We start from the raw sequence: 72,089 nt of genomic DNA on the forward strand, positions 1-72,089 counted from the left end.
ATATATTATAGACTCACAGAAAGAGACCTTCTAAAATGTTAAAATGTATTACTGGCACGCAAAACCTTTAATTAGAGTGAATAAATGAAGACTCGGCACAGCACTTCTGAAAGGTTGCCGACCCCTGGTCTAAGTTTACTTGGTCCTACCTCAGAGCAGGGGGCCGGACCTCTTGAGGTCCCTTCCAGCCCTACATTTCTATGATTCTATCTGTGACAGAGGCACAGAAGAGCTAGGGCCTGATTTTCAGGGTATCTCTTGTCCAAGATCACAGATAGTGGCAAGACCAGGAATGAAACCCAGGTTTCTTGATTCCCAGTGCTATATCTCAGCCACTGTACCATGTACCTTAGGACAAAATCCTGAAAATTTTACTAAGTGCCAATCACATCAACGAGACCATCCTAGAACTTTGTGCGATGTGTGCACCTGTCTTTCAAAAAATACATTCTGCCCTTCTTTCATTTCTGTTCATAAATCTGCATTCTCTTTTTGCATCGACTGGTTCCTATCATTCTTCACTCCTTTCTGGCTTGTGCTAGGCATCCGTCCATAGTGTGCTTTGAAATCCAGGTCAGTTACTATCAGTTTTCATGTAACATGAGAAAAGCTTGTTACGAGATTTAGCTGTGTAACCATTTGAAAGTAGAGCAGCAGTTAGATGCACAGCGCAAATGCAGCACCATGTGTAGGGCTCAGACTGACAGCCAAAGACCTGGTTATATGTATGATGGCACAAGGTGATTTGTTATAGCCTGAAAATATGTGAAACTCATGTTTTAGTGGGTAATTAATACATCCCTCAGGGGTGTTGTGACTTTGGGACAATGCCATTAATTATCATGCTGTACAGCAATATAACAAATTAACAACTTCTTCAAAGTAAATTTTGAGTGAGCTCAAACCAGGAGGAAACCGACGGCCTACCAGATGGATACTGAAATCAAACATCTGCAAGAAGCAATAGAATGACATGAATCAGTCACTGGACTGCAGGTCAGGTGACTTGGGTTCCGTTTCTGACCCTGCCAGTGCCTGGTTGTGTGACATTAGGCAAAGCTCTTGGGGTCACATTCTTCCCAAGCGCTCAGTTCTCATTTAGGCAACTAAAGGAAGTGGGTAGATTTTCAAAAGCCCACAGTAGCCAATAGCTCTGACTGTTCTCACTTTTGAAAATCTGGCTTCTTTGTGTAGGTCTCTAACTGGGAGCTGAGCTTTTGGGCAAGTCTGGCTATTGAGGTTCAGTGTTTTTCTTCAGACATGCTGAATGTGACTGGGTTTATCAACCCTGCACTAGAACCAAAAGGGTTAAAGAGCAACTCTGGCCCAGAGGACCCTGCCCAGCCATACCTGCAGATTGTGCACCAGCTGGAGGTGGAGTATAAAAGGGAGCCTGACAGCTGATGAGAAGGATCTGCCCTGAGAGCTCCTGAGGAAGGATGCTGCAGAACCCTTCTCCTGGAGAAGAAGAGCCTGCCCTGTGCCCAGATGGCCTGAAGGTTCAGTTAGTACCTTTTCTGTTACTATTTAGGGACAGACTGCAAGACTTGGACAACAGAGTGAGTGGTATTTAGTGGCCCACCGGAGGCAGCCATAAGGCGCCCCTGGGTGCTGGGCCAGAGCCCAGTGGACTGGGAGGACCCAGGCTCCCCTACTAACCCTCTATTAAGAAGGGCATGGAGCCCCTGACATTCTAGCCTCTCCCCTGATGGGAAGGAAGGGAAGTATAAGTACCTTTTGAAACCCCTGGGTGGGTTTGGCACTCGTGGGGGTGAATAGCTGAACCCCTATCTTCCCAGACACCCTGCCCCACTGGAAGAGATAGGGCTGAATGAATTACCGGACCTGACCACACGGTCGACTCCACCCCCAGCATAACAAAGACCAACACCAGGTGTGACAGTAGTCTGGGGGAAAGAATAGGGGTGTGGGAACAAAAGCTCTGATCCCCTAACCACTAGGCGATACCGCCAGCAAGCACTGGCCATCACGCTGAACAATTCCAAATGCAGTCAATACGAGCAGTGGGTACTCAGCACCTCTGAAACTCAGGCCACTGAGGTCTCTGCACCTCAGCTTCCCCATCGATAAAATGGCATAATATATTACTTATCCACCATTGTAAAATGCTTGGAGGTCTACAGATGAAAAGCAGCATTTGTGCTAAGTTATTATTTTTGCAGAAATGCACATGCTACTGCAGACCTATGTGAGAAAGGGTTTTCTAAGGAGATTAAAAGTTATGGTTTGAATGTATTCCAACAACAAAACAATGGAAGAAGTTATTTACCTGAGTACGTAGAGGCTTTAAGAACTCTGCCAGCTAAAGAGCAGGCAGTGGATATTCGCTGTTTTAAGATTTGATGAATTATGACTGTCAGACTCTGTGAAAAGGGAAAAAAATATATGCTGAATAATTCTTTGAGATTGTCCACCAGTATTAAGGCTCTGGTTCTTTGTGGGACTATAAAAAGCTCTAATGTTTTTAGGGCTGTGATTTTTGTTTGTTTGTTTGTTTTTGTTTTTTTGGCAGGACGGTAAATAAGAACTAGAGCATTTTGGACAGTCATATTAAAACAAAATTGGGTAGCATCAGAAAAGTCACACAATGCCGAGACCTTTAACAATCTAATTTAGCATTCCCTTTTCATTTTACAATTCATTCTGGTCTTCCAGTCAGATATCCTTACTGTAACAGGAAATAGCATGTAGCATGGAAGGCTTAAGTGACTTGCAACAGGCCACAACTAAAGTCTGTGGAGAATCAGAAACTGAATGCAGAAGTTCTGAATCCCGATGGCTCTAGGCAATAGATTATACTCCTGCATATCCCTTGCAACATTGTAAACCACATAAATTGCAAGAAGTTGAAATATATGAACACTGCGCATATTCTAAAATTGTCCACATCTCAATTGACTGTAGCCCAGCCTTTTTAGATTTATCTCCATTCTCAAACCTGAAGCTTCAAATAAATCTAAAATAATGTGCGGAAAGTGACTTTAATGTATGATTTATTTATAATGAAAATAATATAAATTCCCCCAAATTCTGAAGTTCTTTTCATTTTTCAACCATTTCAGCAAAACTTTAACATGTGTTGGCATAACTCCAAAAATTGACATAAATATTATAAACTGAACATTCTGCAACATAATTTTAAAAGTCTTGACATTTATAGCTGAACGTTGCAACTGCTTTAGACAAGTGAATTGTGAACCCAAGTCAATGACATTGTGAGAAGCAGATCATGATTCATCAACTTTTTTCATCCAAAATGACTGTTCAGTGGGAGGCATTTGTGATTGCACAAAAGTTGTTAACTGAAGAGCAGCTGCTGAGCTCTGAGGCTTCACAGCCTGCATTGATGTTGGTTTATTGATTTCAGGAAGATACCCTGGGTGCATTACTCTGCCTACTAGAAAATGGAGATGTTAGTGTTTCTTTGTCCTCCCTTGGACCATGCATGGAGAGAACATTTCGTAAAGCTCATTTTAGGAATTATGAGTCAGATCCTTAGCTGGCATAAATTTATATAGGTGGCATAACTCTTCTGACTTCAATGGAGCTATGCCAAACCAGTTGAGGATCTAACCCAGATTCCCTAATTTTCTGCAGATCCTCAAGCTGGCCTGCTATTTTTCACCCACTAGTAGCTACAGACACAATGTTAGTGGGAACAGTGATTGTGAGCTTTAGCAAAGAAGCTTCCCGCCGCCTCCATTGGCCTGGGACGGTGAACTGCGGCCAGAAGACTGACTGTATGATTTGGGAGTGTCTTAGGTAGGGAAGGGATGTAAAATGCACTCAACAATTATATGCAAGGGCAAAATCGTGCCCTGTGTACATTTGGTTTAAAATATTGGAAGCAGATGATGCACTTGTAATTATGAAAAGATCATGGCCCAGATCATCCAGGGATTTAGTGCCTAACTCTCATTGGAGTGAATGGGAGTTAGGTGCCTAAAATTCTTGGAGGCTCTGGACTTTGTGTATTTTGAGCTTGGGGCTAAATAACTCTCAGCAGAGCTTCCCCCTGTCCAAAGAAATCCCTGTCCTTTTACGAACATGGTCAGAAATCAAAATCTCCCAAGGAAGCTCATTATTAAACAATAATATTCTGCTAGACTTCATCATTAATGCTTGTTCCAAAGGAGCTGTTTAAGCTGAACTGCATCCACACTGGGTCAGAATCAGATTCATGTATCCTTCACCCTTTGCTAGCACCAGCTGCTGCTCTGGCAAGTGCCACTGCAGTACCATCCATCAAGAGCGTCACTGAAGAGAAACATTTGTTAGATCTAGCTGCCAACCTGAGTTAAATCCTCCTCCTGTGGATCAAAAGTAAGATGCTCCTACTGCTCCTCCCTGTCTGAGCAAATCATTAAGAATCCATGGATGAACTCTTGTGTGGATAACTAGCTGCAAAGAACTTGCAGCAGATGTTAAATACTTTAACAGTCCTAATAATAGCTCCAGCACTCCTGATAATCATGCAAGCTCTGAATCTCCAGGATCTACCTCTTTCTGTCCCGTTCCCTTGATCCAGTATTGAGGGTTTGGATATAGGTGTACTGTGCTGAGTGGAACTGGATGCAGAAGGCCCAGGTTCCCTGGAGTGACTGTTATTGAAGAGATGCCAGTGGAACAGGGAATGTGGAGAGTTATGCTGGAAGCAACTCAGCCATGTGGACAGAGCCATCCATGGGGTTAATAAAGTTCCACTTGACCTGTGTTCAGCTTCACTCTTTGCAAATAAAATAGTAGGAGCTTGTGGGAAAGGAACAAGTTTCTGGGTGAATCTGTTTTTAAAGTAAGCTGGTTGCTTACTGGTTGATAATAGATGTTCCATTGCAGCCATTAGGGGTCCCTAGCAGTCATTTGTTATCTCACACCATCACTGAAGACATACCTGTTTGTACAATGTCACATTTCATGTAGAGGACTACGAAGGGCTTGGTGGAAAGCCCATTGATGTCAACGGGATGCTGTCCATTGATGTCAGTGAACAGTGGACCAGGTCCGTAGCTCACATTTATTTTGAGAGGCAGACGGTGAGATTGAATGAGAACTCTAGAACTTCAAAATAAAGAAAGGAGAAGAAAGAGACGAAGAAACATCTCTGCAAGCTTGTCTAAGCTCCCTTCAGTTTCTTGGGGTGGGCGTTATACGGACGATATGTAAATACATTTGCGTTACTGGCGGATCTTTGCACCAATCCTACCAGAGGATTATGGCGCACACACAACATAAATAAATAACATGACATAAGAGCACGAGAGTAAAGACATGATTCCTGAGGTAATGATACTTAGAGAGCCCTGGGTTTATTACAGATTGGATTTACAAATGTATTGGATAGCTATAGCTTGGTGTATTGAGTGGGATGATCTTGTGATGAAGGAGGTGATCTGGGACTTGGGAAATAGGGATTCAGTTTCCATGTGCCACAAACATCCTTGGGCAAGTCATTTAATATCTCTGTGCCTCAGTTGCCCCCCCTTTAAAGTGGGGATAATAATCCTTCCTCTCCACACCTTTTGTTTAGATGGTAGGCTCGGTGGAGCAGGGATTGTGTATCTGTACAGTTCCTAGCATAGTGGATCCTGGCCTCAGCAGGAGCTTCAGTACTAGCAATCATAATTTTTTGCAGAGAAAATGGAGACCCAGAGACTCGGACTTTTCAACAGTTGGCAAGTTGCTTTGCTTTGTTTGTGTTCATTTTTGATTGCTTTAGTGCCACTAGCGCCTTGCCTGAACTGTTTCACCGAGCTATCACCCTCCTCATCTTCATATACCTCCATAGGGCCCATCTGCACTGCTAGACCCACTAGACATGTGCCATGGCATTTTTCTCTCTAGGGGCTATTTATTATATATTTAAAACTCTACAAAACTATTCTACCTGGCTTATGTACATGCCTTGGCTGAGTAACAACATAATCCTTGTTCTTATTTTTCTTTCCCTTATCTTGTATCCCGCCCTTTTGTTGCCTCTTGATTGCATCTGGTGTGCAAATAGATTGAAAGCTCTGCTGGGCAGGGACCTAGGGCCTGATCCTCAACTGGTGTAAATGTATATAGCTCCAACTGACTTCAGTGGCGCTTTGGTAATTTACACCAACTGATGTTCTGGCCCAACATGCAATTTAGGAGTACTGAGTTCTCAATTTTGGCGGTGGGAAAATAACAACAAATGATAGGAATCAATCACCATGTTAACAGTTGAACAGATTCAAAAACTGCCAAGACTTTCTGGTGCTTCATGTAGAGCAACGAAAGCAAAGGGTAAAAGCTAGCTGTTGCTGGGACGTTTATTCCATGGGCTAGCAAAAACTCTTGAGTGGAGTATAAATTGGAAAGGTCTGCTTTCCCGGCGTTGATAGTATCACAGGGGCAGCACTTCCCAAGGAACAAAGCAAACAAATCCAAGTGATTTGCTCAAGGTACATGCAAGGGGTCAGAATTCTTGTGAGGCCACATGGAGAGAAGTGTAAGGTAAGGGAAACCAAGAGGCTATAGCTGCAGAACTGGCTATTGCCCTGGGAGGCGGGGGCACAGAATGTATTCAGGAGGGGGGCGAGGGTGTGAGAAACTTTAGGGGGAAAACCCTCACTGCGCACATTTTACCCACAGCAATGAATAACTAGCCATGCTGATTCCTCCAGACATATCAGATCCTCAGATGGTGCTCTACGCTTGACTCGAGCTGGCGCTGTGCATTTTGATGGATTTCTGTTGAGCTTGCACAGCATTATACAAAGTCGTTGCCATCTGCGCGTTAATCCCTTACGCACATTAATGGTAAGCCTCAACCGCAGGCGCAGCTTTGCTTTTGGTCGTATTACAATGGATCATACTGTTTTCAGTGAGAGTTGCATGATGATTTGTTTTAATTGGTAATGTGTGGCGGGAGGGGCGTAAACCTCTAGACACAAAGGAGGCGGGGGAGGGGGTGCGATCAAAGAAGTTTGAGAACCACGGCTGTCGAATAAAACAGTACAACGCGACTCAGACCAGGATATGGAGTGGGGGGGTTAACTGGGAAAGCTCTGGGTAATAGCTGTCCCTGACACCATCTGATAATTTGCTAAGTATTAAGACTGTATGTCAGGGCAGAATTTAGCCCTGTATTTCCCTATAAATCACTACATGCCATGGAGTTATTCTGGTGCTAGTGCCAGCACCTTTTGGAATACTGGGCCAAATTTCTCAGCTGGTGTAAACTAATGCAACGCTGCTGGAGGCAATGGAGCTATGCTGATTTACACCACCTGAGGATGGGGACCGTTGTGTGCAGTGAGACTGACCAGGTATAGCAGAGAATAACCAAATAAACTCGGGAAGCCACAGTCTGCTCTGTTCTACCTCCATGTCCGCACTGAAGGCAATGGCACTGTGCAAATTTAAGGCCTCAGTCCTGCAGCGAAAGGGCAGCCTATGGGGAAGCCGCATTGAAGTCAATGGTTCTCTGCTTGAGTGCAGCAATCTGCCCACACACTGTCAGTTACTGGGTCTGGGGCTTGACCGATGATATAAGAGTTCAGAGAATTGCCCTAGGTTGCCTCTCTGGATGTTGTCTGTAGAAGCCGTGCTATTTCTGTGTGTGTGATCCGGAAAGGAAAGGTGCAGACTGGTGCATGGTTATTGAGAGAATTCATTTTAGCAGCTGCATATGTTTAATTGGAGACTCTTAACAGCACATGGCTGCAAGGCTAACCGGGAGCCTGGGAAGAAGTGGGAAATCACTCAGCTATGAACGCCAAGTGTGTCGGAGCTTGTCTCACTTGGACAAGTCCTCCCAGGAGTTGCAAATGATTTGTGCCGCTGCCACTCTAGGCAGACATTCCACTGTTGGGGACTGAGGTTTCCACCAGTGCAACTGAATATACCCAGGGGCCTGAGACTAGGGAGTTTGGTGAATAATTACCAAATGGAAATGCATACAGGGTTACTGAATATTTGGCATAGTCTATGCAGTGCAACATGACTTTATATACGTAGGCTAAGATTTTCAAAGATACCCAAACAATCTGGGCACCTAATTTTCAAAAGACAATTCAGACAGTTTTCAAAAGTGTCTAAATAAGTTAAGTGCCCGGCTCCCATTGTCAGTCGATGGGAGCTGGGTGCCAGAATAGTTCCCTTAGGAGCTTCTGAAAATCCCACCCTGGCTGTCCAAGCCCCCTAGCTTTGAAAATCTCAACCATGTATTTATGCATCCATGCTGCTTCCTGTGTGACTCTCTCATGACAAGCCAAGTCTTGTGATGTTTTTTCATGAGTCATGGGATTTCAGTTGGAAGGCCCACCTCCTGGGAAGGAGCGTCCAACGAGGGCTGCGGCAGGAAACAGGCAGAGCTCTCTCCCGCTCCCTCAGGAGTTGGTACCATGCTCGCTGTGGGAGGCAGGAGAGAGAGAAAGAGCCCAGCAGCTCAGGGTGGCTACCCTCTCCCTTTTGCCCCCAAAACAATGAGACAGCTCCTCTACTCCTCCCCCTCCCTCCCTGCAAACACCCAGCAGGGAAAGGGAGAAGGGGTGCAGTCTGCCCCCTTAGATCTGGGAGAAAGGGGATGAAGAATCCCAGGAGAAGCAGCGTTGGGGTTTGAGGAACTGATGTGGGGGCTGGGCAGATGTGGGGGCAGAACTGATGTGAGGGCTGCTAAGGGATGGGTAGAATTGATGTGACAGGCAGCTGTGGCAGCAGAATTGAAGTGGGGGCTGTGAGGGAGATGACTGATCTCGGGGCAGAATTAATTGCTGGGCAAGGGATGGGCATATGTGGGGGTGAGAACTTCTGCATGGGGGCTGAAGTCTCTGTACTCAATACATTTGGGATAGTGGGTGACACTGATTGTCACACACGCAGAATGCGGGTGGGCAGGGGGTGTTCAAAAAGACAGATGCCAAAACACAGTATAATCTTTATTTTTGAACCTTCGGGGTTGGCAGTACTGGATATTCTTTTCTGTCATGTTATCTTTCCTCTCTTTACTACCCCCCTGGATTTAACTGGCATTTCTAATACAAAACTTGGAGAGAGGCATAGATTAAAAAGTAAAATTTAAATGCAAAAAACCAATCTGATTTGGATTTACATCCAGTGGTTGGCTCTAAATTAATCATCTTTCTCATATAAAAAATCAACATTTCCTAATTATTCCAGTAAATGTCCATTAATCTAATTAATTGCTTTCTTTAACAGCAAGACATTGCTGCTCAACTGAGAATTCAATATAGCCTGTTCCATCAGTGTTTGTCTTTGTTTATATTATAAGGTATGTATAGTAAATGAAACTTTATATATTTCTTCCGTGTTTAGAGATGGCGTATCAAAAGTTTAGATGGGAAATGGGTCTGATTTGGATAATATTTACAGATTGTCATCAAAGCACAATAAAAGATACTACATATGACAGACATTTGTTTATAACCTGCATCTTTCCGATCTCCAGTTGGGTACCCAAAAATTGAATTGCTGTTCACGTCTGAAAATTTGGGCCTAAATAAGTAACAGTTGGCAGCAAAGCAACAATTTCCTTTACAGGGAAAGCTGTTTAGCAGAGCAAAATGTGTCTAACTGATCGAAACGTTCTCTTAGGAAATGGCATCTAAAGCTGATAAAGCAGCGACAGGAGCTCAGAATGTGCAGGCTTTTATATTGTGTATTCGGTTTGGAAATGAAAGTGGAATCTGTGCAAATACTAATAGTTTTCCTTTTAAAATAAACACCATTCCAAGCATCATGTTTCTTATCAGCAATATTGTTGAACACATCTTCAAACTTTGTCACAACCTGATGTCTTAGGCACATCTAGTTGTGTTGGACACTCGCACCCTATGCAAGAGAGAGTTGCCTGATTATAGAAAACATTAATTAATTAATTACTTGCTAGGCTGTCAGAGATTGAACAAAGGAAATCAGCATGAGTCTCTAATGCTTCATGATTCACGATCGTCTGTAATGCACGGCTGTTGAAATGCAGCATTCTGCTGAGAGACGTGACCAGCCAGTTTTGCTGTTTGGAAAAAAACCCAAAACCTTCTTGTCAAGATGGCAAATGGGAAACCAGCCTCTGAAATGCTGAAAATTCTAACTTTTCAGTCCTGAATAAGAAACAAAGCATTTTGCTTTGCTTTTATGACAATCAGCTCTTGTTTAATCGTCCAATCTTTGGATATACTGAGTCAGTGACTATTCTAATAGCAATATATTAGTTAATCCTTATGGAACATGTAGTGACAATTCCGCCTAGAAAACAATTCAAGATTTAATGGCTACCAGACAAAAGCTGATGTTAAACTTTCCTGCTGTTCTAGAATAAAAGAAATGTGGGTGTTTTCTCTCCTGATTTTTTTTTCTGAAATTAATCTTCTGACAAGACCACACCTGGTTATTTAAGGCATCCTCAATCATACAAGGTGATTTTTAGATGGGTTTCATTACGAAATGCATTCTAAATTCTCTTTGTGCAGATGGATGTTAGGAAGCGTAAAATCCTCCCACACAATAGGAAACAAAGGGAAAAAGAGCTATTAATTATGAAGATCCGATTCAGCTTTGCATAACTCTGTGAATGTGTATGTTTAAGCCAGACTGCAAGCTGATAATAAACTTCTCTTTAATGCTGTATGAGGTAGTAAAATATCTGAAAGTGAAAAAAATGTGATATGTGTGAGAATTAAACTTAATTGTTCCCCAGGTTGCATCACTAAAATATTGTCTCTCAAAAATAAAAGAGGAGAAGAAGAAGCAAATAGATGAATATTAGATAAAAGAACGGGCCGTACAGACTGAATTCTGAGTTCTTATTTAAAGCTGGTTGAAAAATGAAAACCTATGTGGAAATTTTGAACTTGTTTTCCTTTTAAAGTCTTTGAAATGGACCCATTTTTCATTTGTTTGAACAACCAGGTTCTTGATAAACAAAAGATCTTGATAGAGAAAAGGCCCAAATTTTCACAAATGATGAAACACTTTGACAATGTCAACAATCTTTTGTGGGAGGGAAAAATGATTTCAAAAAATGGCTGGGTTTGGGTTAAAAACAACAACAACAAAACCCCATCCCTCTTCATTCAAAAATTTCAACTCACTTGGTCTTATTAGTTCAAAATGCTACATGCTCAGTTTGCACGTTCCTAATCTGTCACTTTGTGCTCATGTTCTTTATAGAGGTAGGCCCTGATCTTCAAAGGAGTTTAGATACCTTACTCCCACTTATTTCTTTGTGGATCTGGATCTCTCATTTCAACAGCAACAATCACGGAATCCAGCATTAAAGTGGCAACCGCAGAATCAAGAACTGAAAGGGCAATGCAAAAGACTATATGATCAGCACTGACATGCGGGTTTCAATGCCTTGACATGGAGTCAATATTCTGCTTCACATTTAATATGTAATATTTAAGTATGCCAGGAGACCCATGTGCTTCCTTAATACATAATACCTGAGAGGCAAAGATGCAGTACTACAGGAGGCTTAAGGCCACCATTGCCATTTGGATCTGACCCAAAACCAAGTGTAAGGTTTTGGTTTCAGCCTGATTGAGCCGAAGTTCTCTGGGCTGTCCTTGCAAGATTTAACCTCCAAGTGGTGCCAGCAACAGCTCATTTCCCCAGTGAACTACAGCCTTTACATAGGTGCGCTCAACTCATTAAATAGCACTAATTCATGTAGCCCTCATTCAGAGCTGTACCCATGGCAAGCAAGCATATTTGTGGCCCCAGAAGAGATGCCGGGGGGATCATGCAGGGTCCTGTGCGCCGCCCCCCCCCCCATGACTTCTACCTTCCATTTAGCACAGAGGTTTTCAAACTGTGGGGCGTGCTCTTGCCAGGATCCGCCTCTTGCCAGGACCTGGCAGATTGGAAGCTGGCAGGAACCACCTGGCTCACTCGGCCCCTGGCTCTCCACACTGTGCGAGCTGGGCAGTGCTTCATCTGTAATGAAAGAGGTGCCGCGGCTCAAGCAATTAGGTGCCGAGGCTCAAACAATTTTTTTTTTTACTTTCATAACTGATGCAGCAAGCGCAGGGGTGCCAGGGCTCTGAACTGCCACGAAGAGCCCTGGCACAAATATAAGCTCTGGAGCTGGGACGCTGACTGGCTGCCCAGCATCCCTCCCTGCCCTGTTCCCCGAGCCAGGCCACCTCTACACGGCCGGGCGCTCCCCAGACAGAGCAGAGAGCCCAGCTCTGAGCCACGCCTCTGCCATGCGCTTTCCTCTCCAAATAAACCCTGATGGATTACCCTGTCTCGGATCCTTTTGCTGACTGAAGCAGTGGAATAAGTTAACAGTGCAAGGGATCCGGACACCAGCACTGCAGTAGTGGGATCAGTCCAGGAGATGAGCATGCCCAACGTCCCACCTCTCCCCCACCCACCTCAAAGGAAAACAGTTATGGGAATAAACTTGCTCTTCTACCTAGGACAGGGGTCGGCAACCTTTGGCATGTGGCTCGCCAGGGTAAGCACTCTGGCGGGCTGGGCCAGTTTGTTTACCTGCTGTGTCAGCAGGTTTGGCTGATCATGGCTCCCACTGGCCACAGTTCACCGTCGCAGGCCAATGGGGGCGGCGAGAAGCGGCGGCCAGGACATCCCTCGGCCCACGCCACTTCCCGCAGCCCCCATTGGCCTGGGACGGTGAACTGCAGCAAGTGGGAGCCGCGATCAGCTGAACCTGTGGATGCGGTAGGTAAATAAACTGGCCCGGCCCGCCAGAGGCTTTTTCCCTGGTGAGCCATGTGCCAAAGGTTGCCAGTTCCTGACTTAGGACTTCCTTCCATGCAGCCCCCTATATCTTTAACTACCCTCCGTAGCCTGGGCGACCAGGTCTCATTTCTCTCCTTTAAATTTACTTCTTCCTGAAGCCCTATAAATCCTTCTACAGAGAAGGGTGAAAATGGATAGCTTGAAAAAATGAAATCCAAACAAAAATTGTGAAACAAATAAGACACAATAACAAGATCACACCGAATCACTCTATTTCCCCACATCTTTCCATTTAAAATGTAAGCTTTTAGGGGCAAGGACTTTAACTTCTGATGTATGTGTTGCATCTAGTAAATCTTATGCTCTTGACTCAGGCTGAAATTACATCAACTTCAGTGGGAGATTTATATGGGAGAAGATAGCAGGAGTGGGTCATATGTACAGAGAGTTTCTACAAAATTATTGGGAATGCATGATCCAAGTGATGGTTTTTTTCTGGGTTCTATTTATGGGCCCAATTTTGCAAACACTTATCAATGGGACTACATGCAGTAGTAAACATGCTCAGGAATATATATTTTCAGGATCGTGTGCTATGATTTAATTTTTTTCTGAAGTAACCCTTGGTTCTGAACATTCCATGCAAAGATAAACTGTATATCAAAACCCAACCCAATGTCTGAATTCTCTCCTGACCTAGTTTCTAGGACATTTGCTATATATGATTTTTTTTCCCCAGGTCTGTTAGAGATTTATCTGCTGGAAGAAGACTGAGGATATGATCAACTGTCTCCTGCTTCTTGGGACAAAGCATCAATTTACTTGGCCAGGTTACAGACTCTCTTGTAAGTTTCATGCTAACAGGGATCATATTTGCATAGCTTTCTATGCATTATATTTGGATTATATATGCTGAAATACATACAATTATGTGTTTTAAAATTGTTAATTGGAACGCTTGCTCCAAGACAAAGAATGAGTGTCATGTATTTTGCCATTTCTCCAACTGAGTCTTGAGCTACTAGCCTGGAGCTTCCTTTCTATGAATATATGTGCACTAACTCTTTTCAGCATGGTGGAATAAGACTAGAGCCCATCACGAGACATGCCTGTGTTCAGTTCTTCTGGATTATGAAAGGAGCTGACCTGGGTTTAAGTTATAGATTGAATCCTGCACCGTCCTTTTTGTTTGGGTGAAAAGGGGTTTAAACTAAAACACAAACAGTGTTTCTGTAACACAGTGATTCCGAACTGTTTATCTTATTTTACAACACACTGGTCAGGAGATCCCTCCTGTAACATTGTGGCATGAGGGATTTAACCATGTCACTGAATTCCAATGTGAGTATTTGGAGGGGGCTCCAGCTAAGCCTTTTCTCTCTCACTCCCCCCTTCTTTTAGTGGTGTCCTGGGGCACACAAAAGGTTAATGATTCAGAGCAAGGGCTAGGGGGAAAACATCCCTCTGTTAATTGGGGATGAGGGCCAGCTGGAGATCATTATAAATTTCTAGAGGCTGTGGCCTTCTGTAAAGCACAGAGATCTGGGGATGAGGGTTGAGTCACAAGAAATTTAGGCTGCTCTCAGTGATGATAGATAGGAAAGAGGAGATGGTTTCTATCCATACTGAGCTCGAGCTACAGGGAAATTAGAGATGGTGTTCCCTGTTAATCCAAAGGGTTCTAACCAGCTGCTCCTAGAGTGTTCATTAGTATAAGGATTTCATTTGTTCTTACTGTATGTTGGAGAAACATACTGGGCACAGGATCTTTAAAAAGCATCAAATTGCTGCTGTGATATAATGGGCTGCCACAGGACCGTTACTTTCATAGTGGATAGTTAGGGCTCGGTTGTGTCTGGAAGGAGGGGCAGGCACAAGGAGTGCTCCCTAGCACGCACATGGCTCAGGGGACTTGGGAAAGCCATGTCCTTGCATGGGAGAGCGAGGGCTCTGGAAAGCTAGTGCCTGCCACAGCACAAAGGGCGTGGCAATGACAGCCCTGCCGCCTCATCTGTGACAAAGTGACTGCGCTCCATAGAGCCCCAGGAGGCAAATTTGCCTGCGGATTTCTGCTAGAGAAGAACAACTGCCTCTTCCTTGCAGCCCTATGGCTGAAGAGCCCACACTGACCCCTTAAGGTTCTGCTGGGACTGTAAAACTTGTTTATATCCCTGCCCCTCCGATAAACCAGACTGAAATGTACTAGCAGCTTTTCAAAGTCTCCACTGTCAGGCCAAACGACCCAATGCAGCTTGTGATGGGTTTGTGGTTCTCCACGCTTCAGAGCAGCTTGAAGGAAGGGGCAGCCTTGTAAGTCTAGAACCTGGCGATCGGCACCTGTACTTAGGAATGAAAGCAACAGTCTATCCATCCTAGATACGAGTTACTCATTGCACGAGTACCTGTTAGTTTGGCATGTGAATGTTTTGTGGGTTCATTCTTCTGGCTATTGTGGGACTACAGTGAGCAGGGTGCTCTGGATTGCTCAGAGAAAAGGCGCTTAGAAGGGTAACTTATGGAGACAAGTATACAAACAAGCCTGTAGGTGATGCAGAGGACAGATGGTATAAAGGGGTTATGTTCCTAACACAAAAGGGGCAAAGAGAAGCTGAGGAAGGAATCGGAGGAACTCAAAGGAGCTGTCTTTATGCAGTATGGGGAATAAACTTCCAAGTACAGGAAGAGCAAGTTTAACCAGAGTTGAAAAGGGGCTTGACAAGTCCTTACTTTGCTACACGGTAACTGAGTAGCACAGAAGTATATAAATGCAATTCATATACGAGGGGACAAGAATAGGCGGGTGGTGGGGGTTCTCTTGCTCTTATTGGAAGAAAGAATCCGATTTAGACCTACTGATTGCTCGCTAACTTCAGTCATAAGGCAACAGCGTGGAGGTTAAATGTATTGTAGGGTACAACTGGCTACCATAAGCCAGAGAAGGGGAATAGACAGAGAAGGATCCCCAGGTTTCCTTAGATCACCACAGGATTCGGCGTTGTCACGTATCACCCTGCCTCATGGAAGTTGTCCATGTAATAAATGGTCATTCTATTCAGAAAAATGAAAGGAAATACATTTATTTTACTTTACATTTCATCTTGATTCAATATGAACCAATCAAAGCTCTAAATTCCACCTTTCCTAGAGAGCTGTTCATGCCAGTAACATCCCTCTCCTAGGGGAGGGTTATCTGTTCTATAATCCCTCCCCGTGTAGCACCCATGGCACTAGGTGGCCCTAAAGCAGCAGTAGCAGGGTCTACAAGAGGGCAACCAGGCTTTTTTAAGCATCCCAGGAAATACAGTGGGGGCTTAAGGGAAGCTGGTTTCAAAAGTGCTTCCCCACCTGAGATTTTGGTGGAGAGTCTCCACTATCGGGGTAGCGGAGATGCTTCGGTGTCACTGAAATACAGAGAGTAGGGAAGAAAAGGGAGAGGATTAGTCCCATTGAACTGTGTTTGCCTAACAGGAGCCCTAGATGTCAATTATAATTGTGCCTTTCATATGGGGCTGGAATAAAATATTTCATGGTCAGAATATTGCATACTGCCTGCTATAGGGTTTCTTACACTTGAAGCATTTGTCAGATCCAGTCTGGTAATTCATACGCTACAGAGAATAAGAACACCTCTTGCAATCCCCATTAAGGAAACAGTGCTACAGCATAAGAGTATTTTCCTTCACGGTATTCCCACTTAGTATTATTATTTGCATTGCAATAGAACCTTGAGACCCCAACTGAACTGAGGGTACTGTTGTGCTAGGCATTGTATCTCTGAGTGCTTTACAAAGGAGGTACCATTATCCCCATTTTAAAAGATGGGGAAACTGAGGCTCAGTGAGGGGGAATTGACTCACCCAGAAGACCAGTGGCACAGCTGGGAATAGAACCTAAGTCTCTCGAGTCTTCTAGTGCACTCTCCACTAGGCCACACTGCCTCCCCATTCCATCAGGCAAACACAGTTCAGTGGGACATCTCACATACATATGTGTTAGCAGGATCAGGCCCTGGGTTAATTCTTCTCTCTGCTTTTCCCTTGATATACGAATTCAGTTCCTTTAATATATTAGGAACAGTATCCTCCGCCACTAATTAAAACACATCCACAAAAGAATCCGTGCTTGAATATCACTGAAATTAAATACAGTCTTGTGTTTTCATTAACTAAATGAATAATGTGAGGTCTCTGATTACAAAGACCAGGCAGTGGGTACACTTGGAAACTCCTGTTAAACTCTTAGACAGTCTTGGTGATCTGCGCTCCAGTGAGAGCCTGGAAGGAGCCACTTAGCTAAGAAGCTATCTTGAAAAAGAAAAGCTCCCAAACCTAGTAGAAGCTTGATTATTCAACAGAGAAATCGCTTAGGAAAAATGAATGCTTCTGTGGGCTCATTTTGTTTCCAGAGACTTGCTTTGCTGATTGCTCTCACTCTCTGAATAAAATGAAAGAATCACATAAATAAATATTGGCAACCCTCAGAGCTGCTTTTTTATCCAGCGCCTAGCAAGTAAACAACTGTGATTATGCCAGCTTTTCCAAATGATCAGGCTCTAGAAGAGCTTGTTCAACAGCTCCCTGGAGCTCTAATTAAAATATATCCTTTCCTGACCCAGGCGAACTAGAATATAGCAAGCACACAGCCGGTTTCTAATGGACAGCTGCAGGTACTGATTGACATTCCCACCTCTCACTTCTACCTATCCATATATATCCCCCTTAACCTAATCTCTCCCCTCTCCCTCTAGAGAGAGTAACATCAGAACTAGCATAGAACAATGGTTCCGTTGTAATTGGCTTCTTGTACAAGGATAAGGGGAGATTTCTTGTATGTTCTTCTACCACCATATGATGACACTGCCCATCCTTGCATCCCACATGGGGCCACCACAATACAAATCTAATATGGGATTTGAATGTCCTATTAAGATCCCTGCCTTTCAAAAACTGGGACCAGGGTCCCTACAAGCAGATGGCCTTTAAATGATTGCCCTTTCAGAGAATGGGTAGTATATGCTTCAGGAGGTTGTGGGGGAAAGGTGCTTGCAATGGCAGAGTGCAGTTAAGGATGGAAATATACAGGGGTCTAAATTTGACTTCCATGCATTTCTGGGGCCTGCAGTTAATGACAGCAAAAATGTTGAAGGGTAAGGTGTCACGGTCAAGTCGATCTGGTGGATTGCTCTTTCCACCGTTCTTATGTGCTGGTGGTAAAAAGGGTGAATAATCTTTTTCTGTCTCTCTTTATAATACTCTGTTTTACACCTCTGAATAACACAATAGGTTTAATGCAGCCTGCCGAATGACAGGGACGGAAGAGAGATTGCTGCAGCAGAAAGAAGAACATTTAGGCCCAGACCTCTAGAGGTATTTAGATGCCTACCCCCCATTAATACCTTTGAGAATCTGGGCCTTAAAGCGTTCTCCTCAACTGGTGTAAACTGGGAATGGTGCATTGATTTCAATAAAGCTGTGCTGATTTACACCAGCCGAGGATCTGGCTTTGATGCTCCATCTTTTGGCATCCCGCAGGCAGCATGAAATTATCTACCTTAAAACAGTCCCTTCTAGGACCAGTGTTTTCCTTCTAAAACAGAGTAGAATTCTGTTTCTCATTTCACTTTTGCTGATTATTGAAGAGACTCCTATTTGAAAAGTAGTTTCTCCCCTTCAGTAAGGACCTATCTGTTCCTTCTACAACATTGCTTCAGTGGAACTAGGTCTCTTTATATCAGCTTAGAATCTAGCCCACTGAAAAATATAGTTCTTTGCACCATATTGTTTATCTGCTGTGTTCCAGTAACGAAGATACTTCAAGAAAGAAGTAATTTGCAAGTGAAATTTGTAATTAGAAAATCTTAATACATTTGCTTATCAGTCAGTCCTCCTGCCTGATGATTAACGGAAACAAAAGGCTCACCATATGTTTTATCGGCTTTTTCCGTTCATTAATGGAGGCAAGTAATCTTCAGTGTTTATTGCACTGTATCCATAAGTTTAGGATTGGGGAAAAATATCCTTTATTGAGTTAGCACGTCTTCTGGAAAACAGGCATTTCCTCATACGGTTCCATTTGCAAGCAAGCAGAAAAATAAACTCTGGAGACACAGAATTTAGAATTTATCTGTTCTAATCCTTGTCCATCTTTGTGGGTGAAAGGGACAGAAACATTAGGCTGACTAAAAGACAAGTTATGAAAAGCTCAGCAAAGTTTTTGTTATAATAAAAGTTCATGTCGTTTGTGATAATATGATGCCAGTAATTAGTGTGATCTGAAAAGTTATTGTACTGGTATGGAGATACCATTAGGACACATTCTCCACTGTCTTACAGCTTGTGTCATCATTTTCAACTGTGCAAGGTGGGTATAAAATGCAACTACTCTAAGCTGGAAACACTTTACTTCCACTTTGCACTGCTGTAAGTGGCACGAGGCAATGGGGAATCAGGACCCACTTATGGACTAGAAATAGATAGATATTGAAACCTTTCAGGTATATATGAGTCACTTTAACTTTAAGGAGAAGAAAAATACTTCAGATCTAATTTGTTCTTATTAATAAAAGTCACAGTCTGATGACAGCTGGTGTTGGTAAATGGTCATGGAAACACTCAAGATAATAACCACTGATTTGTGCCTAACAGTAGCTGGTACGTAGCTGAACACTAGAACTACTGAGCAAGACTATTTGGAAGATATTACTTTATTGCCTATATATACAGAACTCTGGCCAACTACATTAAGTACTAAAGGAGTGATACTCAGACCTCTGTGATTCAGGAGCCAAACTACAGATCAACATTACCCAAAAGAGCCACAGTAGTATGAATTCATTGTTTCATTTACTATTTGTGTATATATAATTCTCCCAGCAAAATGACTGACCAAGTATTCTACAATTGGTTAATTACATAGTAAAAGCATCCTGATTGGTTAATAACTTAACTTGGTTAATAATTACATCACAGTGTTTTAATATCATGTGCTACAAAGAGCTTCAGGAGACACATTAAAGAGCCATATGTGGCTCCTAAGCCTCAGTCTGAGTATCACTGCACTAAAGTCTTTTTTTTAAAAAGTAAAATTGCCATGTATGAAGCAGTGGACCTCGTATTAAAGATTTAAAAGTTCAAGTACCAATAGGTGCTGTCTGCTTGGTTACATTTTATTACATAGTTATGGAATTTATTAATGGTGATAGATCAGATTATAACTTTCTAAAAAAGTATCCAAAGGGTCTGTTCCAACCTATTGGACACATGCATTTCCTTACTGCAGGCCATTTGGTTTTGTCATAGGTGACCAAATCAAGAAAAAATAAAATCCAGCCTGACAATTCAGCCTGTCTCCAACCTGACCCCCAACTCTACTTTAAAGTTTGGCTAAGATGCTTCATAGGCTTCCCTCCCATGGTGCTAATGTTCCAGGTCCCAGTTACTGCACCAATCTCTTGGTCCCTGGTGTCAGTCCGAATGGAAATTTCATTCATAAAAGAGGAAGCCCCAGAATGCCCTGTATGTGAGGGATTTTTCATGTAGACCAGGCATTGGAACTGAGCAGAGAGACTGCAACAGCTGCTGGGTACAAAACTCACCTTGAGAACCAAAGGTAGAACAAGTTGCTGGGAGTTGGGGTCAATTGGGAGTAGAATGTTAACAGTTGCAAAGGGGGGAGGAGTTATGACAGAAAAAGGAACCACAAAAGTTCAGATACTTTTGGGGAGTCATCCCAACATTTCCGGGCTTATGTTAGCTACCTAGAATCTCTGTTCACTTAGATGTTGAATATGAATTTTTGCTAGTTATTGTCCCAGCCACAATTCCTCCTCCAAAAGGCCACTAGATCGCATTCATTTTTCACCAAGTCACACTGAAGTGGCCATGGGAGATAGCAGTACATGTATAAAGGATCCTGTACAATGGCCAGCTGGAAGAAGGTTGTATTTTCGTAGCGACTCTGCATTAACAAAGAGACCTAAATAAAACTTTTCATACAACGCCAGAGTGACAGAATCTAGAGAAATCTGTTTCCTCATAGACACCTTCCTAAATGCATATGCATTTTCCGAATCCATGGATGATGTCTTATGAGTGGGGCTTGGTCAAGTGTTGCAAAAAGCCATTCAAAATTTGAGTGAATATTTTTGTTTGATAATGTTTGTACATCTTAAAAATCACTATTGGTGAAAAATACATTTGTTTGCAAGAACAGTTAGGGAAGCATTGTTCTTCCTACCAATACCCCTCTCTGCTTACATACATGGGTGCCTATGGACAAACAAGTCAGTTCACAAATCATTGTTCTTCATTCTTTGTTCTGCTCATTAAAAAGTTTCAGACACCCAGAAAAAAAAATGCTATGTAATTTAGGAGACCAATCCTAACACTGCAAAAAATGAATAGAACAAATGAACAGCACCCATAAGCTGAAAATTTTGTCCACTATGTGGTAAACTCTTACATACAATGACATAGTAGAAATCAAGATAGATAAATGTTACCTGCCCAGAAACAAAGAATACTATTTTACCTTGTTTTTGTGCTTTGCTTACAGGAAAAACCTGCTTGAATCTCCCAAAAGAGAGGCCAGGAAAGATATCAGTGTGTATTTTAAAAATGTTCAATGTTATTCATATAGTATTTGACTTAATAGGTCTTTTCCATCTGTAACTTCTGTGATTCTGGTATTAGGCTTGTGCAATAATCTTCCAAGGGAAATAGTGGAAGCTCTATCATTTGAGATATTTGAAACTAGATTGGACAGAACAGTAGCTTACATACCATACAGAACAATCCTGCATCGGCAGGGAGCTAGGCTGAATTATCTGGCCTTTCACCTTCTATGACTGATTAGAAAATGAATATTACACAGTAAATCTTCACACTTTGTTTTATTTTAATGAGTGATTAAGAAAAATCACTAGTGTTAGGAGACTGAAACTTTCTGTCAGTCTATTAAAGAACTTGTTTTCATTTTCATTTCCATGAATATTGCTATGTCTTCATCTGTATTTAAAGGTTAGTATCAAGCTTTAAAATAATTTACTGCATAATAATCACAATTCATTATGCACAATTCATTATGAATAAGATTTAGTTGAGGGTGCTTAGTCGGTTTTATTCAGCAGAAATGTATAATTCTCCCTTCATTAATAAAGTTTGAAATAACAATACTGAGTGCACCTAAATTGCTTTGCTTTGCTGTCTGATTCATGATTAAAATATGCAGTATATTCAGGAGTAAATTGTAACAGAATTCATCAGACTATCACACTAATCCCACTGATGAATTTATCTGAGTTATATTAAACCCTGTATCCTTAATTATATATGAATGCTAGTGTGTGGGATACAAACCTCAGGCTGTACAATGAAGAGAGCTGTTAAGCTGTAGCAGATTCCACGATACTCAACAACAGACTAAGCTAACAAAATCCTCCACCAGTGAAGCCTGTGGGAGTTTTGCCAATGATGTTTTATGCTAATAACAATACATACAATAAAATAAATATAAAAATCATAATGCCCAGCTCTTATATAGAACTTTTCATCAATAACTTGCAAAGTGATTTACAGAGATCAGTCTCTTTAGCCCCATTTTATAGATGGAGAAACTGAGGCACAGAGGTGATGCACTCTATCCACTAGGCAACACTGCTCTATGTGCATTTAATTTCAGGTGGAAAAATATTTTTATAATAAAATTCAAAACACTTTTATTTATTTATTTAGTTATGAGACCATTTATATGCAAGTTCTCTAAGCAGGGCCCATAGCAGAATGGTTCCCTTTTTCCAAATGAAAATGGATGTTTTCAAGAAAAAGAGGCCGGTTGCCAAGATAAAATGGTCTTTTCACTGGAAACGTGGAAATTTATATTTTTGATGCACATATAAGTGCACACTGAAATTCGAAGTGCAAACCCACACCGGCAAACATTCCCCTGCAAATTTTTGAAAGGAAAATAAAATGGTGACTTCCAAACAGCTATAATTTGTATTAGCACCAGGAGAATGAAGCACTGGTCTGGTGAGTTTTCTGGTGCAGCTGCAATGAAATAGAAAAATAAGATCCTTTTGATCTGACCTGAAACCAGTACAATAGTGTGTGGATTTTGTTCAGGGAATCCAAATCCAAACTCCAGTAAAGTTCAAAAGCATGTGAGGGTCTATGATCCTTCTTTTGATCCATCTCTAATTAATATCTTGAGGGATCCTTCAGATTGTGTCAATTTCTCGCTGCAGCCCCTACATTGTACTCTACAGCTGCCTCCAACCATTTCGCTGCTTCTTTCAGCAGTTGCTGAAGCAGGAGGGGAGCTAGATTAGTCTGTGGGTATTGCCCTCCATGTGTGGCATCAATAGCTGGCTTGCTATGAGGTCTCTTCCAGTCTCCCCAAACATGGAAGCATGAGCAGGAGTTGGAAGGGGAACCCTGTGACCCAGCTATGACCAGCAGCAGGTTGACCTCAGGGACAGAGATAGGGCTTGTGCTTTTAAAGGAATGTGTTGCTATCAGTAAGAGTTAAAATCACGGTCCCTACCTTGATAATAGACTGTGTTTCTCAATGCTGCTGATTGCTGTTTCTGAGGTTTAGATGAGGGGGAAAAAACAGACCTGAAACTAAGAGCAGCTGAACGTCAGGCACCTCAACTATTCTTTTAATTAAGTCTGGTTATGAAATGATATGTACTTGGCAGCAACAACATCCGTTAATTGTAACTGCTTGTACAGAATTCATTACTAGATTGAATTACACAGGCACTAAATGTTCCTTTCAACACATTTTTTTTCTTTCTAATAACATAGTGAATCATGAAGGACAATTTCAATGGAAGCCAGTGCAGCCCAGACCAAGCTATAGGATGAGAGCAATTAGAGATAGAAATGTATCTTAAGGCCCTAAGTCGGCAAGCATGGAAAAACACACTTCAGCAGAATCATGTGAGTAATCCCCACTTCCATTCAACAGGTGTATACTTCATTGACTTCAGTAGGACTTAAACATGTGCTTAAGTGATGGATCGAGGCTTAGCTCATTGGGACCTTTGACTGAGCATGATATAGCCCCTTGACAAAGGACGCATCAGAAATTAAACTGATACGATACTTGCCATCAACAAAAAGACAATGCACTTCTCCGGTTATTTAATTTTTTTAGAACAATTTTGCTGGGCTCATTATGCATTTAATCATGTTGAAATAATTCTTCAACCAATAAAAACTACTCATTTAAGAAAGAAAATCAGTGGCATTGCCTAATTATATACATTTCCAGAGAGTACCAATGCTTTAATGTAAATGTGTATTTCACAGAGGTATATGCTCTAAAGAAGTGTTTCCCAAACTTGGGACGCCGCTTGTGTAGGGAAAGCCTCTGGTGGGCTGGGCCAGTTTGTTTACCTGCCGCGTCCACAGGTCCAGCCAATCACGGCTCCCACTGGCCCCGGTTCACAGCTCCAGGCCAATGGGAGCTGCTGGAAGCGGCATGGGCCAAGGGACTTTGATTCAGCAAGGTACTTAAATATATACTTAACTTTAAGGAAAAGACTAGTCCCATGAAGCCGATGGGAATGTCTATAGGACAAGTTAATGCACAGCAAGCCAGGGTGTACTGGCCATGTGGACACTGCTACCATGCACCTCATGTGTTTTGGGCACTACAGTTTCAAATAGCAAAAGGTCAAACACACTAGGGAACTTTTAGGGTCTACGTGGACAGTTAGTGTGAGGCATGCTAGCGTGCTGTACATTTATGCCTCAGTTTGCCGAGTACTAACTCATTGTATAGACAAGCCCTAAATGTAAGTACAATGCTAAACTCAGGCGTTAGTTCATAAAGTTAGGTCCCACATTTTAAATTAGGTCCCAATTAATTTAATTCAGAGCATCTAAGAAGTTAGAATTGCAAAAGACTATCTAGACCATCTAGATTATCCCATGAGGTAACACTGCAGCTTATTACATTGTCTAGTGCCTTGATCTGTGCGGATCTAAATGTCCAAGTGATGTGTCCACAATTTACTGTAGGAAAACAAACCAAATACCTTTCTGGAAATGTTTCCTGATATTCAACCCAACCCTTTCCTGTTTAATCGCCTCATTCCTAACTACACCCTTGTCCCACCCTAAATAATTCATTTCACTGGTTGATATTTATGCCTTTTGAATATTTAGAGAGTGCTATCATGTCGGCTAGATTTATTTTTAACCTTTCTTACATGGTGACACATCATCACACTCCAAAAAACAGGATAACATTGATTCCTCTCTTTTAGTCACTAAGCTTTTTTTATTCTTTCGTCATTATCTGAGTCGAGTATCTGTAAGAAAAAAGTCTGAAAACTTTTTGTATCTAGTGTGAAATGTTTACAGATGGCAGATTGAAATTGCATTTTAAGCAAAGTCTTTTATGGGATTATGTAAGTCAAGCTTTAAAAACTTTTATTTAAGCTTGTTGGTGCCCTTGGATATAGATATGTATTGATATCAAGGACTCTTCTATGTGCCAGTTGATGAGTATTGTAAAAAGGGCAATAACGCATAGCCCTACAAGAATCCATTCTAATGCTTAGCTCCAGGTGTTAATTGCAAAGAACATTGGAAATTCAAAGGCAAACAAAAGAACAATTGTTATTTAGGCCAGAAAAATTCTGCTTGCTACTCATTCAGTGTTAGGGATTCAGCAGGATATCCATACGATATAAACAAAGTTGGACTTTATCGCTACGTTTACCAATAAGAAGAGAATGGTAGTGCTTAATAAATATCTGTTGTTGAATAACCCCTGACCTTTGACTTCCTTAGTCAACGTGATGAAAGACTAAGTCCGTAGTGATGTATTGTAAGACTCTGTTTGACTTGGTCAATTTATTGCACCCATTTCAGCAATTGCATTGCACATGGTAAGTCCCCCATGTTGTTGCTTTGCTTTATTCATATACTCAGACATATTTTGCAGCAAGCCTTAGTTTCCTGTGTAAATGTACTTAATCGGTGACGTTGGCATCTCTGAAATCAAGCTGTCTGTCTCATTGAAGGTATCAATTTCACTAGAATGATTGGTGTTTTTTATCCTTTTTAGTCGGGACTGTAATCTTTCATGTTGTTTTCTCAACTCTGAATAGGAATGGGAGAAAGTGTGGAATATCGAGGTTGCTGGGAAAGCCATAATTAGAATCCCACTGAGGATGCTACTCAGCGCCACCATCTGGCCCGGGACACTTCTTGGTACCATATCTCCATATCCCACAGTGGTCATTGAGATGATAGCCCACCAGTATGAGGCAGGAATGCTTGTAAATTCAAGGACCTTCCCAGATTCATTCTCAGCCAGGTAGACCAGGGGAGAAAACAGGGTGACAGCTACACACAAGAAGAGCAAAAGCAGGCCAAATTCTCGGGTGCACCTTTGAACCGTGAGCCCCAAAGTCTGCAGGCCTAATGAGTGCCTGGCAAGGCGCATTACATACAAGATCCTCAAGGCACGTAAGACTCGTAGCACCAGTCCAATCTTCTCCAAATATGAGTTGGTGCTCGGCCTCTCGGCCTCCTCATTTGGCTCGTCATCTACCACTATGAGGGAAACATAATAGGGTGAAATAGCCAAGAAATCAATGATATTTAGGGGGCCTCTGAAGAAGTGACACTTGCTCTTCGCCTGAATGAATCGGAGGCAGAGCTCCAGCGAGAACCAAGCCACGCAGATGGTCTCGATGACAAAGATGTAATAGCACTTCTGAGAACATTCACCCTGGCGCAAAACAAACAGAAGGTCAAATAAATGAGCAGTCTCTGAACTGACATCAGAAATCATTAAAGAAGCAGAAATGTGCATCTTCGTGGGTGTACTGGTATTGGGGGAACACAAACCCAGCAAACAGTTACTTCTATAGCAGCCATGTTACATCCTGTTAAAAAGCTATTCAAGTGAACTGGTGTTATTTTAATTTTATTACTCTTATGAGTCTGAATGGATGAAATTCATCTTTGTTCAAAGGCCCAGCACAAGGCACATGGACTATTTAAGTCCCACTTAAGCCCTGAAAATAGAAATTAATTGAGACTTAAATGGTGCATAAGTCTGCACAGAAGTAAATTTAAGCCTGAGTGAGGGATTATTTTATGGGTATTCTGATTCTCTTTCTGCTCTGTGTGTAAAGTACTATTCAAAGTGTGGTGACTGCACAGATACTAGGTAGTTTGATGGAATGAAGGGAAATAGTTCAGAGATGGAGAAGATCTTGCTCCTAGTTGTGCCCTAATATAAACCACATCTTTTCTTTCAGGATATGCAAGTATACTATAAACATTAAAATCAAAAGGAAGATTAAATAAAAAAACACTCATCCAGCACTTGCAACATGCCAATGCAGATTTCTGTTCTAGGGTTGAGGTCACATGATACCAGTGCTACTTCTGAGCTGCTACATCAAGACAGTTATACAAATGTCAGCTGCCCTGGGCCGTGATGGATTCACTATTTCCCTTGTCCTGGGCTGAGCCTAAAAATGTTACCTTCCATGACTTGTTCAACCTGAAGGCAAGAGTCAAACACAACTTGCCTCTCCAATCTCCTCAGTCACTTAGGAATTGGATAAACTTTAGAAAACACCACGTACATGAGAAACTACACTGGGCACTTCACCTAAGTGATAAGAGAGCCAAATACTTGGTCTGCTGACAATGTCCAGATGATCAAAAAACCATCCAGTGGTCACATTGGATACAGTGCATCAGAGCCTCAGCTCTGTATATAAATCACTATAGTTCCATTGCCTTTGGGTCCACCAGTGTCTATGTAATTAGAAAGAATTCACTGGGCCATAGCAAATTGACACTAAACTGGATAATAATCAGTGTTACTCAGACCCTCAAAGATATTTCCATGGGAGTTAGATACCTAAATATCTTTGAGGATATGGGTCCGTATTACTCTCTCTCTCTCAAATGCTCCATAGTACCCCTTATTTGCTCTTGCCTTAAAATATGGCTCACCTGTCCCATAGATTAACACATTAAAATCCTGCACCTTGGGATAGTACATTAATATGAAAGCTGCTCTTGATGTTCGACTAAAACTGAAATGTTCATTTAAATATTGTGAATAAACCTCTGGAAAACCACTATTGTGACAAAGACTCAAAAGACATAGGCAATTGCATAATATTTCTACACCAGGATGCTTTGATGCAGTTCAGGCCTGATCCAAAGCCCACTGAAGTCAGCAATGGGTTTTGACGCAGGGCCCATACATTTTTCCTTGCTGAATAGATATTCAAAATGAAGGCAGCTCAAATGCATTAGCTGTGCAGTCCTTGGGGGCATAAGAATTCTATTCTTTCCCCATAAATCCAGGATGATTTCCTATATGAGAACAGGAGTAATGGGTTCGTAAAATACTGTTGTCACCATCAGTTGAAATTTCATGCTGGGATTACACTAATTAGATCACCAGGGAGGCTGTAATTACGAACCCAGGGGAGCAGCGAGGGAATGCTGGGGAGCAATAATGTCAGCTAATGTTGTTAAGAGGCTTGAAAATGAGACTGAAATATCTGCTGCTCGGGGCTAGATTGTGGCTGCCCTTTTGTGATGCAGAAAGGCCTCAAGAAAGTCCAAAAAGAGTCTTATTTTCCTTTGCACCCGTTGCACAGGGGCCAGCCACAATTGCATGCTCTGTGCTCAAACATAGCTCTCTGGTAAAACCCCTAAAAGATCAGGGAGAGGTAGGAGGACTATCTGCAGAGAGGATCATGAGCTTTACCTGTCTAATGGTGGCCATGCTTCTTCTGTGGGCCAGTGAGAAAGAGGAGGCACTGAGCCCAATCCCAGAGCACTCTCAGGAGAGGTGTAGCATGTGAGCCTGTGTTTTAGGGACACAATCTGGCCAGAGTGGGACAGTGATTCCAAGCTTAGGAGCTCACCATGTGGTATGAGTTTGGAGGAAACTTAGTGAGAATAAGATCACAGAACTTTCCTCCCCGGAGCTGCCTGCTCTGAGATTGCCCTTGAAGGAGGTATCCTGATGCTTGGCTCTAGAATAAGCAGTTTGGGTTTTATCTCTAGCTTCAAGATTTAGTCTTGAAAGCAAGCACCTCCGAAGATAATGAGGAATCTGCACCCTTTGTTTTATTCATAGAGGATCAGATTTTAGCCTCATTGAATTCAGTGCCATGGATTTCAATGGGCTGCGCATTATGTTTGGAGAGTTTGCTGACTTAGCTTGAAGTAATTGCTTATAATCAGCAGTCACAGTATGCAAAGTTCTCTTTTTCCAAGATGGAAATTATTCTTTCAGCACAGCCTGTACTTTGTCTGCCTGTGGTCACTCCAATGACTTGTGAATTATTCATTATTTTCAGGCGTGATTTAAAATTTTTGCTAACTGGGCTGAATTACAAGTACATCAGCTACTTCATTTAGCTTTGTACATTTGGGCTTATGTGCCAAATGGAGGAATATTACCTAAGATACAATAAAGCCTTCCAGCAGGGTGCTTCTTTTGAGATCCCGCATCTCTCTGTCAGGCCCTTCAGCCTTCATGAGTCTGCTCTACCAGGAAACCACAGGAAAAGAAGTCTTTTTGACAAGAATTTTAGCCATAAAACAAAATGGTCTGAGCTGCTTCCAGAATTGAGAGGTGAAATTTTCAGGTACAATTTCTTCAGAACTGATTAGTTTATTTCACCCTCACCACTCCAGCCCACCAGAGGTAGATAGCTTACATCTGCTTCCTTCCTTTGAAAGCTGAATGATCATCTTCCCAAATGCACTATTGCCAATTTCAGTGGGAAATAACCTTCTACTTGGACATACTAGGAAATCTTACTCTGCTTTTTTTATTTCTGCCACTACTTAACTGAGACTTATCTGACATAAAACTTTCTCTTGAGCAGAACAAAAAAAAACCCAGACAAATAATATATAAAATAATAATAATTCCACAGTCTCCATCACTGTGATGGAAGCACTCCTTTCCCTGCTTCAAACAGTCTATTGAAATAAAAGATTTATTGTTTACTTATTCAGCCAATTTATACAGTATATCTGCAAAAAACAACAACCTCTAGGCAAATGCTCAAAAATATTAAAATACATATACGTTATATGCTTCCTGAAAATAAAATCTATCTAGTTGGCTATCTAGAAACACAAGATGAAACCCTGGACCTATTGAAGTCAATAAGAACACTCCCATTAACTTCAATGGGAAAATAATTTCACCCAGGGACTCCATATGTGTTTTTATATATTAGGGTTTTTTATATATATTAGCCAATATATATATATATTATGTTTTGTATATAATATTCCTCCCTACCATCAATCTTTCTAGTGTTCAGTAGGTGACAGTCCTGTTCCTGAGCTTCTCATTAGAACAAGACTAACATCCAAACTCTAAAGCAGCAAATGTCAGAGGAAAAAAATTAGGAATTAAGTATCAAAGCCAATTTCTCAAAGCATCTCATATTCTGCTTATGATTGTTACCCAGAGTGCATGGAAAATGGCACATCCCAATGGTCCTGCACTATGAAACGATAAAATGTGCACAGATATGAGTCTCCTGTAGTGTAGATTAAGTAAAATGTCAGTTGTCTGGTAGCACGGGACAAGGGAAATGATAAATTCCTAGTTTCCCCGTGCTTTGTAGGGCACTGTTGAAAGAAAGTTAAAAAATATACTTCCAATATGTACAGTTAATGAACATTCCCATAGATAAGGAGAGACAGAGTTATAATAGAAAATGCTAAAATAATGAACAGGAGTTTTGGAAGTGTTATAAACTCTCCTGCTTCAGAGCACAAACCAAACTCTAACTAATGGGGACTAAGAAGAATTTTTTTCTATGGGCAGGTTATTCCGTAACTGCCCACTGCCAGCCTTCTTACACATTCCTCTGAAGCATCAGGTACTGGCCTTGTTGGCGATGGGCTACTGGACTAAATCAAACACTGGTCTAACCAGATGACAAGCATTTGTGCAGCAGAGTGTCTGTGTGTAATGTATGGAGGAGCAGCTTCCTAATTCCACGTGAAATAGTCATTCCTTGCAGTTTCTTTATGTTAAAGAATAGAGGATTTCACTTGTTACATTATTTATCATGGCCACCAATTTCTTTGTTTTGTGACAAGGTAGAAAGATGTTTCACAAGCCCAGTATCTAAAGGATTAACCCAGACCTTTGCCTGTCACATGGGTGTTCGGGGTGGAGCTAGGAAGGTGAGGAGAAAGTGGTGATGGCAAAAGAGTTGAGAAACTGGACAGGTCTTTAGCAATTGGGGCCCCCTGTTCTGAGTAGTTGAGTGGCCTGAGAAAAGAGACTGAAACTCTGCTGCTGGTGAGAGCAGTATTTTCTTTCTTGGCTGGTGGTTTTATCCATCAACCTACATTTTTATTCAGAACTTCTCTTAAGAACACAAGAACGGCCATACTGGGTCAACCGTATGGGCCATCTAGCCCAGTATTCCGTCATCCAACAGCCACCAGTGCCAGATTCTTGAGAGGGAATGAACAAAACAGGTGATCCATCCCCTGTTGTTGGAGTCCCAGATTCTGGCAGATGGAGGTTTAGAGAGACACTGAGTATGGTTGCATCCCTGGCCATCTTGGCTAATAATCATTGATGGACCTATCTTCCATGAACTTATCTAATTCTTTTTTTGAACCCAGTTATACTTTTGTCCTTCACAACATCCCCCGGCAATGAGTTCTACAGATAGACTGTGTGTTGGGTGAAGAAGTGCTCCCTTTTGTTTGTTTTAAACTTGTTGCCTATTAATTTCATTGGGTGACCCTTGGTTCTTTTGTTATGTGAAGCGGTAATACTTCCTTATTCACTTAACCACATTCATGGTTTTATAGACTTCTACTGTATCCCCCTTAGTTGTCTCTTTTCTAACTAACTATTTCCAGTCTTTTTAATCTCTGCTTGTATGGAAGCATTTCTATACCCCTAATCATTTTGTTGCCCTTATCTACATCTTTTCTAATATATCTTTTTTGAGATGGGGCAGCCAGAACTGCATGCAGTATTCATGGTGTGGGTGTACCATGGATTTATACAGTGGCATTATGATATTTTCTGTTTTATTATCTTCTTTTCCTCATGGTTCCTAACATTTTGTTAACTTTTTAAACTGCTACTGCACATTGAGCAGATATTTTCAGAGAACAATCCATGATGACTATAAAATCTCTTTCTTGAGTAGTAACAACTAATTTAGACCCCATAATTATGTATGTATAGTTGGGATTATTTTTCCAGTGTGCACAACTTTGCACTTATGAACATCAAATTCCATCTGCCATTTTGTTACCCAGTTTAGTGAGATTCCTTTGTAGTGCTTCGCAGTCAGCTTTGGACTTAATTCCGCTGAGTAATTTTGTTTCATCTGCAAATTTTGCCACCTCACTGTTCATCCCCTTTTCCAGATCATTTATGAATATGTTGTACAGCACAGATCCCAGTACAGAGCCTTGAGAGACCCCGCTATTCACTTCTCGCTATTGTGAAAACTGACTATCCAATCCTAGCCTTTTGTTCCTTTCTCTTAACCGGTTACAGATCCATAAGAGGAACTTCCCTCTTTCCCATGGCAGCTTAGTTTTCTTAAAAGCCTTTGGTGAGGGACCTGGTCAAAGCCTTTCTGAATGTCCAAGTACATTACATAAATGGCTGATTTTTTCCCATGTCTATAAAGCTTGATTGGAGACTTCTTCAATTTTATTATGACCTTCCACCATAGGGAAAGAGCTGCATGATGTTATACAAGAGAAGGACTGGCAAGGTGTATGACAATCTATTACTATATTACTTTTCTCCCTTTGTCTTGGATACTTTAAGTTGGAGGAGAAGCGCTAAGAACTCCTGATGGTCTTTAAAAATCCTATGATGATCTCTTTGTCTATGTTTCTTTGATTCTTTACTGAGGTTTTAATTAGTTAGAAGGGTTGCTGACAGTATTTTTATTTTCACTTGCACAAGTTCTCTTCTCTTACTATTCCATGCTGGTCTGGCCTTCCATGCTGGCCAGTGGCCACGACCTCTTTAGTGGGACATACACTGATCTAATTTTGAACACTGCTCTTCTTTTTAGAAACGAGCTTGGAGCAGTTTGTGTTGCATCAGTGGTGTGATATTCTGCCTTTTAATTATGTTCACGCCATATGAAAACTTAATTGGTGCAGTCAGGCTTTTCAGTGAGGGAATAGTGTTTACAGTTTAATTGCTATAGGAAAACTTTGCTACTCTGGTGAGTGGTTTTACTGCAACTGTAGTTACAATTCACCTTGTCTGTTCAAAGGGACATAGAGTGCACCACCATGTCAGCAAACCTAAGAAGACTATACCAGGCAAGGATAGAAAATGAATATTGATAATGGACTTCAACTGAGTGAAGGGCCTCAAACGAGAGGCAGATTTACAGAAGAGATCCTGGTAATCACTAATAGTTTTTGTGCTTAATGAAGTGGGGTGAAATGAGCCACTTGCAAGACAAAATAAATAAGACTAATTTCTGATTTTCTGAAGTACAAGAAGAACAAATCTCTATTATTTTCCTACCTCCCTCCTTCTTTTGTTATCCCATCAGCCTAGATCAAGTTGAGGACAGTGTTTTTAGGTGGTTTAAGCAATGAACACCTGACCAGGCGTATATTTTCGGATATCACATGAGCCAGGATGTACTATTACTTGTAGAGTATTTTGGTAGCATATGCTGGTGTGGGGGTTATTGCAACAGCCCGTCCACCATTACAGAATTTTCCAAGTAGGGTGGCCAACTTTCTCATTTGTGAAAACCAGACACTGAGCGCCAGAACCACCCCTGCCCCTTGCTCCGCCTCCTCCCCTGTGGCCTTGCCCCCTGTCCTCTTTCCTCCCCCCTTCCCCACAGTCGCTTGTTGCTCTCTTCACCACCCTCCCCCTGCCAGCTGAGCAGGGTTCTAGGAGTGAAGGGGTGAGTGGGGCAGGAAGGGGCAGGGAGAGGTGCACTCCAGGGGTGGAGGAGGCGTGAGTGGAGCAGGGTGAGGGAGAGGCAGGACAGGGGAGTCGTCAGTACCTCTCTCCCATGGAGCCGTTGCTGAGTGCTCCTCCAGGCTCCAGCAGCAACCGCTGCTCTTCCTGTCCCTGGTGGCAGAGGCCAGTAACCACATTTTTATTGTGCTGACCTGACACTGCCAGGTTCCCTTTTCGACCGGACATTCTCTTAACGTGGGCTGCTAGAATATGGTCCTCAGTGACCCTATTTCCAGGCCATATATTGGAGATTCAAATCCTGCATTACAGAATGTATACAAATAGCTTAATCAAGGCTTTGAAACTGTGACCTGTATTGTACCTACAAAGAAGATTTACAATATTATCATTTTAGAATCCAAGGAGCCTCAAGTGCTTTACAAAGAATGAATTAATCGGAACACCCGGTGAGGTAAATATTGTTATTCCAGTTTTACAGACAGGGATACGGGCAGTGGCAGTGGCAGAGCCAGAATTTGAACCCAGAACTCTCACCATCCACACAGATGATGTAGGTATCAGACCTGCCCCTCCTCAGTTAATACAGTTATTAGTATTCCACAGAGTTATAGGACCCTGCATTTTGTGAAATGCTGTAGGGACAAGATTCATTAGTATCCTACAGGATACCATAATCCAACACATGTGCTTTGAAATAGCACAAAATCAGTAGTGGGTGAACCCAGAGGAGTTTGTGTTTGACTGTTTATAGTAGCTCAAATTCAAACTCGTACTGAAGCATATGGGGGTCTGCCTGGATTAGTGTATTAGAAAATGGTTGGCTTTGCTTTGCAGCATGTTCTCTTAACATGGGTTGCTAGAATATGGTCCCTGGCAACTGATCAACATAGCACTGCAGTGTGGTGAAGCAAGGTCACAGCTCAAACATCTGCTAAACGTATCTTGGCACGTGCAGATTTTGTTTGGCAGATTCAAATGTGGCGTATTACTGCCCATTTCCTCCCTCAGCCTTACACGCAATTACATGGATTGAGGTCAGTGTCCACTAAGACACCGACAGATGGGAGCAGACAGCATTGTTGCTGTAGGCTATGAGAGTTATAGTAGAATAGAACCTGCCTTCTGCCTCCTTGCACAGATAGATCGTTATCCTAGCAGGGTTGCTCTTGTTTTCATTTGCACAGCACTGTGGTGCATGCAGATGGAAATTATTCAGGCCTGTATTTAGATGATTTCAAAGTATAACTCTCGTAAGCAACAATAGGAACTTGCCACCTCATTTCCCCAGGCAACTTGCTTCTTGGGCCAGATTCAGCATCATCATCCAAACCCTGTGCCCTCTCAGACAGCACAAAGGGCTGGATTCTGGCCATAACTTGACAGCAGAGTATTCCCCAGGTGGAGTGGAACTTCCCCAGTAGGATAAAGCTTGAAAAATCAGCTCCTGCACCAGGTGTTCCAGCAACCTGCATGTAGGGGACATGTCAGAGGAAGGAGGTATGTTGTGTGGGAAAGAGATGGACCAGGACTGTGGCCTGCTCTGCCAATCCTTCAGTGGTGTAAGGACCATTAGGGAACATATATCAATGGCATATATTATAGCAGCCCCTAAATTTCTCTAGTTCATGCCAGGATTGGGCTATTGCAGAATTAGAGAGCCATAACCAGGCCCTTTCCACTTCCCTTCTCCATGCGCTAAGCAGAGCTCAGATGCAGGGGAGAACTGAGACCTTTTGACTGGAAAATCAGAATTTGGAAATTCAGCATGTGCACCATTCTGATTCTGTTCCTGATCTGGAGCAGCAGGAATCTGACTGCACTGCCGCAGGTACTGCTGAGTCACCATGCCTGCATTGCTGCTGTTATTTGAATAATTTAACTATGCTCCGTTAAATCAAACGAGACACTGGGAGAACTTGAAAACTCCCTGTTATGGATCACTCAGGCACTTGAATTTATGGTTACAGAGCTGATGCGGTGAAATGAAAAGGTTGACTGCCTGTGGAAAGAGAGACTATAATCTGATTTGCAGGACCACTAGCCGTTAAAAACACTGTGTACTCTAATCACACAGTGATCTCCCACCCAACTCAGCTTGAAAAAAAAATCCGGACATCTGAATGTCCAAATGCACTAAGGTAATACAGATAATAAAGATAGTGTTAATATTGGGTTTGTAGTAACATGGGCATTAGCAAATGAATTGAGATATTATGTTTACATCTTTACACAGTATGCTGTGCCTTTTATTGGGAACAAAACATTAAAATTGAAAAGTAATACTTTATTATTTTAGATTAATTTAAATCTTTATTATAGTATTTTGTTTCTATAAGATTGTATTCATGATCTTTATTATGTTACATTAACTAATTTATAATCTTGAGTCCTGAGTGTTACTTTCAGGCATAGTGCTCACTAATGTAGGACTCACTCAGTAACAGAAGAAGGATGGTTCAGTGGTTAGGACACAAGCATAGGCCTTGAGAGACTTGGATTCAGTCCCCTGCTTTGCTACACACTTCCTGCATAACTTTAGGCAAGTCACTTATGCATGGAAACACTGAGTTCCCCCAGCTGTTCAATGGACCTATGATATCACTGCTCATAGCATGTAGAGTAGAAGGATAAAGATGTTAAAAGTTTGCAGTGTTCAGACACTATGGTGATTGGGGGCAGGGGGGCATATAAGTACCTAAGAAAGATCATGATTTGAAGGAGTAATGCTGATTTACACCAGCTGAAGGTTGGCCCTTCTGTTTCTGGGCCCAGAACATGAAGGAGGGGCCGTAGCTATGCAGGAATTATTGCATTTCAAGGAGCAAGCTTAGTGGAACTCACTTTTTAAATGTGAGAAGCAGCATGGTCAAGTGGATCAAGGCCTGGAGTGGGACTCAGGTGATTTCTGTTTGACCCTGGACAAGTCACTTTCTCCCCAGCATTTCTCCTCCTACCTCTTGTCTACTTAGATTGTCAGTTCTTCAAGATAGTGGTTGTCTCTTATTATATGTTTGTGCAGTGCCCTCTGGCTTGGGGGCATTTATGCTGCACAACTCGGGGGAAGGCAGACTACCTTGGAGTAAGCTTGGACTCCACATCAAGGGCCATAGGACTAGGTTGGAGCCCATGCCTGGGGGCTGTGTTGCCTGCTTTTGTTAACTTTAGTTTTCTTTTCTGAGGAAAAGGCTTTGCTGCATTTTCTCTGCTTAGTCATCCCACAAGATGACACCAATTTTAAGGGTTCAGTAAAAAATCTCCCCCAACTCTTCAAAAGAAACTTCCACTGGTGTCCAGTTCAAAGCAGATCCTCTCCGTAATCAAGAACTTCTGTGGTGGTTGGATTCCATTGTAGTCACCTCCTTTATCTTTAGATTATCTACACTTTAACTCTGTAGCCTGCTGAAAGCTGTGCAATGACCATTTTGGTGACTTTTCTGGCTCTCAGGTCTTTGGGTCTGAATTGTAACCCTGGAGCAGAAACCTTTACCTGTCTATAATGGATTGAGCTAATCCCCTTTATCTGAACACCCACTGCTCACTTGAGAAATTTTGAATCTGAATTTTATGGCTCATGTCTGCCTGCTCTACATCTACTTATCTGCAGCAAGATTCTCTCTCTTCCCAACTCTTGTAAAGAAGTGCCACATCTACACCTGTGCACCTCCGTTGTTGGGATTATTTCATTCTGTACACTCATAGATGACATTATGGGACAATTTTCCAGAAGCCTGTATGGTCAAAGTGCATATAAACATACACATATTTGCATGCCTGCGAGTGCCTTTTCCATAACTGCATGTGCACTTGGATTAACTGTTTGCACAAATGATCCAATTTGTCATTGGCCCATTTTATACTCTTTCTTCTGATTATAAATTAAGACCAATTGTGACAACTGCCATCATGCCCAATAAACCATGGATTTAGCCAGGAACCTTGAGTCTAGAGCAATAAGCTTGTGTCTCTACTTCTTGAGCTAAAGGTCCAGTTCTCTGTAGCTGGGGGCTGTAACAGACTCATATCCTTTGTGGTCTGGGTACACGGGGGGACTTGTAACACTAACCAGTGGGTTACATAAAGTATATACAAATTATATGTCCTTCTCTTGCTGTCTTTCATATTTCCAAGGTTCCTATACTGGGTGTCTAAGTGTTGCTTGAAATGCCCATGGGAATTTACATGGCATTCCTTGTTCTTGTGGGCCAGCCCTAACACAGAATGAATCGGGGGCTTCATTTTGGCCATGCCTCAGAAGCGGGTTACAGGAAACACAGGCTCATAATTTTCTCTTCCTCATTTACCTTTAAGTGGGATCTGTGCCTTTATGACAGTCCTCCCCCCCATTGCTACCATTTCTGGAGAAATGGCCACCTTCCTTCCTTCCCGCTCTCCTGTTACTATGGCAACTGGGCTTCCCTGATGCAGATGCTTGTTACTTGGCCGAGTGCCACATCTCTCAGCAGAGCCCGAGTTTTCACTTTCCGTTTGGTGGCAAGTTGTTCCATTTGCTCTTCTTCTGCTTGCGCAGGCAGCCCTTTCCTGGGATACTTAGCTAGAGCGAGAAGGGAATGTTACCCTCCACAATGTCGAGACAGCCAAACCCTCCAACTGAAGTCGAGCTCACCTTGTATTAGTCTCCCTTGTCTTTTTGCTTCCTGCCTTCCTCAGGCACTGGAGAGCAGCCAGTTCTGACACTATGGAGTGTGGCTGGGATGCTGAAAGGAGCCCGGAGAGGGACATGTGGCAACAGAGGTAAAATCTTTCTTATTGGTATCTTGGGAGCAATACACCCTCCTTCCTGGGTTAGTGACGTGGGGGAATTGACGCTTACAATACCTTTCAGCAAAGCTCCAGTCAGAGGTGGGTCCAAGCCAAAACCCCAGAACTGAACATCGCTCAACTTTGGACTGTTCTGAATTCAGATCTGGACCTGAATGTTGCTACTGGTTAACACCGGAAACATGATTCAAAGAGCTGCACTCATGTAGTCAGCGGATAGAAGCAACTCACGTGACCTTTGTGTCTCGTCCAAGCAGCAAGAACTTCACATTCTGAATGCTCATCTGAGGCTGCTGGTGAATGTGTCCCAGGCAAGGCATGCTTTGCCGAAGTCACATGGGGAATATTTTTGAATAACAAATACATTCAAGAAAATTGTAGTTTGTGGGTGGATGAGTCACCGCGACAACCAAGAAGCTACATTTTTTGAATACATTACTTGCTATGAGTTACTTGCCAAGCTCTAGCTAAGACACTGTCCCCCCAGAAAGGAGACCTTCGGTGTTGCAGCACTTTAGGCATAATAGGATCACTTCACAGCCTCATAGAAATGACAGAGGGAAAATGCTTATTAGGTCATGTAGTCTATCCCTCCACAAGCCAGGCCAATTCACCACCATATATTCTCAGGTGCTTTGCCAATCTTGGTTTAAATTGATTCAAACAATGGGATTTTTATAACTTTGTCCATGGTCCCTGGAATGCTATTACACAGTCTAATAGATTCTGATATTGAGACAGAGGGCTTGTCTACACGCAAAATGCTGCAGTGCTTGAATGTAGACACTATTTACACTGACAGGAGGCGTTCTCCTGTCAGAGCAGGTAATCCACCTCTCCGAGAGGCTGCAGCTAGGTTGATGAGAAGAATTCTTCCATTGACCTAGCGCTGTCTACATTGAGGATTACGTTGGTATAGCTAAATCTTTCAGGGTGTAGATTTTTCTAAGAGACATAGTTCTACTGATGTAAGTTCCCAGTGTAGACCAGCCCTAACTTTATCCTTTGCTCAACTTCACCCCATTACACCCACTTCCCCTGCAGACTCTTTCTCAAATACTGCAGCATCTATGAATAGATAGAATTATATGAGTCTATATTATTAATGTCTTAATCCCAACTTTTTAAAGTGTCTACACTTTAAAAACCTGCCTATATATAAAAAAAACCTATTCTAATTAACACAGCTCTATTTTATAGAACACTCTGGCTGCAATGAGGCTACTACATCTTACTACCAGCTACATTTGTACCCCTATGCTCAAAATTCTTCCCTTCTAAAGATAGGGTTAATTTAAAAAAATGCAGCAAATTAGACCTAGTTGAGATCTGATATACCAATTGTGTGTTTCTTGTTTTTCTTTAAAAATACTTAGACAAGAGTTCTCTTGTTTACGTTTTAAATTTGGGATAAAATATGCATCATGCTCTTTTTTAGGAACAAAGTTAATAGGATGCAATATTTCCCATAGAAGTCTTCATGTTCATTTGCTTATAACCATAAAAACCTACTCTGTATTTAAAGCTGCATCTTGGAAAAGGCACTGGAACATCTTAACAATTTTTACTTCAAAATGCAATAGCTTTGGGAGGCTATTAGATACTAGGAGATATTACTGAAGGGATTCAAACTTTTTCTATAAATGTAAGTAGAAATTCAAGGTTATATAGAATAGGAAATGATCTCTTTGAAACCCAGTCTTCTGTGCAATCCTTAGCTTTATTGAAAGACATTAAATATCATGACATATCTTTGATGTGACTGCATTCTGTGCCCTCCTGAATTACTACTCGGACAATAAAATGCACACAGCATATTGTGCAATAAATGTGGAAATGGTTTCATTAAGCCATGCACAATAAACTGATGAGAAACTTGTCATCTATGGCATCAATGGGAAAAAGTGAATGTGGCTTTTTTTATTTAATCTTGGTGTCAGTATTTTGAAAAGTGTCATATTATTTTCTAAATCAGTTTGTAGAATACAGCGTGGGGAAGAATCCACTGGTAGTTTGAATGTTATTATACCTAAAATCACATTACATTTTAACTCCATCTCTTTTCTTATTAGAATGTCAGATCCTTATAACATTGAAAGTTTCTCCCACATATGATATAAGTTTGATTTATTTGCCCTGAATTATTTTGGGAGATGTGTTTGGAGAGGGTTTATATGTACTTAATGGGTTAAAATTTCAGCCACCCTTTAAGAGTGTTTCTGCAATTTTTGTATGCGTCCAAATGCAGGGTACTACAGACACAAAACTTGTGCATCCATTTTGAAGGCAAACTTTCAAACTCCACTTCTGTGGTGGTGTGTGTTTGTTTGTTTGTTTGTTTGTTTGTTTTGTTTGTTTCTCATAATGTGTTATCATTGTACAAAATGTAACACAATATTATTCTGGAAAAATTATTTCAAGTCTCCTAAAATAATAACTACATCAGAGTTGCTCTAGTTATCAGAACAGAAGACAACTTGCTATTTTTAAAAATGAAGATGCCAGGGAAAAATATTTCTTTCACTAAGTCCATTTGAAATATTGCAGATAACCAGAGTGATCCTATGGTAGGATAAAGCATGTGATAGATGAAACTGTGCTATGACTGAGTGTGTGAGACTAACTGCTAACAGCAAATAAAATAACTTTTGCTAACAACTGTTTCCTAAGCTGTGGGTGAGGTGGGGAGGATGCTGTGTTACAATGCTGCATGCTCGGTATTTGCTAACTGCAGTTGTAGAATCTTAATTCTTTTATTCCATTCAGAAAGCCTTTTCTGTATCTCTGGCTGGCAAGCAATACAAAACTTTGTTTAATTCTTTGTGATTGAATATGGCTTTGAAACTGATACAAAGTCAGTTTCAGGAGTTATTTCTATTTATAATAATAACAATATACACTGGCAAATTTTGATATTATTTCCTGAAGATTTTCTCAGAGGATTATTTTGTATCTTTTTGTGATGCATGTTTAACAGTGAGAGGTTTGCTTCTTGTAACACGATAGTAGGTTTATAGAGGGTTGGAATACTAGTTCAAAGGCGACTGACTTACCCTGTCTTCTTCGGCTCTTAAGTCCGGCATTGTGCTAACACAAAGGCTTATAGCTGTGGTAGCCACGAAGAGGATGGAGAGACAAGCAAAGACTTTTCCTGGGAGTCCCGACTGGGGATTTTCGACCATATCCCTGAGTTTATTCATAAATTGGCCAAATTGTGTTTCCTCAACCAAGACACATGTGGTCTCCTTACTCATTTGCATCTCTTCCTCCTTGTGCATCTCTGCCAGCTCCTGCAGTTTTTGAAACAGTTTTCGGAAGCAGCATTTCTCCAAGTTGGATTCCTCAATTCCCCAGTATCTCAGCTCCTCCTGGAATGACAAGGCACACATGTCTCGGAAGAGCATCAGCTTCCCTGCTGCTAGAAAGCTGACGATCATCCCAAAAGCGTTGGGATTCCGGTCGAAGAAGAACTCATGGGTGTCTTCATCATAATCATCACACAGCTGAATAATTTCATTGTAGCTGCTGCAAAACTTTAGCTTGCTTAGCCGGGTCAGTGGGAATTCATCTAAAGTGCTCCAAGGCAGCAGGTATTTGATTCCTCCAACATTTATTATGATCTCCCTCTTCACATCAACTGTACAGAGCTGATCAGGGTGGTAAATCCTCCTTGCCCTTTGATAGTGGACCCCTTTGACAGAAGGGGTGTCAACAGAGATAGGGAACAGATGGGTCAAGGAACTACAAGAACCGTAGCTAATGTTACTATAGTCCTGATTGCTGCCTCCCGAGACAATAGGCATTTCTGAGCGTTCTCACTGGGACATCCGAAATGGCATCAGAGCAGGGTTAACTCTTCACCCAAAAGATGGGGGTAGAGGAAAGAAACATAGTAAAGGTTATTATGAGTTAAAAGGCATCACAGGCTATTTCCCTAAGACATTCACAAAGTGTGTGTGTGTGTGTGTGTGTGTGTGTGTGTGTAAGTCATAGTGTGCCTCTTTTTTAAATCTGCAGCCTGTGAATCCCCTGTCATTAATTTTCTGGTAACACACACAGAGACAGAAAAATGAAGCCTCATTCATAATTATTGCAGAGCGCTGGATGACTGCAAGTCATAAAGTGAACAGATCAGAGTCTTCTGTTTGGAGCTCATTTTCGTCACAAGCATGTCTTTGTATTTGCTAGCACTCGCTTGTCTCATGCCTCTGCTATTTCTACATACACTTAAATATGTACCAGCTAAACGAAGCTGCTTAATAGTTTTTAAAGTTAGACTGGTCAATTACCCATCCTCAGAGAGATGCATAGTTCTTAATTGTTTTAACTTGAAATGTACACAGATTAAAATTCCTCCTTCTCCTTTTCACTACGCTCCCTCCTTACCAACCTCTCCTGAGTGTTTGTAAAGTGCTTTGAAGATGGAAAGTGCTATATAAATGATGAGTAGCTTTATTTAATCGCTGCTGTTCATTGCAAATTACTGAGAGAACATAAGTAAGATTTGCCCAGCCGGAGAAAACTTTGGAGTATGCCCAGTACCAGAGAGCAAAATATTCTCCCAGTTTATGGGCTGATTTATAGATTCCTCAATAAAGATCAAAACCCTCTTTTTGCCCTTTATCTGTAACAATCGTTAGCAACTAATCTCCCCAACCCAGCACCACAACAACAATCCCGAAGCAACTTCCCCGAAGTTACTTACCACCCTGACACAGGCTGCTTCCAGATATCCTGCTCCCCTACACACATGCTGCAAAATGAAGGCTCTCCTCTGGTACCAGTTAGCAGAGAGACTTGGGCATATTTTAAGAGTAGTGATTACATGGAGAATCTCTACTGCACCCAGTAAATCTCAGTCCCACTCCTCTCCCTCCCTCTCTCTCACTCTATCCCCTGTGGAGGGAATATATCCATATATTGACCAGCAGCCCCTTTGCAAAAGGGCATCCTCATAGACTATCAGAGACTCAGGCGGCAGCTCCTTATCTCGACTCCTGGGGTGTCATGGTGAAATGAACTGAGGGAGAGCTGCTGGAGCCTGCCTTCTTCCCCAGCTGTCCTCTGCTTCCCTTGGGGATTGTCAATGTGGTCCTGAAAGAGCAGGGAGGGAGAAGGAGGAAGGGCTTAGAAATAATCTCTCCAGCATCCATCCATCCATCCAGCAGGCAGCAGCAGCAGCAACTCAGTAGCAGTCTGCAGTGAAAGAGGCATCCCCTGTAATCATGCGCAGTAATAAATACATTCTGGCAAACAGAGTTAATAAACAACCCCTGTCCCCATTAACACCTGCCACCTATATGAATCTTCAGAGAGTTGTTTGCTTTGGAGACACCAGCTGAGTGCTTTGGGAGCAGCTTCCATTCACAGCACCGCTGGCCATCTTCTGAAATTGGGACTCGCTAATGGGATTTTATGGGGAAAGGTAAGTTGCTTGCTTGCTTGCTTGCTTGCTGGGAGGATGGATCCCACCACCCTTCTGGTTGCTGGGAGAAGACATTCCTCAGTGCAGTGGGTCTCTCCTCCCACCTGCCCCCGAGACCCGGGAGTGGGGTCTGAGCCTTCCATTTCCCACAGAGCTGCCCAGAAGACTCTCTACCCTCCCTGCCTTTTGTAGGGGGCGGGAGCTTTCTCATCGCTTCATTACCCAGGCAGTTGGGCAGGAGGCTATTCCATATATTCCTTCTCTCCCTTTCTTCCACATGTGATCAAGGGGGACTGGGTATAGGTGGTGGCTGCAATGCTAGTGGGTCTTTGGGCTGAATGATGGGGGTGTTAGAAAGGAGGCATGGATTAGATCGGTATTCCACTCACTGTGCCACAGTAGAATCAATGAGCTGATCAGCAGATCCCCAACGGCTCATGCTCCAAATGGTGAGCTAACTCTGCCCAGGATGTATAGTACCTGGGTTGTCCAAAGTCACAGAACTCAGATCCTGAGCTGGATTTGAACACAGGCTGTTCAGAGCCAAAGGTTTTGTTTGGCCCATTGCATGGATAAGGGCTACTTGCAAAAGTGTTCCTCAGAGTTTGGATTTCATTGGCGCTTGGGTTTTGGTTTGAGTGCCTCTCTCATTCGCACGGTCAATGTACTGTGCACTTTGGCCCAGATTCTCAAAGGTGTGGTGGCTCCTAACGTCCTCTGAAATCAAGCCTAAATATCTTTGAGGATCTGGGCCTTTGTCCCCTGGGCTCATTTCGCCCCGCTTCCACACTTAACTTTTGGAGGAATCACCCACCACCAAATTGCAGCCCCTTTGAAGCAGAATGAGGCAGCTGTTGATCAATGTGTAGCTATGCTCTGGCACCGTTTAGGACAGGAAAGCTTCTAGTTCTAACTGGACACTTTGGCACATCTCCTTTGGCCCACGGGGTGCCCAGATGATGAACTTCTTATCAAGCTCCAGCACTGGAGTTTACACACAGGTACTAATTATGCCATCTACTGAGAAGACAAGATAGATGCCTTTAGGCAACAGAGTCCTGGGAGTGTAGCTCAAAATTACTTAAATCCTATCACATTAATAAATGTAGCTGTTCACTCTTCATATCAGCCATTCCCATGGATTTCTGTGCAAAGAAAAAAACAATCCTATTCTAATTAACTTTGAAGAAATTATTTCATAAAATGGCAAATCAATCAGCATCGTGGTGTTACCTCAGGGCCTCTTCCCCCCCCCACACACACACTTTGTCAGGCATATTTAAAGGTAACATTTCTGAAGTGTATTGAGACAGGAATGTGTCCAACAGCAATGCGCAAAATTGCACTACCATGAATAATAAAATGTTATCAGTGTTTACCAAAAAATGTGTGTTTATGACTATTTAATGCCTCATCCCTGGTATTAGGAACCTTATTTGTTTAACAGTAGCGCCCCCAACAGGGCCCCATTGTGCTAAGCAGTATTAGTATTAGACAGTCCTGAAGAGTTCACAGTCTACATAGACAAGGTGGAGATATTATTATCCCCATTTTGCAGATAGGGACCGAGGCACAGAGGAACTCAGGGCTTGTCTAGACAGCGCTGACAAGCTGGGGAATAAATCTACAGCACCCCAGTATGCTGTGCACTAACTGTGCATGTGGATCTTGGTACCACGCACTAAAAGTTCTGTCGTGCGCACTGACCTACTCCCATTTCAAAGCAGAGTAGATCAAAGTACACTAGGGAATTTTTATGCACGGCAGCAGAGTCCACATAAGAGAGTGTGTGTCACACTAGTGCACTGTAGATTTACACCCCAGCTTGCCACGCACTCACTGTTCATCTAGACAAGCCCTAAATGGCTTTCCCAAGGTCACACATGGAAGTCTGTGATGGGGCCAGGAATTGAACCAGGCCTTCTGCGTCCCACTCTGAACCCTGAGACCATCCTTCCACTGTATCCAATTCTTGCTTTCTGTTTCTCCTGTTTTGTGCCTTTAAGCACAAGTCACTGTGTCCCCTCTACCCAATTCATTTCTCTCTTCTTATAGTCACACTTCAGTTACCTTTCCTTGTCCCTTAGTTACCGTTCCTTTTTCAAGCTCACTCTAGATGGTTCCCAGGTAATTTTCTTTCACTGTAAATTTCCCTCACTCTCTGCAATTGCCTCACTCAGTTTGAGACTTGCTATCCCTCTCTCCCTTTTCCTCTCTCTCTTTCGAGTTCTCTTGCAGTCTCTATTATTCCTCTCATCCCTCCTTCCTTTATTACCCACCCCCTCAGTCATATCAACTCCTGCTATCTTTCTGCTACCTTAAATTCAGCCCCAGCCTCCTTTGTACCCAGCCATCCTGTGGTTAAGAGTGAAGGCAACCTGCGGACGACAGCAGGAGGAACTCGCTGGGAGATTGTAGGTGTCTTTCTGTGTTCTGCAGAGGAAAAACAAATAAAGAAAACTCTAAAAGGCCCAAATGCTGCCACATACAATAGTTGTGAATGTGACACAAGCTGGCTGAGTCGCACTGGACAATAAGTAATAATGCTCCTAATGGGCTAGATGGTCCCCATTGCTTACTCAGCTGAGCAGGGGAATAGGAGTGAGTAAGGACTCATGTACTCTTGTTTGGCCCATGTGCTTCTTAAGAATAGGGTGAAGCACAGTCCTTGCTCTCCAGATACAACCCCTGGGAGTAAATAGCTGGAGAGAGGTGGTTTCCTCATCTATTTGCTGGCCAGACTTGGGATGTTAGCTGCCTCCTTTTGAGGGGTGTAATTCTCAAAATTCCCGCTTTCCTGAGCAAGAGTGGAGCAGAGGAGGAATTATGACTCTGCTCCTGGGGCAAAGCAATTGCATATAGCCCCTTACTCAGAACCAAGGCTAAAGGCTCAATCTAGCCATGCGTGAACCTAAGTAAAAGTTTCAATCCTGGTCCCATGAAAATCAATGGCAAAACTCCCACTGACTTCCAAAGGAGCAGGAGCAGGTACATAACCTTAGAAATGGCAATTCAACTATGCAGATTCAACGTGAATCCACCCAGGTGGTGGGTGAGTGTGGTTATGTGTGGGTCTTTTCCAGTGGCCAAACAAACCGGAACATACATGAGTCTGGCAATGGTTTTTTAAGGAACAATAGGCCATATCTAATTGGAGTGGCGAAACAGATTTTCTGGATTTACATAGCTCAACATGGAAGCAATTAACATAGTTGCTTATTAAGTTTTTTATCAATATATAGATTCTGCAGAATATGGGGAGAAACAGTGGATGCTGACTCCATTTGTGTGTTCTTCATTGTGAAGATTTAATGATCATTTTCTTTTCCTTTACCTTCACCACCGGTTATGTCAGAATCCCATATTGCTTCAAAATTTCAGCCTTCCCAGTATAGTATGCACAGGGGCTCTGGTATTTCTTGGTGTATCTCATTTTCTGAGCACACAATAAAGTCCCACATTCCTCAAAGGATCTAACTTTCCAAGCGGTGCATGGCCATTTTCCAGGTTCACGCAGTGACCATAATCTTCTGAGCTTCATTGCTGTATGCATTTACCAGTCTAGCTTGTAAAATTTGTTCGATTCATTTGGAATATTCCCTCATCTCCAGTCATGTCTCTAGGCAAAAGGTGTTCTGGATGCTGCTAGTTGGCCTTACTTCAGTTTCTGGATTCGTTGCATTGCCAGAGCAGTGCCAAGCTACTGGAATCAGGGTCAGGTTATTTATCATTCATTGGTAATGTTACTTGTTTGTAACAGACAATCTCATGGAACATAGATTTTACGTTCTGAAAATTTACATTCTTTTGGGGCTTCCAATCATTCTGCAACGAGCAGCCATGTAATTTCATAATGGCGCTATTGTCAATCTTCTCCTCCCTCCTAGCCTTTTTGTAATGCTGAAATATAATATGAAGATAATTGCTTTCCCTGGCATCTATAGCCAGCAGAGGCATTTCATGCTTCCAAAATGAGAGAAAATAAAAGTGTGAATGAAATTAATTATATAGAGAAATATGAATGCACAGTCAGAGCAAAAATGTAAGCACTCACAAACCCCACCCTGAAAAAACAACCCACCACACACCAAAGAAACTCAGTTTTAAAATAATTCACCTGCATTCTTTCTTCATTGGCTTAAAAAAGATCTTAGGCCCATAGGTGTAATTCCACTGAAGACAATGGAGTTGTGCTTATTTACACCAGCTGCAAATCTGGTCCTTTGTCTGCTAAGAATTCTTCTGGCTAGCTCAGCTTGTTCATAAACTTATTCCGGTTCTTGTTGCTCATACCACATGAATTCCTGAAATAAATAAAATGATTCTCAATTCCATTTGCAGAATAACTAAGACACAGAGTCCAAAGGAGCATTTTAACAATCGAGAATTAATTTAAATGTTTCCATTGTGTTCCCAGTTGGTTAATAATTGCAGAATTAATTAAATTTTGATAGCCTTGTTACATGGAAATTCAGTGTGCTTTCAGATCCCCATCTTAATATTTGGACATAGGTGGAGAGCTTAGTTTTCTTTCCAAGCTTAATTATGACATAATATATTTCCAAGTAAACTTTTAGGATTTATACCAATATTAGATTCAATTCAGCAGTATTAGCTTCATGCTACGATGTATCTTCCCGGGATTGGTTTTTACTACACAGCAGAAATATTTTTTCTTGATAAATGCCCAATTTATATGGATAATTAAATTGAATACACTTTGGCCAGCTTCACTATTGGATTACTCCAGTTTGACACCGTTGCCGCTCCATGGAGTCCAGTAGAATTATGCCAGTGTAAACCTAGCATTATCCAGTGGTAGATTAGGCAATGTGTACTGCTGATTTGTTACACGGTATGACAAGGCATGCCATTTAAATCACTAGACAGCTTTTAAAATATTGAGTCATATCTTGGTTGTATTTTATTCTTGTCACTCACTGTCTTTTGTGAAATCTGTTTATTTTCTTTTTTGAATGGATGAATGAACTGATCGGGTCAAATTCTTGGCAGCCCTGGCTCCATTGAAGTCAGTGGATTATTCACACACATAATGTTACTCACTTACGCAAATACCTGCAGCACTGGGTCAATGATATGCAGTATGGACCAAATCTATATATTCTTTCTCTCTTTTCCCCAACATTTTCACTATATGTGGTGCAAGAAGACTAGAACAGAAAGGGGAATTTGCTTCAGTTTTATTTGCATCTTTTATGTGCTCATTTTCCATGGATCTTCCAGAAAATGAATGAACAGGTAGGTTTGTTCTCCAAAACAGTGAATTTTAAATGAATAAGTGGCTGTATTGGAAGAAAGCAAATGTCAAATGACCAATCATGAGTATTCACAATGGAATTCTAAGAGTGACGCAACTGGAACATACCAAGTGACCTTTATGTCCCACCTAAACAGCTTTAGGTTTGAACAGTGGACAACATAACTATTTAAATAGCCTATGAGCTAAGAACTAATGAAGAATTTTAAATAATGGATAGATTTGTCAGCAGAAAATTCAGGCTAAATTTTCAGAAATGCTCGATATCCATCTGGGACCAGTTTCTCAGTAGGACTCAACAGCTCTCATTGAAAACAATGGAAATTTCTGGTCCTCAGTCTGGAAAATCTGGCCATTCATGAGCAGAAGAAGAGGCAAAATTTGTTGACTACATTATTCATTAATATTAATTATTACCCTGGATATTATGAAAATCAATTGTGTGGCCTACATTTTGTCCCCCAATTACACCTATGCAGTCACACTGAGAGCAAGCCTACTGAAAGAGCTGAAAAATGGTCCCCGGGAGTAAGCAAAATGAGATTATTAGCAATAAAGAAAATTTTCTCGGAAGCTCGTCCCTTGCTCTCGTGTTTGCATATAGATTTTGGACTGCACACTTTTTCCTGTCAGTGTAGAAAATGTTTCCAAAATGTAAATAGTGTGATAAAAATTGGAAGCAAAATGAAAAATTATTACAAAGCCCCTTCATTGTGAAGTTCCAGGGTCATGAAGGAATGGAAAGGGATTTGGGATTCTAATGGAAGTTAGAGGCCTAAATACATTTGAGGATCTGAGCCCTGGAGCCTTGTATAGGAGTCCTTTAAAATTATTTCAAATCAAAATAAGTAAAATAACGAAAGGGCAACGGTATGTTCGGTGCTGTCTGAGGCACAAAATGGCACACTCTGCTCATTATTTATTATTGTTAGTTCAGTAGCAGCCAGAGTGCTCCATCAGAGCCAGGCCCCCAGTGTGTGAAGTGCTCAGATACAACAGTCATGGGGGACACTGATTTAGAGAGGTGGAATAGCAGGAAATTACTTTCCATCATCAATAACTACATTGGATGAGACTTTTTAACAGATGTTTAAATTGCCACTTAGACAAGTAATTTAACATTACATGACTTTCTGAAGAATTTAATAAGGCAATGCTCCTACTTTTCAAGTACAAAGCAGAAACACCATTCAATTATATTAGCATCAGTGATGAACTACCAAATTAAAAGGTAATTCCCTAAACAGAGATCTTCACTGAACTGGGCTTGAATGTTCAATATTGTTTTTCTCCCCTAAATAAGGATTTATTTCTGAAATCATTTTAAACTGCTGAGAGAAGGCCTTATAATATGGCCTCCAACGCATCATCAGGAATCTACAACCCATCCTGGACAATGATCCCACACTTTCACAGGCCTTGGGTGGCAGGCCAGTCCTCGCCCACAGACAACCTGCCAACCTGAAGCATATTCTCACCAGTAACTGCACACTGCACCATGGTAACTCTAGCTCAGGAACCAATCCATGCAACAAACCTCGATGCCAACTCTGCCCACATATCTACACCAGCGACACCATCACAGGACCTAACCAGATCAGCCACACCATCACCGGTTCATTCACCTGCACGTCCACCAATGTAATATACGCCATCATATGCCAGCAATGCCCCTCTGCTATGTACATCGACCAAACTGGACAGTCTCTACGGAAAAGGATAAATGGACACAAATCAGATATTAGGAATGGCAATATACAAAAACCTGTAGGAGAACACTTCAACCTCCCTGGCCACACAATAGCAGATCTTAAGGTGGCCATCCTGCAGCAAAAAAACTTCAGGACCAGACTTCAAAGAGAAACTGCTGAGCTTCAGTTCATCTGCAAATTTGACACCATCAGCTCAGGATTAAACAAAGACTGTGAATGGCTTGCCAACTACAGAACCAGTTTCTCCTCCCTTGGTTTTCACACCTCAGCTGCTGGAACAGGGCCTCATCCTCCCTGATTGAACTAACCTCGTTATCTCTAGCTTGCTTCTTGCTTGCATATATTTACCTGCCCCTGGAAATTTCCACTACTTGCATCCGACGAAGTGGGTATTCACCCATGAAAGCTCATGCTGCAAAACGTCTGTTAGTCTATAAGGTGCCACAAGATTCTTTGCTGCTTTTACAGATCCAGACTAACACGGCTACCCCTCTGATACTTGATTATAAACAACATGCATAAAAGATTTTATTGTGTATATTCTAACCACTCCATGATTTAAAAGTATTCTGAAGTGCTTACTGAGGTTTTACTCTGTCCTAACTCAGACCTGTTTCCATCAAAATCAATGAAAGTTTAGCTTAAGTAAGATTCGGAGATCTGCCCCATATAAAAGAACTTGAGATCTGCCCCATATAAAACTATCTGAAAGCAAATGACTGTGGGTTTCATCCAAAGTCCATTGATGCCAATGGGATGAGTCCTAGTCAGAAGGCTTTGGATGAGGTCCTCTATGCTTCTTTTAAAATGGGATCTTCAAAAATGCCCATTGTTGGCATTAAATCCTCTTCCATGGAATCAATGGGAGTTTCACCATTGACACCAGTGGAAGAAGACTTAGACCATCACTGAGTGCTTTTGCCACCCCTTAGGTTAAAAAAAAATTAGGGGGAAGCTAAGTCTACATGTATCTAACAATGCCAAAGGCCCTTTGGTAGTCAGAAGCGTCTAAGTGAGTTAGGAACCAGAGTCCTATTTTCAAAACTGATTTAGGCCCATTACTTTCCAAAATTTCAGAACGTTTTGCCTTTATAGGCTGTTCCCACTGTATCATTTGGAAATTTACAAGTAAAAGTATTTACCAGAGTGACAAAGGTAAACTAGCTCTGACAGGCCCAGAGCCTCCAGCACAATGTTACCGTTTTGCAGCCCACTCATGGCAGCATCTGGCTTTAAAGCGGGTATGTTCAGCCCAGGGTAGGAGGGAGATCTCAGTGTCGGGGGATGCCACAGTGGAGTACAGCCAATGTTGTGGTTCAGGCCTCTGTCCTTACTGCCAGCACAATGGGGTATGGCCAGGAATGCGACCAGGGCATCTCTGCATTCCACTGCTCCCTGGCTGCCATATTAGCCCTTTGGGGCTGTTGGCACTGGCATAACATACAGGAGCCTTCAGGTTGCTCTAAGATATATTGGGGTAGTGCAAGATCCATCTCTATGAGTCTATGCCCCTCTACTGTGCAGTCCTCAGCCACAGCAGAAGAGCTGGTCCATTCTTGCAGACCATTCCCTCTGGTCTCAACCCTTTACCTCCTGCCCTGTAAAGTCGGAAGGAATTACCATCTACCAGTGATGTAATACCTAAGGGCAAACGTGCTCATTCAAACACTGTTTAATTTATTTTTGATCATAGAACAGTCAGCACATTAATTCTGAAATGGTCTGACTTTTGTGGAGTAGAAGAATACCCCACACACTTGTATAACAGCAAATGTCTCACATACTAAAAAGGCATTTTAATGAATACTAAAGCCAAGGGAAGTACCCAGGAGGACAGAGAGAGAACCATAAATGGACCTAGTAAGATTAAAGAAAATGGCAGGCATTAATAAAATTAGATTGAACCTGGAAAGCTATTACAGTCTGGTATGTGTGTGTGTGCGTGGAATAATCTGAAGGAAATACAGCTATATGATAGGGCGGGAGAGGTGTATAATGGAAAAGAGGTATCTAGAAAGCAGTAATGCTGAAAGCTTGTAATGTGATATAGTAGCATAAAACAAAAGAGAAAAAAAAACACCACACACACACACACAAATCAGAATATACTGGTAGGTGTATGCATAATGTCATGGATTTTCTTTATGTAGAGTTGGGGTTCGGTTTCTATGTCCCACTTTGGATTTTCATAGCTCAAGAAAAATATTACAAATGTGGAGGGGGTTCCAAGGAAGATTGGCAAAGTTGACTAAGGACTTGGAAGTACTGACTGATGAAAAGAGGCAAAAAGAATAAGAGCTAAAAGATTGTTTATGGGTTATATGAAAACTGTCTGTAGATGTTAAAGGGTGTCAACATTAAGGAAAGTGAAGAATTATTCAGAGTGGTTCAGGGTAGAATACTTGGCAGAAATTGACAATTTGAAGGTTTAGACTGGACAACAAGAAAAATATACTACCAAAAAGTTCTATTAGACTTTGGAAGGAAAGTGCTGCAATCCCTCTCACTTCAGCTATTCAGTTGTAGCTTTTGTTTACATTGGGGATTTGCTCTGACTTCAGGTGTCTTTTGGGAAGGCTAAAAAGAAGAATAAATGAATAGCAGCACTTTGGGTGGGGGCGTGCATCTTCCAACAGGATTATTTAATCTGGTGTAAGGATTATAAATATCAAAGGACCCTGTCTGGGAGGGAACAACACAGGATGCCATAAATTGGGACAGTATGGATTCCCTTTTCAGCCAGAGAGGCTAGTCAAAGTTTGGGGCTCTGTGGGTTGTTCCAGCTAGGAGAAGAAATAGACAGTGGAGCCAAGTACCTTTGCTGAAACCCTATTCATTGACAAAGAATGTACCAAGTTCTGTTTCCCTGAACACAGGAGACAGCTACTTTGCTCACAGCACCAAGCTTGCTCAGGCTCTGTGTCTGGCTTTCTTTCAACAGTTTAGAAGAGGTTTAATCCATCCCACATCAGTATCATAGACATGGCTACCAGTAAAGTGACTGAGCTTGCTCTACGATCAGTGTTGATGGACCCCTTCAGCTTTCCCACTGTCCCCTAAATACCTAATAGGTCCACCCTCTCACATTTTCTGTAATGTTTTGGTTACTGCTCTGTGTTGATGCCACAATGCTTTCTCAGTATAAAAGTATTCATGGGCTTTAATTATAGAGATATATAATTATACACACGCACACGTATACACCAATCTGGTTTTCCCAAAATTCACACCGGTGTGTATATCAGTTCACTAGGCTTATATTGGAACTAAGTTATACAATGCAGCTTTTTATTCATGTGGCAATAAGACATTACTTGGGGACGTGTAGTATAGAGTCCAGTCCTGGTGCTCATCCTGTATCTCCAGTAAGTACATATACAGATAAAAGAGGGAGTATTTGAGGTGATGGGATATAAACACAAGCTTAAAGGTTTAGCAGAGGACGTTGCTTAAAGCGGGTTCTACCCTGCCCAGTCGCCTGGTCTACACTACAATTTTAGGTCGAATTTAGCAGCGTTACCTTGATTTAAGCCTGGACCCATCCACATGCCGAAGCCCTTTTTTTCGACTTAAAGGGCTCTTTAAATCAATTTCTTTATTCCACTTCCGACGAGGGGATTAGTGCTGAAATCGGCCTTGCCGGGTCGAATTTGGGGTAGTGTGGACGCAATTTGACGATATTGGCCTCCGGGAGCTATCCCAGAGTGCTCCATTGTGACTGCTCTGGACAGCGCTCTCAACTCAGATGCACTGGCCAGATAGACAGGAAAAGGCCTGCAAACTTTTGAATTTCATTTCCTGTTTGGCCAGCGTGGCGAGCTGATCAGCACAGGTGACCACGCAGAGCTTATGCAGAGCTCATCAGCATGATGTGCACATTTCCGGGGCACATTTCCCGGCCCGTACTTTGTGAGAAGTCTATGTCCATGTCTACGTCCTCATCATTCTCGTCACTGCACTGCTGTCACCTCCTCGCCTTGTTTTGCTTTTGCAGCTTCTGGTTCTGCGCTGAAAAAAGGTGCGAAACAACTGTCTGTCGTTGCTCTGACGGAGGGAGGGGCGACTGATGACATGGCATGCAGGGAATTAAAATCAACAAAAGGGGTGACTTTGCAGCAAGGAGAAACACAAACAACTGTCACACAGAATGGACCCCTCAAGGATTGAACTTAAAACCCTGGGTTTAGCAGGCCGTTGATTTCACAAAACAAATTGGGTCAATTTCTTGTTTTGATCCACTCCATCTATCTTTTACATCTTAGGCTGGCAGCAGACGATACAGTACGACTGCTAGCCATCGTCATCTCCTGGGTGCTTGGCAGAAGATGGGAATGACCTGGCTGAGTCACTCCCATGTCTGCCCAGGTGCCCCTGACCAACCTCACTGAGGTCGGCTAAAAGAGCACCCAGGAGTACCACGACGATGGCTACCAATCGTAATGCACTGTCTGCTGCCAAAAGGCAATGAGCTGCTGCTGTGTAGCAATGCAGTCTCACATCTGCCAGCACCCAGGAGACGTATGGTGACGGTGAGCTAAGTGGGCTCCAGGCTTGCCATGATATGGCGTCTGCTCAGGTAACCCAGGAAAAAGGGCGAAAAACCATTGTCTGCCATTGCTTTCATGGAGGGATAGAGAGAGAGGGAGGCCCGACGACATGTACCCAGAACTGCCCGCAACACTGTTTTTGCCCCATCAGGCATTGGGATCTCAACCCAGAATTCCAATGGGCAGCGGAGACTGCAGAAACTGTGGGATAGTTACCCACAGCTACCCACAGTTCAACGCTCCGGAAGTCAACACTAGCCTTGGTACTGTCTACGCAGTCCACCAACTTAATGCACTTAGAGCATTTTGTGTGGGGTCACGCACAATCGACTGTATAAAAATGATTTCTAAAAAACCAACTTCTATAAATTTGACCTAATTTTGTAGTGTAGACAGACCCTCAGTAAAAACAGCACTTCTTATGCAGCACATCTGATCCCTATGTATAGTCAGAGTCATCCCTGCTGATGTTAGTGAAAAAGCTACTTTTCTACTGTGCTTTCTCACTTTAGCACTGTGGAACCAACCTTGATAAAAGAGAGCAGGAGTCTTTTATTTTATTTTATTTTATTTTTCAGGGAGAGGGAGGAGTTGTCAATGGAATTGTTTGCTAAGTCCCAATCACTTACACTTCCATGACAAATGAAGGCAAAAGGGCCACCCAGGTGCAACTGAGGGCATAATTTGGCCTGAAAGATGTTTATTACTGGTGGTGATGCGTGAGAAAGAAAGAACTGGAAATTGCTGAAAAAATTGAACAGAAATCAGGAACTGTTTTGCAGGTATCTTCTCCCTTTGTTTTAGGATGAAATTCAAATTTTTAATGAAGTATCTCATTTGAATTTAAAATGCCAAAAAAAATTGACCAGCTCTGGAAAGACCCCAGCTTAGCTTTCAGATCCCTGGCTGAAGTTGCAGGGGGGAAATCTTATTACTTGTAAAAGTGAGCAAAGTTGATCTGTGCAGCATCTCTCTTGATCTAAATTGGTATATCGACAATCTCCCTGTGTTGGTCCGCAGTTTGTGCTGCCTCAGAGCTCATAGCAGAAGTGTGGGAAGTGTTGCAGCCTATGACCTTTCCATGTTCTCTCCCCCATGCCATGATTCTGCTGTATTATAGCTCTAGGATTTCACCCTAAATCCTACATTACATATACATTAATATTGACTGTTTATCAATGCAGGCACTCTGACATCTGAGACACAATTACTATTTATTATTTGTATTACTGTAGAGCCTGATGGGCCCAGTTATAGACCCAGATTCCATTGTGCTGTAGAAACACAGAATAAAAAGGTTGCCCTGCCCCAGGCACAGCAGCAGACTATGACTCAGACTGTGGGTTTGATTGGACTTCAGTGTTATAAGAAAGTAATTAGAGTGACAAAGTGGGTGAGGTAATATCTTTTATTGGACCAACTTCTGCTGGTGAAAGAGACAAGCTTTCGAGCTCCACAGAGCTCTTCTTCAGGTGAAAGTATACTCCACATACTTGACTTCTTTCAGGTGACTGCATACTTGATATCTGTGACAGAAAATAAAAGAAGTAGCACTATTCTCAGTTGCTTTCACCTTATTTATGAAGTGTCCCAACTCTATTGCAATTCAAATATCTTATTGTTGACCAAAGAACAATGGTTTGAAAAAGGTCACCTCCTTCATTCAAATCACTAAGAAATAGGCATTAAAAGTAGCAAGAAACTTATTAAGAGAATTGTTCAAGGAGGAGATCTTCATCAAAGAATTCATCTCCTCAAGAGGATCATGTTTGTTTTGAAATCGGTCTGTTTGGTGTTGTTTGCCCAGCAGAGGATCGGTTGTTCTGTCTTGCCCTTACATCCCTCCTGCCTTTCTTTGTGCAAGATAACAATCATGAAACCTGAGGATGAGCCTTCCTTCACGCCGTGTCTGTCTGTCTCCCGTGTTGCACCAGCATTAGGCAGCACATCTTGTTCATCATTTTTGCAGAATAGCAGTGCTGGTGAGTGGTTGCAGTTAGCAGACATATGAAGAGAGCAAATAAAAGAACTTTCTGGTAGGTATAAAAGTATCCTTCCCACCTCAGTAAAACCAAAGAATACACTCAGTATGGCAGGAATATGACAAAATTCTGATACGCAATTGAAAAAAAAAATAGCATTGTGAAATGCTTACCTACAGTATGTGTGCAGAAGCATAACTATACAAAACAGTTTCTGATAGCAATTCCTGCATGGAACATTTGTATTTCTGAGCTGGGGGACCCTGTGTTGTTAAGTTTATCATTTGTATTCACTGTGTAATGCTCAATTATCTCGTTTCCTTAGCCCTTACTATTGGTGTACATGTATCACACACATCGACTACCTGGTGCCTGATTCTGAGACATGCACAAGGCAAAATTACCTCTACATCTCTCCATGGGTGAGGGAGAGACCTCAGTGTCATTATTAGGATGGGAACAGGTTGGTCTCTCTACAGCTTCTCTGGGGCACTAAATGGCAAAATGCAGACAGATGTTCAGCGTTACAATTTGCTGTAAAGAACTTCAAGATCCTTCAGGATGAAATTGTCTGTTTCAATATTTTGAGGAAGTTATTATTTTATTAGCTAGAGAAATCAGTCCCCATCACTGGAGGGTTTTTAAGAACAGGTTGGACAAACACCAGTCAGGGATGGTCCAGGTTTTCTTGGTCCGGCCTCAGCACAGGGGGCTGGACTAGATGACCTCTTGCAGTCCCTTCCAGCCCCACAATGATATGATTCTATGATTCTAAATCACAGGCAGGTCAGATGGTCATTTCAATAGCCTATAGATGATTTGCAACCATTTGTCTGGCATGAACAATTGAAAGGGGTGCACAGACCATGAGCTGGTATGTGAGCTAATTGTAATTCACCAAGGGCAAGTTCCAGATTCATCGTTAATCCCATCCTTTCAACATTTTCTTTCACTGAAATGTTCTCAGTTCTCCACTCTGTTATAAAACTCTGTCTGGGCTGGATTTTCTTAATCACCCTAGCTAGGCAGCCAGTCACGGTAAATATTAAGGATATGGCTTTAAATGCTAATATTAATTTCTTATTCAGTAATTATCTTATGAACCAGGCAGATTAAGTGATCATATGGGCACACAGCTGTAGAGTATCTGAGCTGGGTGACACTGGCAGATTGTGCTCATATAAAGAGCTTTCCCTGAAGGGATCTAGGAATGGGGAACACTGTAAAATGATGACATCTGACTACCTCTCTCTTCATTCTCAGGTACTTGCCTGTCAGGGGCCAGAAGTCTTTGGAAGTCTACAGAAGGAACTGAGTATAGGGAAAAGCAAGTTGATGTTTGACAGACAGGAAGAATGGGCTAGCAGTTTTCTTCTATCGAAGGGTACATCTATACTACCCGCTGGATCGGTGGGTAGTGTTCGATGTATTGGGGATCGATTTATCGCGTCTCGTCTGGACGCGATAAATCGATCTGCTAATCGACACCCGTACTCCACCTCGGCAGGAGGAGTAAGTGCTGTCAACAGGGGCGCCGTGGCAGTCGACTCGCCACCGTGAGGACAGCCAGGTAAATCGAACTAAGATACTTCGACTTCAGCTACCCAAATAGCGTAGCTGAAGTTGCATATCTTAGTTCGAACCCCACCCAGTGTAGCCCAGCACTAAGCCTTTTCATTTTTTTAATGTATTTTCCTCACAACACTGCTGTGAGGTAGTCCATCTTGGTTGGTATTTTATTTTTTACTGAGGTATGTGAGTTCAGCTGCCAAGGTCAAATGAGTAAACGTGTTTCAGAGAGAACTAAAAAAAGAGGACAAAAATAGAGGGGTTTTATTGTTACTATTACTATTGATAATCAAATTATTTGTAAGAGTTTGGGGTGCCGTGAAACAAAGCTGTGTCCTCTGCTTTCAGAGTACTGATGCCAACGTGTTTTAATTGGGTTCAGAGTTGAAATTGTGGCAGTTTGCCAAGGTGAGAGCTGGTTTTCGAGATACTTATCCCTGTCAGCTTTTTCAAATCTCAATCTGCAGATCTGTAAAAGCTGATTTCCTGCCTGCTTCTTATTAGTCAAAACAGAGTTTTCTGGCAGGAGAAATTAAGCAATAGAACCAAAAAACTGCACATGGTGCACTCTCCAGTGTTCCTCCACCTATGGGGGAGGGATAGCTCAGTGGTTTGAGCATTGGCCTGCTAAACCCAGGGATGGAAGTTCAACCCTTGAGGAGGCCATTAGGGATTTGAGCCAAAAATTGGTCCTGCTGTGAAAGCAGGGGATTGGACTTGCTGACCTTTCAAGGTCCCTTCCAGCTCTATAAGTATATCTCCATATTTAAAAAAAAGATGAAGTTGTACAGAAAGAGAAAGTTGCTAGGTAAGGGAAAGTGGCATCCATGCAAAACATATTCACAGCCCCATGACTATGTGGAAAATGTGGTCAGGACCAAAAGCAGTGCTGTGGGAGGACCCAGGAGGTGATGTATCACATGGCAGGCTGCCCAGGCCAAGACTATAGACAACCACAAGTTATCAAGAACTGATGCTGCTTCATTCCTTCATATTTTTTCCCCTGACAACAGCCCAAATCCTGAAATCTTTTACTCAGTCTTTACAAAGGCACAACCCTCACTGAAGTTAATGGAGTTTTGCCTATTTCAGGGCATGGTATATTATTTAAAAATCTGTATGGTCAGTATAGCTTATTGAAAGTTTTAGAATGAAAAGGGATTTTTTTAAAAAGAAAAATGGGCTTTTATGGAAAATGAAAAATGTTGTTAAACTGGTGACTTTTCTACAGCTTTCACTTTTTGCAAAAAAAAAAATTAAACATTTTTAATGATTAAGTCTTTCGATACCTGAAACCCCATTTTTCAACACATGAAAAATGTCCATAATTAATTTGATAGTGGTTTCGAAAGCACTGACAATAAAAACAATTGATAAAAAGCTGGATTACAAAGTTTTGTCAAATATTCAAAACATTGTAAATTGGGTCAGTTTTGATCACTGCAAAATGGAAACAACTTTGAAGTTACAAAATTTTTCATTTTTTTTCCCCAACGAATTCAAATCCCAGGATTTTTACTCCTAAACCACAGAGTAACTTTTGAAAAATCTCACCCTAGCCTTAATGCTTTCTCATGAACCCTGCATTATTGTTGTTATTCATGTAGTGTACCAAGGAACAATAGAAGACATTGCTATTACAATAAGATGAGCCAGAGTCGAGGCTACAAATGTTTTGGGACATAAAAAGACAGCAGATGAAAGGCATAGTATATATACCAGGATTATACCAAACTGAAGCAAGGGAATAAATTAAGCACAGAAAACCATTTTCAAAGGCCCAAAGTTAGAGTACGTCCTTTCAAGTATGACCTATATGTTAATTCAGCATTGACCACACGACTGGAAATGGAAAGAATGAACTATTCTTTTTTCAGTGTAATGATTTTGTATTTGAAAGTAATACCAACAAGGTTAAACAACATCCTTATTTTGTTGGCTTGTGTATCTATATCGTTCAGATTGACTATGAAAACTTTTGTTGCTCTGGTTTTAATAATATATCTAGATGGGGGGGGGGTTGGTTTTTGTATTCATTGCGCTGCTGTTTTAAATTGTTTTCAGGTAATTGAGGGTTATTCACACTCATATCTCCGGATAGTATGTAGCATAAATGGAGATTATCACAAAGCAAATGTTCGATCATATCTGTATGGCAGAACAAATAAGTATCCAAAGAGCAGGCCATAATGGATCCTAATAACCAAACTGCCCTTTGTAAAATAAAACATGAACCAAGCAGTTGCTTTAACAACGTTTTTAATTTTAGATTATACTGACTTTCCTTGAACTGATTTAATGAGCTCCAGCCTTTTGCATACATGTTATGGCCGATTGGTTCCTGATCCATGTAGATTATGGAACCTGAATTTTCTGCTTTCTGGAAGGTTTTACTGTAGCACAAACGTGTCTATTCTGGCTACAGAATTGTAGCCTAAACCATTTTTGAAGAGATGCAGAGGGGATATTTTGGTTTAGTGTGTAATTCAGAAAATCAGGTAGCCATCAAATATATCAGTCAATGTCTGAGCCAGTGTCCTAAATAGAGTGGTTTCTTGTGGCTCTTTTGTGACTTGGCTATACCAAATAGTAGTTAGTTTAGATATCATGGGCCAGACCCTCACCTGTTGTAAATCCGCATAGTCCATTGACTTCATGGAATACACCTACTGGGGATCTGAGGCCATAGTTTTATTTCTGGACAAATCAAGCCTTCCAAAGAAAGATCTCCAAATGGTTAAATACTGTGGTTAACTATTGGTAAGACATCTTTGCAGAACAGGGTGAAAGTGGTGAGTGACAGATTGCTTTTGGTGCTACTTCTAACTAAACTGAAGTACTTGAAGGATGATGGTGGCGGTAATTAATTATGAATATTGTAGAAATCATTTGCAGCACCTGACGTTAGGTTACAAAGTTTTTGGCCCAGACTCTGAGCTGTGAATGGCTAAATTCAGCTTAATTTTGCACATCACCATGGCAAATCCCAATGGGACGTAGCCTCTTTGAAGACTGAGCACCACTTGGCTCAGTCTGTAGCAAGGTCCTTAAGATGGTCTGACTGCATATTCAGTTTGTGTCCATCACTCGTGATCTTATTGCTCCACTGAAGCTTTTGGAATCTACACAACTGTGTTTGGGCATTCCTGGGAACACACAGTGGTTTAACCAGGACAGGAGGACAGACTGTCTGTGTCCATGTACCACTATGCACCACAGCTGAAAAGAAAAAAAAACCATAGTCTAAAGTAGTTTGAAAACGACAGGTTTCTGAGTTCTCATGCTCAGAAAAGAAGCAGTTCACAGGCTTGTCATTATCAAGCTTCAGAGACAGCCCCCATGTGTGCCTGACAGTATGTGTGGTGAGGGGACATAAGTAGATGAGAGATGGGGAAGATGACACAGCAAGGAAAGGCATGAGGCAGCCAGGCAGAGAGAAAATGGAAACTGAATTTGATTGAAAGATAAGTGAGCTGGAAACGGGTACAGGAGAAGAGATTGGGTGGGGGAATGAAGGGAAAGCAGCAGTTGGGAGACAAATGCGAAAGAGGATCAAAGAAAAGATCAGAAGGAAAGAAGCAAAGGAAAATAAAACAAAAGGAATAAAAAGGACAGAATACAGGGAAATAGATAGGAGGAAAAATTATTGGTTAGTAGTAGGCTATAGTGGCTGACAAAGAAAGGGTTACTGCTCTCTCCCTGAACAGAAGGTCTGTCACAGGTGTAGGCCGAATTTGAAAACATGGCCAAGCAAACAACCCTGGGGTGAAAGGAGGCTGAGCTCAGCTGGAGTGAATGACTTAATCAGGAGGAAATGTAAGAGGCCCCAATGCTGTAGCATCTTTTTTCCTTTTGTGGGTTTAGACTGAACTTAGAAACTAGAGCCTGTCTGAAACCTTTTGCTTTCATTTATTTGATCCCCAAAGTCATGAGTGGGGGCTTCTTTCTCATGCTGCTGACTTTTTGCAGAATGAGAGTGTAAAATGAGGTGAGGGTAGAGAAAAATAGCATGAGAAACAGAAAGGGGGGAAGAAATTAAATTATAAGCAAAATCCCCAAGCAGATAGTGAAGGTTTAAAAACTTTTCTTTCTTTTACAGTTAATTAAACTTGAATGAGAGGGAGACAAACATGCTTGGTTGGGCATGTAAAGAAAATGTGGCACTGTATAATGTGACCCTGTACTTCTTATATTAAACTGACATTAAAATACACAATTACACTTGCAGTTGCGGGGGGGGATGAAGAAACATTCCTCTGATTCCTCCCTCACCCCTCCACACATATTCCTACATCCAGGGGGAATGTTTTAAGATATCTACTAGGAAGAATATGTTTAATTCACCAAATCTCAGGCTTATTTTGGAACTTTCGATTACTTGACAGGGGGATTTTTAACATTTGAATTTTCCCCAGTGAAATATTTGAATGAAACTCCCTTCTTCCCTCCCCCTTTCCCATGGAGAGGACACATGTTAAAGGAGAGGGGAAAGTCATCTGATAGTATCTCATATTAAGGAATTGCTCTTTTATCCCCTTTGGAAGGACTGCCCTTTAGTACATTTGAATATCGCCTACTTCCTGCCTACATATGCATATTGTGCTGATGCCTGCCATGCATTTAACAGTTCACAACTCTTGAATATTCATCAGAACATAAGACTGGCAATACGGGGTCCATCTAGCCCAGTATCCTGTCTTCCAACAGTGGCCAGGACCAGTTGTTTCAGAGGTAATGACCAGAATAGATCAATTTTGCAGTGATCCATCCTCTGGCAGTCAGAGACTTAGAGACACCTAGAGCATAAAGTTGTGTCCTTGACCATATTGGCTAATAGCCATTGAAGTATCCTCTATGAACTTATCTAAGTCTTTTTTGAATCCAGTGATACTTTTGGCCTTCACAACATCTCCTGGCAATGAATTCTACAGGTTGACTATGTGTTGTGTGAAGAAATACTTCCTTTTGTTTCTTTTAAACCTGCGGACTATTAATTTCATTGGGAGACCCTTCATTCTTGTGTTATATGAAGAGGTAAATAACACTTCCTTATTCATTTTCTCCACACCATTCTTGATTTTATAGACTTCTATCATATCCCCCCCTTAGTCGTCTCTTTTCCAAGCTGAACAGTCTCAGGCTTTTTTCTCTCTCCTCATATGCAAGCTGTACCAGACCCCTAATCATTTTTGTTATGCTTCTCTGTACATTTTCCAATTCTAAGGGTACGTCCATACTACCTGCCGCTAGGAAAGTGTGGCAGATTTCAGGGACTGGGAGTGTTATAGATGGAGGAGGAATAAAAGCAGCAGCAAGACAGGGGAGTTTGACTGGGGGCTGGCAAGGGCGAAGAGCCAGGAGAAATGGAACGTATTTCAAGTAACAGCACCACTGAAAAACGCAGCTACAGATTAAGGCTGGGATAACCAAAGGGGCCTATGGGAAGAAAGGGTCCGGATCTCATTGTGGGAATTGGAAGCCTAACTCCTTTTGACACTTTTGAACTTGGCTCAACGCCTGCAGTCCTTGCTCAGGCAAAGGTCCCATTGATTCCTACGGGGAGTTTTGCTGGTGTGGGCACTGAAGGAAGCATCAGGCCCCGTTTCTGCAAATTACAGAAGAATTAATTGTGCCAGGCTGATGGATACAGATCAGCTTAGAAACTAACGCCCCAAGCCCCTCTTATGCCTTCTCTTCTGGTGTGTTTGAAGCAGCTGGCATGGTGCTTGTAGCAACGAGAATAAATGGCACGGGCCTGACAAAAAGCAGGCATTTGATTAAATCAACAAGCCATTTTCCCACTGAGAGAGGTAACAAATTAAATAGCCAGCTGGGCTATTAAATAATGAGCCTGTTTATGATGGTATGGCTCAGCACCCCTGGCTTGCTTATTAAGAGCTCAAACCTGCAAGTTACTGAACACTCTAGTCCTGATCCAGCAAAGCATTTAAGCATGTGCAGAGTCCCACTGAAGTCACTGGTTAAGTGTTTCGCTAGATTAAGGCTAGAGTGCTCTGTGCCTTGCAGGATTGAATCCTTATCAGGTATGAACTGGACCATATTCTGTTCTCAGTATGTCCTGAGTAACTCCCTGGGAGTCACTCTAGATTTACACCATCAGGACTGAAACCAGTATTCCGCTCACAGAGCACATAGGCTGAGCATGTTACTTTGCAGCTGTTAATTTTAAACCCGAGGCAATCAAATCATGGTAAATCAATGAAAAGACTGACCATGAATTTAAAATAAGATGATTTTAGCAATGTCCAGAAGCAATTTTCTATTTAAGTGTCATTAAATGTTTCAGGGGGCTATGAACTCAGGGGTAAACATTTGCTCAGAGTAGAAACTTGTTTGAAGAAGCTTTCAGTTCTGGAACAATGTTCTACTTACTACATTTCCACAAAAATCACCGAGAGATTGTACAGATGCCCTGCTTCTTCCAAGGGAACCATCTTTGCATGATAAGGCTCTAATTAAAGTTGTTGCTGCTTAAGAAAAAAAAAAACTACAACCCCAGAGGCATAAAATTCAACTTGTCCTGCAGAGGTGGGTCTTGGTTACAGCAATTCAGTGTTCAATGGAATTCACTCTTTAGGGCCCTGCTTCAACAACATACATGCTTAACTTGAATAGTATTGTCGACCTTTGCAATGTTGGTGCAAGTCTCATGATATTTGGTTCTTTCCTTGACTCCCAAGTCCTGAAGGCAATTAATTGATGTGAGAATCTCAGTTTTCATTTAAAATACATGTGAATTTCTACCCTTTAGGGTTGCAGAGAAAAGCTGAAAACATGACCGGAGTGTACTTGACAAGGAACAAGCAGGTGAATAAAAGTATTGCCAATTTTAAAAAAAAATCTCATGATTTTTAAGTCAATCCCATGACTTTGTGGGGGTTGGCTCATATTTTTTGAATGTTCCTCGTTGGCAATACTTCTTTAAGCACATTTTTAAATCCAATGAAGTGAGTGGGACTTCAGCATGTGCTTAAAGTGAAGCACATACTTAATTTGCTAAATTAGGGCACAAGATAGAAAATCTCCATGGTGGGCGGACTGAATTTTAGGGCTCTGGATCTCCAGATTCCTCCATTTCTGTTCTTTCATTGCACCAGAATTCAAAACAGAAAATAACATTTGCAAATCAGAAAGGAATAAAAGCATTAGGTGATTTTTAGTCTTTATTTCAAGCTTTGAAAAGGGGATTGCAAACAATGGTGGGTAAAGACTCAACACTATCAAAAATATACATTTGCTCTTTTCATTGGCAGTGTGTTCTACTCATTTAATCGCCATATAAAACCAAGCATTATTAAGCATAAACTTTTTATGACACTGGAAACATGATGCTGCAAAGCAGTGCCAGGGGGTAACTATTTTGCCCAGTATATTCATATGGAGTTGTTTAATTTACCAGAAAAATGTGACATCAAAGATCAAAGGAGAGCCGTGATAAGTGCTGATGCTGGTTGCTTGCGGTGCCTGTGTATGCTGCCTCAATAATATTTGTGTAGTGAAGCTGCAGACAACAGGGAAAGTGTTATCCATGTTTTAGTAAGAAAGATGCTATATAAAAATAGGACAGGGCCGAATTCTGACATTCTGACATTAGGCTCACATAGATTGGTGCCTTACACTGAGACAAGTCTCACTAAAATACCTACTCACAAAGCAAGGCACTCCTCACTGTGAGTAAACAGGGGCAGGATTAGTGCCATACATTCTACTGTGCGCATTGGGGATTGTTCTGAATTGGCATCCTTTTTCCTTCATATAGACCTGTTTTCCTTCTCCCTCGCTACAAGAGGCTTCCATAGACTCACCACTGATGTATGTTATTATTATTTAATACATAACACATCTCTATTGCTTCTCATCCTCAAGGCACTTTTCAAATATGAATTAACTAATCCTTGCGGCCCACTGCTGCTACTATTCTCATTGACCAGATGAAGAACCTGAGGAAAAGTAACAGTGAGTGAATGGCAGGGCCAGACTGACATTTCTTGGTTCCATAGGCAGCCCACTAGATTACGCTGATTTCTCTACACCTGCACCCTACTCTTGCCCCAGAGAGTGAGCTGCAAGCTTTGTTCGACTGGCTTTGTGTTGCTTGTCTTATCGGCTTTCTTCCATTGATTTACCCCCAGTAAAATTGGGACATGTGAGAGGGGAATCAGGCCCATAGATTTGTGCATATACAATGAATTATTTGAACTGGGTTGCATTCTGCTCTCAGTTACAGTGGTGCAAATCCAGAGTAACTGCCTTGACTTTGATGGAGTAGCAATAGCTTTACACCAGTGTAAATAAGAGCAGAATTTGGCCCACAGCTTTTACATTTTCACTTGCTTGAAATATAAGAACCAGACTGCCTTGGGTGTAGGCTACGCAACAAACCCCCTATCCTGGACTGATATTGCTTTCAACAGAAAGCTAACATACAGCTAATGTAATATTTATTACTCTATTAAAGGAGATGGAAGATTCCAGTGAATACTGTAGGACATGTACATCACACAGCTGATATCAGCATTGTCTTTTTCCTCTTCGTTGACTTCATTTCATTTCTTATTGATGGCCACCCATTCCATATGTTACTGAAATTAGAGTGGTTGAATCTAATACCCCGTCCCACAGGCTTCTGTATGTTGAGCAGATGGCCATTCCTATAGCCTTGCATGTACATTCACCTTAAGTGCGTGGTGGAAACTGCAATGGAGAGAAAGCTGTTGGGATCTTTATCAGGTATCTGATATTTTGCTGGAAGAAGGTCAGGCTATTTCTGGCTGCCATGTGTGCTGCATTTCATCACCTGATATGGGGAGGAAATTGTGAAAAAGAAATTGAAACGGTCACGATCCAGCAGACAAGGGAAGGATGAAAGTCGCCAGCTTTGATGGGTCAGGCTAGAGCTGCATGTTTTGACATATAATAGTTAAGGACATTTCTTTCAGACTTTGGCAGGGAGTACACTGGGCACATTTTGCTCAGAGCTAGACTGTATAATTTGCTACGGTCAGAGGAGTTGATGTTATAAAAGTTGCAACCAATTAGCAAACAGGAAAAAAATACAAGAAACTTGCCAGCACTCTCTGCACCTAACTGGGTGGGTGAAAAGTTTGAGCTCCAAGCGCGTCTGATGAAATAACACATGCCGGACACGGAATCCTTTGTCAGGGTTTTAGTGCATTGGTGCGTATTGTCAAATGCAGGCTTACAGCAAAATTCTGCCCTGACTTTCACCCCATGCCACCCATTGAAATAAAAAGAGAGAAAGACTAGAGGATCAATTCTGTCTTGACTTAGCATGTCCCCTTCTGCATAGTCAACAGTTTTGAACTTGACAGTGTTGGGGTTTCTGCTCAGAGGCATCTTGCAACTAGGGTTGAATCAGTATATTCTATGACTTCGTAAGCATCTCTCTATCTTCACAGGTAATGATACTGTACCTCTCCCATACTGCCCAGGACAGTTGCTGGAAGCAGGGGCACTTTCCACACGAAAGAGGGGTAATTTCCACACATGAGGCATTGAATTGTGTATAGAGCTATAAGGACCAGCTAAGCTTGCTGCTGCATTGTTTGTGTCTTCTTGTGTATGCTGAGGGGAAAAAAAAGATTGTGGTCTGCACTGGTTCTGGGAGACCTGAACTAATGACCCCACCCCAACTTTTAACCAGTAACTTCAGGGTGTAGGAAAGTGGACATACATTCTTCTGACCTGTTTTCTCCTACCATCTGGCCTTTTTAGACTTAATTTACAACTATTATTATATACCTCAATAATAGATTGAGTTTCTCCAGCAGATGGTCTTGTATTCTAAATGTTATCCTTTCATTAATATGTACCGTTGGCGGAACCTGATCATTCCATTGAGAGAGAATTATTTTCTTTACAATCCTCCACATGCATGCTTCCATGGAGCCTATCTCATTTCTTGTTGTGTTGAGAAGTTTAATATAGTATAGTACTGTGACACAGTAATATTAGAGTGCAATAATATCATCATTTCTATCAGTCACATTGTCCAGAATATTTTTAATTAACCTCAAAGGACTATAACATGTGTTCCTAAGTGCTGTGATGTACATCTGCACAAATTATTGCTCATATTAAACCGCAATGTATCATTCCTACAGGCTTCTACTGTCGTTAATTCATAATGAGCTTCATTGTGTACATTTTGAACTAGAATCTTTAGCTACATTATAGTTAGAAGTTAGGAAATCATTGTATTTCACTTCCAAGCAGGTGGAATCTAAACCTTGCTCTGATGCTCATTTTAAATTATGTTGCATTTTAGTGTTTAAATCCAGAAATCAGCTTTAAATGATTCATGCCTTATGTTGTATTCCATATAAAATATTTGGCATAAAATGTCAGTTGGTGTCCGTAAGGCACAGCAGATGAAACTCGAGTTATTTTGTAAATATTTCCAGAAATATTTGTAGCATACATTCTCAATAGGACCTAAATCAGTAATTTTATAAAGAGCTGAAAGTAATTAGCCATTGGAACAATTTACCAAGGGACCTGGTGGACTCTCCCTCACTGACAATTTTTAAATCAAGATTGGATGTTTTTCCAAAAGATCTGCTCGAGGAATTATTTTGGGGAAGTTCTATTACCTGTGCTATACCGGTGAGACTAGATGATCATGGTAGTCCCTTCTGGCCTTAGAATGGATGAATCATTCACAATCCAGCATATTTTTGTTTATCACTTTTCTTTACAGAGTTATTGTAGTTATGTCTAGCCTTAACAGCCTTAGACTATAATACACCCTAGTCCACATAGTACATGCTCAGCATATTATTGGGTTGTTGGAACTGTGTCATAAAGAAACAAAACAAAAAACAGATATAGTTCTCCTCTGGGCCTCAATACTGTTCCAAATCAGTGGCAAAACTTCTGTTACTTCAGTCATGCAGAATCAGGCCCTAGTTGATTATTATTATTATTTGCATTATTGTAATGCTTAGAAGCCTCAATCAAGCTTGTTGCGTTAGGTGCTGTACAAACACAGGATAAGAGACAGTTCCTGTGCCAAAGAGTTTACAATATAAGATGCCCTGGTAACCTTTAAAATAATAATAAAAACTGTAACTGCGGTGCTGTAAATAGTACTATTACGCACTACTATTGAATGCTTTCCATATTCCCTTTAGGCATAGAGGATTCTGGGAGTGAGCTTTCCCCTCTGGATAAAAAGCAACCCTATTCTCCTAAGCAAAATCTTGTCAGACAGTGGGGGATATATAGGTTCTACTAAATTAGTCGTATTTGCACCAATGTAGAAATTGATTTAATATGCTGCATTACATTTTTTTTTTTAACATATAGCTAGGGTAGATTGTTAGGAATCCAGAGGCCTTTGGGACATCCTATGAAAAATGCATAGTTATTAGACTTATTTGCTGCTTATTCCTTTGTGCAACCCTTCCTGATATCAATAACTTAAGACCTAAAACTAGCCGTAGGCTTTACTGCAATGAAAACTTGTGTGTGTGCACGCACAGCTTGTGAATTGGCTAAAAGGCTCCTGAATAGTAATCACATTTCCTCTTGTTCTGTGCCTTTGAGATACCCCGGTTATGGTATAGGAGGGATAGCTTTCATGCAGGTATTTTATTCTGCTCTATTACATCCCAGTATCAGAGGGGTAGCCGTGTTAGTCTGGTTCTGTAGAAGCAGCAAAGAATCCTGTGGCACCTTATAGACTAACAGACGTTTTGCAGCATGAGCTTTCGGATCCGAAGAAGTGGGTATTCACCCATGAAAGCTCATGCTGCAAAACGTCTGTTAGTCTATAAGGTGCCACAGGATTCTTTGCTGCTATTACATCCCAGTTATTTTACCAAGAGAATCTAAGAAAGAGGAAAAATAGAAAAGTAAAGAGCTAATATTAATAAAAAAAGGTAATAATTGGAGATATACCAATCTCCTAGAACTGGAAGGGACCTTGAAAAGTCATTGAGTCCAGCCCCGTGCCTTCACTAGCAGGACCAATTTTTGCCCCAGATTCTTAAGTAGCCTCCTCAAGGATTGAACTCACAACCCTGGGTTTAGCAGGCCAATGCTCAAACCACTGAGCTATCCCTCCCCCCTTTTATTTTAATATGGAAACATATCACAGTATAATACAGTGTACACTTAGCATCTATCATCATTTTACAATGATCTATCAGTTCTTTTTGGGGGTCTTGCATAGTTTCACTATTTTTTCTGAATTTATTAAAAGAAAATACATGAATAGACATAACAAGAATGAATGGCAATTTTTTAACAGCAAGGGTAAGTAACCACTGGAGAAAACTATCAAGGGAAGTGGTGGATTCTCCATCGCTTGAAGCCTTGAAATCAAGAGTAGATGCCTTTCTGGAAGATTTGCTCTAGCCAAACACAAGTTATTGGGTTCAATACAAGAAAAAAATGTATTCTTGAAGTCTGGGGAAGGAAATCAGAGAGTCTGCAGACAAAATGGGCTAATGGTCTCTTCTGGCCTTATATGTGTACACACACACACACACACACACACACACACACACTTACTTATTTTACCATTGACTTCCATGGAAGCAAGATTAGGCTTCAGATGTAATTCTTAAAAATATATGGAGTTGTTTAAGAATCAAGCAGCACGAACATTCTCTACAGTATTTTGCCATGCTCAATGCTGGTACATTTTCACATGCCATGTATTTACAAATATTTCAGTTCTAGTAAGGCCAACTATTTTGTAACAAGGAGATGTTAGCTGAACCATGCTGTACAGAAGATTGTTAAGAGGCAATCAGACGAATGGCATAATACTGTATCAAATTTAGATGTAATGCTTAGAATCAGTACCTAATCCATGTGATCTCTTCATCTCAGAAACTTTGGTAACAGTTTCCTGTAGCTATATTGAATTGCAAATGAATGCATGAGTATCCGTTGTTCTTTCTGGCCATTGTAAGAAATGCGCTTGTATTTAATTATGGCAGAGACCTGACAGCTGGATGTGTCAGACACAGAGCCAGTATTAGCTTCCTCTGCTTAATGAAAACACCATGTCTCTGGTGTCAGGTGTACAGAAAACGAATCAAGAGAGGAGCA

At 41.7% G+C, this 72,089-nt stretch overlaps 1 protein-coding gene and 1 long non-coding RNA gene across 2 annotated transcripts; one reads left to right on the forward strand and one right to left on the reverse strand.

Moving 5' to 3' along the window:
- The first annotated feature begins 13,453 nt into the window (after window positions 1–13,453).
- LOC123349607 lies at window positions 13,454–23,661 on the forward strand. The gene is made up of 3 exons (XR_006573597.1): window positions 13,454–13,559; window positions 21,268–21,314; window positions 23,523–23,661. It is a non-coding gene; the product is annotated as an uncharacterized LOC123349607 (long non-coding RNA).
- Window positions 23,662–24,731: 1,070 nt separating this feature from the next.
- Window positions 24,732–43,536, reverse strand: KCNG4 (potassium voltage-gated channel modifier subfamily G member 4). Its single transcript, XM_044987647.1, has 3 exons — window positions 43,178–43,536; window positions 41,526–42,327; window positions 24,732–26,466 (listed from the first exon to the last, which is right to left on the reverse strand). The coding sequence occupies exons 2-3, from the start codon at window positions 42,273–42,275 to the stop codon at window positions 25,681–25,683; spliced, it is 1,536 nt and encodes a 511-aa protein (XP_044843582.1). The 5' UTR covers window positions 42,276–42,327; window positions 43,178–43,536; the 3' UTR covers window positions 24,732–25,680.
- Between the last annotated feature and the right edge of the window lie 28,553 nt (window positions 43,537–72,089).

The sequence above is a fragment of the Mauremys mutica genome, chromosome 14, assembly GCF_020497125.1.
Source record: "Mauremys mutica isolate MM-2020 ecotype Southern chromosome 14, ASM2049712v1, whole genome shotgun sequence".
In the NCBI taxonomy this organism is placed as follows: domain Eukaryota; kingdom Metazoa; phylum Chordata; order Testudines; family Geoemydidae; genus Mauremys; species Mauremys mutica.

Coding starts and splice junctions, on each gene's coding strand:
- KCNG4 (XM_044987647.1), bottom strand. CDS start 42,275: ATGCCTATTGTCTCGGGAGGCAGCAATCAGGACTATAGTAACATTAGC. Junction 26,467..41,525: donor TAAGAGCCGAAGAAGACAGG/GTAAGTCAGTCG, acceptor GTTTTGCGCCAG/GGTGAATGTTCTCAGAAGTG.